This window comes from Pangasianodon hypophthalmus, chromosome 6 (assembly GCF_027358585.1).
Source record: "Pangasianodon hypophthalmus isolate fPanHyp1 chromosome 6, fPanHyp1.pri, whole genome shotgun sequence".
NCBI classification, from domain to species: domain Eukaryota; kingdom Metazoa; phylum Chordata; class Actinopteri; order Siluriformes; family Pangasiidae; genus Pangasianodon; species Pangasianodon hypophthalmus.
The window spans coordinates 19,406,432-19,478,520 of record NC_069715.1 but is presented as its reverse complement, the minus strand read 5'-3'; the positions used below and the strand labels follow the sequence as shown (position 1 = coordinate 19,478,520).

At 39.7% G+C, this 72,089-nt stretch overlaps 3 protein-coding genes, 1 long non-coding RNA gene, 1 other non-coding gene and 1 pseudogene across 7 annotated transcripts in view; 3 read left to right on the top strand and 3 right to left on the bottom strand.

The window, feature by feature from the left end:
• LOC113526414 (ATP-sensitive inward rectifier potassium channel 1) overlaps positions 1 to 4,738 on the bottom strand; it is a 6,344-nt gene extending 1,606 nt beyond the window's left edge. The window contains exons 1-2 of the mRNA XM_026913410.3: positions 4,116 to 4,738; positions 1 to 1,015 (exon numbers count right to left, since the gene is read on the bottom strand). The exon at positions 1 to 1,015 is cut by the window's left edge and continues 1,606 nt beyond it. Of these exons, the coding sequence (XP_026769211.1) occupies positions 1 to 992 (992 nt within the window). The 5' untranslated portion in view covers positions 993 to 1,015; positions 4,116 to 4,738. The remainder of the gene's footprint in view (positions 1,016 to 4,115) is intronic.
• A 3,138-nt stretch (positions 4,739 to 7,876) lies between these two features.
• Positions 7,877 to 8,058, top strand: LOC113527011 (U2 spliceosomal RNA). The gene has a single exon (XR_003402833.1). It is a non-coding gene; the product is annotated as a U2 spliceosomal RNA (small nuclear RNA).
• A 489-nt stretch (positions 8,059 to 8,547) lies between these two features.
• LOC113527012 (uncharacterized) lies at positions 8,548 to 8,722 on the top strand (annotated as a pseudogene).
• A 9,012-nt stretch (positions 8,723 to 17,734) lies between these two features.
• LOC117597536 (uncharacterized) lies at positions 17,735 to 25,325 on the bottom strand. Of its 3 annotated transcripts, none has more exons than XR_008301913.1 (6): positions 25,114 to 25,325; positions 21,576 to 23,602; positions 21,167 to 21,221; positions 21,031 to 21,068; positions 20,790 to 20,946; positions 17,735 to 20,608 (listed from the first exon to the last, which is right to left on the bottom strand). It is a non-coding gene; the product is annotated as an uncharacterized LOC117597536 (long non-coding RNA). The 3 variants fall into 3 exon arrangements; XR_008301914.1 differs by having other exon boundaries at positions 17,735 to 20,946; positions 21,576 to 21,620; positions 23,484 to 23,602; XR_008301912.1 differs by having other exon boundaries at positions 17,735 to 20,946.
• Positions 25,326 to 25,340: 15 nt separating this feature from the next.
• dhx34 (DEAH (Asp-Glu-Ala-His) box polypeptide 34) lies at positions 25,341 to 48,908 on the top strand. Its single transcript, XM_026913714.3, has 16 exons — positions 25,341 to 26,652; positions 30,625 to 30,936; positions 34,615 to 34,869; positions 35,295 to 35,397; positions 35,537 to 35,754; positions 37,403 to 37,577; positions 37,981 to 38,174; positions 38,283 to 38,384; positions 38,565 to 38,825; positions 42,419 to 42,592; positions 42,773 to 42,869; positions 42,990 to 43,096; positions 44,971 to 45,252; positions 45,502 to 45,675; positions 48,168 to 48,309; positions 48,536 to 48,908. Exons 1-16 carry the CDS (start codon positions 25,957 to 25,959, stop codon positions 48,661 to 48,663), a joined length of 3,420 nt encoding a protein of 1,139 aa, XP_026769515.2. The 5' UTR covers positions 25,341 to 25,956; the 3' UTR covers positions 48,664 to 48,908.
• Positions 48,909 to 50,000: 1,092 nt separating this feature from the next.
• On the bottom strand, positions 50,001 to 63,510 carry spred3 (sprouty related EVH1 domain containing 3). Its single transcript, XM_026913387.3, has 6 exons — positions 63,363 to 63,510; positions 61,332 to 61,497; positions 61,000 to 61,168; positions 60,703 to 60,764; positions 52,802 to 52,966; positions 50,001 to 52,507 (listed from the first exon to the last, which is right to left on the bottom strand). Exons 1-6 carry the CDS (start codon positions 63,371 to 63,373, stop codon positions 51,524 to 51,526), a joined length of 1,557 nt encoding a protein of 518 aa, XP_026769188.2. The 5' UTR covers positions 63,374 to 63,510; the 3' UTR covers positions 50,001 to 51,523.
• Positions 63,511 to 72,089: the final 8,579 nt, after the last annotated feature.

Genomic DNA, 72,089 nt, shown 5'->3' with positions numbered 1-72,089 from the left:
GTTGGCTCCACTCTGTCAAAATTGGAGAAGTCCACATGATATTTCCCTTCTTTACTGCGGGAGATGATGGGGAGGAACTTATAACCCCACTTAATCTCCTGAGGAATGTAGGAAGTCCTGACCTGGCAGGAGGAGCTTGTAGATTCATCTGTGCCGTCCAAAAATACCACCAGCTCAAACTCCTGTTGAAGAAGTGTGTCCAAAGCAAATTTAAAAAATGGACTTGTCTTATCAATCACATGATACAAGGTCAAAGGACAAATGAAGAACAGGTTGTCTTTTCCAGCATCAACCATAAAATCAATATTGACCTGGTCCAGAATTATGGTCTCGCCTTCTGGACTGACTGTTGTCCTGAGCAACTTGCCATATAGCTGGCTTCCAATCATTAAGGTCTTACGCAAGTTGGCCACTCTTATTTGCAAACAGAGGGCAGCATTTTTGGGACAAATAACTGCCATTTTGCTAAAGGTAATGGTCTTGGCTCTTTTCTTGGGTAAGGTGATCTTGGCCATAACCAGTCCACACCAGAAACAGTTAATAAATAAACCAATGATGGACTGGATAATTATTAGGGAGACAGCACCAGGGCAGTATGGACTGAGCACTCGCAGACCATAACCAATAGTCATCTGTGTTTCAAGTGAGTAAAGGAAGGCAGTTGTGAGGCCAAAAACATTATATATACATGGTTTGTGGTCTGAAGGTGGATTTTGCCACCAAAGATCACCATTATCATGAGCAATCCAGTACCAAATAAGTCCAAAAATGAACCAGCTAAGAGTGAAGGAGGCCACAAATAGTAAAATAATGAAACGCCAACGTATCTCCACAAAGGTGGTCCAGAAATCCTGCACATATGCAAAGCGACTGCTGTACCTCACGTTGCCATATTCAATGTTGCAGTGTCCATCTTTGGTTACCAGCCGGTTTTTGCGAATGCGCTGCTTTGCTAGGTAGTCTCGGAACAACTGTTGCAAGGAGCGTGTCATTTCCCAAGTACAGAAAGCCCAATCTGGGTAAAAGAATAAAGAACATTTTTTTAAATGCTTTTCGTGGTATCTCACTTTGCCTTTAGCAGAAAATCATTAATATCAATATTACATCAGGATAATTTTTTTATGTATATCAAGCAAGACTACAGCAAATAAGGTTTATTTATTTTTTACAGGTGGATAAAATTTGAGGATCTGCAGGTAGACTTATTGAATATGGCATTAAATATATTACACACCATAGGTAATTACCATATTCAGAGTAGAGTTAAGTCTGCATAAAGAGTTAATATCAAATTGGTATAAAATCGGTTATTTGTTATTCCAACTTTTTTCTGCTTCTCTATATTACAATATGTATATTACAATATTTTATTTTGATATTTAGTTTTGGGGAAAGTGAGCACACACAAAACCACTGACTGCTATTTGAGGGCAACAATGTGTGTGGCAGCCTGAGAAAACCCTTCAAATATGGACATTTTCTACTGTATGAAGATCTGAAGACTACAGGTTTTCCTGAACTGAAAGATGTTTCTCTTTTGAGCGTATCTCCACCACAAAAATTCCATTTAAAAATTCCATTTAGACTTCACTGAACCACACCAAAGCATTGTCCAAAAGCAACTACTATTTATTGATTTGATTTGTATGGATGTGTGTGCCACGAATGAAATTAAAAAAGTCTAATCAATCAAAATCTCTTTATAATGAGAAAAATATCATAAGATCAAGTTTTTATGAGAAAAACATTATGTTAGTACAAGAAAAAAAAAACATTGTGTTATTTCACCAAATATTGTGTTGCTAGGAGGAAACATCATGTAATGATGGGCTTGCAGTTAAGACCTGGGGTCCTGTACAGCCTGCGTCGAAAGCAATTCCTGCATCTCAGCACAATTCCACAAGGATCCAAAGTTTTTAACATAGAAGCCGGACAGCATTTTGTGTCACAACCTACTCAGCCTGTAGACATTTAATATGCTGTAATTTGTAACCATGAAGTTTTCTATGTCCTTCAAGTTGATCAGCTAGGAATAAAGCAACCTCTAAGAGGTCTGACCAATTTTTGTGTCTGTATAAATGCTGTGAATTCGTTGCAATAATTAATTCACTAATTCTGTCAGCTGCTCTATTTACCAGACCCTATGAACCGGTAACCAGTCTATACTGTAAAAACAAGATCAGTTAAGTTGCTTTTATATCATGTTTATCTCGTATGTGATATTTCCTGTAATAATGTGACATTTTGTAATGTGATTTGATGAAATAACACAATGTTTTTTCTCGTAATAACCTGATGTTTTTCTTGTAATAACGTGATATTTTCCACATAATAACACAATATTTTCATGTAATAATATGATATTTTTCTTGTAATAATGTGATGTTTTCACGTAATAATGTAATATTTTTCATATATTCAGTGAGATCTGTTTTGTTGGCTAAATTTCCTGTATTTTTATTAAGTCATTCAAACAATTCTTTCTGTTGTCATCTGTATAGAGTATATAAGCTCTATACAGAATTTGACAGCAGGTATCTGATTAGGCTTTTGTTTATTTTGCTTTATTTGACACAGCAATCCAACAGCTTGACCAAATCCTGACATTCACTGTGTGAGGAAAGCACACTTAGCTAGCAATTTTCAACATCACTTTTAGACAGACTACCTAGTTTTTAACCGCAGTGTTTGTTAACTCTAATTGCCTTAGCCAGTGCAATTTTTATCAGAAAACAAATGAAATGCTAAAGCAAATGAAAGCATTTCCATCTCATTTTGTCATATTTGCTCATATTTATGGTTTCCTAAAACAGAGTTGTCAATAGGAGGCAGAAAAACTGATTTATTGGTCTTCTTTAGTTGTTTTCCAGAATATAGCTACACTGATATCCAGTGGGTTTTCCCAGGTTTCCATACACACAAATGACATTATTAATTAAATAATAAGATGAATGGTTCATGCTTTCCCTGTAGCTCCCCAGCAGTAGCCTCAGCAAATTATTCACTCTTCCCTAAGATTTCTGTATAGCATTCATACAGATACGACAAGGAGCTGGATAATAAGCATATAGCACAGTATCCGCAAGGGTGCAAATAGTGCTTACTGGAGATATTGATGGTGACCACTTCCTAGTTCTTTTTGAGAAAAATTAAGCTTTTTTCATTTACAGCAGTATATTATTATGATCTGCTGTATAATACTGTGTTGTCATTTTTTAATCATCTGGCATTAATGTGGGTGGATTCCAGATGGCAGAGATGGAAAATTCTAGATGCATGCAGGTGACTACAGTAATCTTAATGGTCCACCGAGACAATCAATATAAGTTCTGAATACAGATGATTTATCCCATGTATATACGGACACATCTTAGGAATTGAGGCTCTATTTTTGAATAGCATTGTGAAAGAGATTGGTTTCACTTTATACATCTTGTTTCAAACCCCACATACATAGAATGGAAAGTCTGTGATCATAAGTTTTTCATTACAATAATGTTGGTGTCTACTATTACTCAATGGGACCATGCAACTAGAAAATTCACAGTGAGCAGTTCTGAAAAGATGTGGGGACTGGCTTAACAGGGATATGGTGAAAGTATTATTATTATTATTATTATTATTATTATTATTATTATTATTATGCTTTCACTAGGTCTCCCACATCTTTTTGGAACTGCTCATGGTGCTTTTATCTACATGTTTATCTACATGACATAACAGATACTCTCATCTTTGGTTAGACATACTTTGCTCTGTATTCATGGTTATCATGCTTAATACTGTAATGCTGTTTCTTTCTATAGTGAGAGTTTAATGGTGTTTACCTTATTACAAATCACATCTAAAGTAAGCCACCATTTATATCACAGAACAGAAAGAAACTTTTTTGTACTTGAAAAAGTCACTCAGTTGCTATCTAGTCCAGACAGTCATTAAATCACACTACTTCTTGTTACTAGCACAAAAACTGGAGCAGATTAACAATAGAGAAATAAGGTGAAGGTGTTTATTTAAAATAATTTAAGAAATAGTTTAGATGGAAGTGAGAAGACAGTAAAGCAGTGCAAAATTAAATTTCATTAAGTGCTGTAGGAGTTGATTATGGAACTTACCTGATATAGCAGTTCTTCTATGATACAAGAAATTTGCTCTTCTCCCTACTGTCTTTCTCTTTTTCCTCTCTCTGCCTTGTTTCAAGTCATAAAAGCAAAAAATACTTAAAACAAATGAATAAGTAAAATGTGTAAATTAATAATGGTGATATCATCTCTCTTGGTCTCCCTCTTTAAGTGTGACTTGGCTTTTGGCACCTACCAATTAGTAAGGCTATACTGAGTGTGTTTAATGTTTACCTGTACACAAAATCAAGTGCTTTTTCACTGCAGGGTTGTGTATATTTTGCACAATGATTCCACAACACACAATGAGAATATAGGTACATTGCCTCCAGAAAGTATCCACATTTTCTTCCATTCCTCTGTCAATTTAAAAGGAAACCACAAAATGTTTTTTGTGAACCAAAAGCTCTTAGATTGTCTAACATTGCCTTCCTTCTGGCCACTTTCTCATAGAGCTGGATCTGTGAAAAGCTGATGATATTTTTGAGGTCTGCACAGGTTATCATATTTCAGCCACTGAGCTCTGTAACCCCTTCAGTGTTGTAGCTGGACTCTTGGACACCTCTGACAATTGCCCTTCTTGCCTGAGTGCTCAGTTTGGCTCGATCTTCATAGTACCTGGGTTGTGCCATATTTTTTTTTTTTTTTTTTTTGCTTTGTTATAATGGATTTCACAGTGCCCTTAAGAAGGTTCAAAGCTTTGGTATTGTTTTAATAAATTTCTCCAGCTTTTTTTCCTCCTAACAACTTCATCTTGAAGCTTCATGAGCAGATCCTTGGTCTTAATGACAGCAGGATTGATGTGTTCTGGCATTTTAGCTGTGAGAACTCTAAAAGTCAGAGATATGTATCAGGCAAGCATACAACTGGACACAGTACATTTAAAATTAACACAGGTGTAATTACCCAGATTAAGTCCAAATAAATGGCAAATCTTTCTTTAGGATTTTCTTGACATCTTTTTGATTTCATCTGACTCCTGGAGCCATGGTCTACAAAGAGCTTACAAAGCATGTATGGGATCTCATTTTCAAACGATATTGATCAGGAGAGGGGTGCAAAACAATTTCCAAATCATTAGATGTAACTTGGAAAACTGTGACGGCTATTATCAACAAGTGGAGAAAATTGGGCACCACAGTGACATTATCAAGAACAGGATGTCCCTCCAAAATATACAAAACAGTACTATGAAAACTTGTCAAGGAGGCAGCCAAGAGCCCTACATGAATGTTAAAGGAGCTGCAGGAATATCTGGCAAGTACTGCTCACTCCCTGTATGTGAGAAGAATGGCTGGGCTATGGGGTAAGATGACTAGACAGGAGCCTTTTCTCACAAAAATAAATCATCCAAGCCCACCTAAATCACCCCAAACCATGAGCATAATTTTTTTAAATAATATTTGGGCAAAATTCTAAGATATGTTTGGTGCAAAAGCAAGACAGATTATCATCCAAACAAAACCATATCCATGGTGAAGCATCACGCTAAGGGGAGGTTCTGTTCATCTGTGACTGGGGCTCAAATCAAGATAGAAGGAATTATGGATAACTCCAAATACCAATCTATTTTGGGACAAAACCTGCAGGCATCTGTTGTGCAGCTAAAGATTTTCTGGAAAAAAAAAATAGTAATAATAATTCACCTTCCAGCACAATAATGACCCAAAGAACAAATTCAAGTGAACAAAGGAATGGCTCCAGAAGAAGAAGATCAAAGTTTTGGAACTTTGATCCAGTCAGAGCCCAGATCTAAATCCTATTGAAAACCTGTGGAATGACTTAAAGAGGGCTATGCACAAGTGATACCCTTGCAATTTGATCCGGGGCATTTTTTCGCAAGGAAGAGTGGAATAAAATTGCCAAACCGAGATGGGAAGTTGGTAGGCTCTTACCCAAAAAGACTGTTTAATTTCCAAAGGCACTGCAGTACGGGCAATTTACTGTTCAGCAGAGGGCTATAAAATAAAACTTTACAGAACACTACATTAGAGTGTGTCAAAAGTTTGCTACATAACATTTAATTAAAGTTTACGACACAAAGAATAATGCAGATTCTACTGTAAAACTTGCAAAGGGTGTGTGACCTGTAGGATTTAAATTCATTATTCATTAACTCATTAATTTACACTGAAATAAATAAACACATTTAGTAGCAATACACACCCTACATTTGTTAATGGTAATCAGTTTCTATACATAAATTTCACTTTGCATGTAAACGGCACTTGTTATGTGAAACAAAATATGCTATATATTTAACATTAATTATTCACTGTGCAGTTTGCTGGAGCATGTCTGGGATGAGGGCCTGATTCTGTCTAAAATGTTTTCACCTCCGTAAATATAGTATGCGCTGAAAGGACTGGAACAACAAGGCCAATTCTTTTGTTTTTTGCTATACACTGAAGACTTTTGGGTTTAAGACCAAAAGATGAACATGAGATGATTGATCAGAATTTCATTTTTCATTTCCTGATTGTCATGGCAGTGCTGGAATCAATGAGGAACTCCACCTCCCACAAAACACCGTGGCCTACAAACATGACCGTTACAGATTACAATCACACCGATCAGCCTCACACCGATCAGCCATAAAATTGTGTAGGTACCCCTCATGCTGCCAAAACAGCTCTGACCCATTGAGGCATGGACTCCACAAGACCTCTGAAGGTGTGCTGTGGTATCTGGCACCAGGATGTTAGCAGCAGATCCTTTAAGTCCTGTTAGTTATGAGGTGGGGCCTCCATGCATCGGACTTGTTTGTCCAGCAGATCCCACAGGTGCTTGGTCGGATTGACATCTGGGGAATTTGGAGGCCAAGTAAACACCTTGAACTCTTTGTCATGCACCTCAAACCATTTCCTGAACAATTTTTGCAGTGTGGCAGGGTGCATTATCCTGCTGAAAGAGGCCACTGCCATTAGGGAATACCATTGCCATGAAGGGGTGTACTTGGTTTGCAACAATGTTTAGGTAGGTGGTACGTGTCAAAGTAACATCCTCATGAAGGACCCAAGGTTTCCCAGCAGAACATTGCCCAGAGCATCACACTGCCTCCACTGGTTTGTCTTCTTTCTGTAGTGCATCCTGCAAATCATTAACTTTTTAAGCAATTTGTGCTACAGTAGCTCTTCTGAGGGATCTGACGAGATGGGCTAGCCTTCGCTCCCCAGGAGCATCAATGAGCCTTTGGCACCCATGACCCTGTTGCCGTTTACTTTACTTTGTGAAGTAACGCTCAGCGTGCAACTACCTAAACTTTCCAAGCCTTGTATTCTGTGCTTAGATATTCTGTTTTTTTTATCTTGCCTTGTTCTCTGGTTTTTGGATTTTTGGAATTGCCCTCATTGTGTTTTTTTGCCGATTGCCTGACTTCTTGCATGTTCCTGTTTATGGCTTTTGCTACATGCTTTGGATCTGTTTACCAGTGTCTTCAATAAAAATACTAAACTGCACTTGCATCCATCTCCAACGCCACCACATGACTGACTATTTCACCTACCTCATGGATGCAGGAGAGCATGACTGGTGAAACGCCATGGAAGCCCAAGAGCGGCTGGTGGAATAACATCAACAGCACCTGGCCAGGCTGGATGCAAAGTTGACAATGCTCACCAATGCACTCTCTGCCCCGCCTTCATTACACCCTGAGGCCCAGCTGTGCCTCCAAGGTCGCTCATCTCGCACCCAGACAAGTACTCGGGAGAGACCACCCAATACAAAGGTTTTCTGTTGCAATGCTCACTCTATGTCTCAAGTCAAGAGGGTGTTTCTGAAAAAAAAGAAAATCTTTTGTTGTCTATTCAATATCTGATACGTTCTCTATTTGAGGACTCTATATGAAATGGATTTTTAGAGCTGGAAGAGGGGCTTGCTCCATCCACGCCACACATCAACCTGGTATTACAGTACCTCCACGAATAGTGCACCTTCTCAAAATGTTGAAAGAAAGAAGTTTTTTTTTTTTGCTTCTTTCACAAAGACCACAACCATAAGATGGCTTAAACACTGGATGGCTTAAACACTGACTGACTGACTGACTGACTGAGTGAGTGAGTGGGTTGGTGATGGCTATCTCTATAAGTGATTGTGAACTAGTAATCTGGCTCAGTGTAAGGTGACTTGAGCAAACTATAGCCCATCGCTAAATCTAATCAAATCCTACACCTATAGCTACTGCTCTGCCTGTTTCCAATAGCTATCAAGGTGACAAAAGAGATTGCTCAGTATCTGTTGGGGGTGGAGTCTGGGCACCATTCTGGAGTCACCGCTTTACTGTGGGGTGTCCTTCAGGCCAGAGGGAAATATGGGTTATTGTTTCTCAGCCTTTTGGCTATGGTGAAGTGTAGGCAAGGCTTGCAGCTGGAAAGAAAGGAGTAAGCCTTAGCCTAGTAATGGTTATGGAAAACGATTGGTAGTTTAGTGACCTGTTTGCTTAAGATAAAAAAAAAATCTTTTCTTGTCTATTCAATATCTGATATGTTCTTTATTTGAGGACTCTATATGAAATAGATTTTTAGAGCTGGAAGAGGGGCTTGCTCCATCCACTCCACACATCAATCTGGTATTACAGTACCTCAACAAATAGTACACCTTCTCAAAATGTTGAAAGAAAGAAGTTTTTTTTCTCATCTTTCACAAAGACCACAACCATAAGAGTGGCTAGAAAGAAGTAAGGGAAGCAACTCCAACCCCACAGACAGCTTTAGGATGGCTTAAACACTGACTAACTGACTGAGTGAGTGGGTTGGTGATGGCTATCTCTATAAGTGATTGGGAACTAGTTATATGGCTTTGTGTAAGGTGACTTGAGCACCCCCACCCCCACGCTGATATCTTTTACAGCTCCCACAGAAGAAAAAGAACAGAAAAAAAAGGAACAGATATAATTTGTAAATGTTTCAGCTGTGCTTAGTGAGAAAGGAGAAAGAATAACAGAGTTTAATACCAACTATAGCCCATTGCTTAAACACTGAATGACTGACTGAGTGTGTAGATGGGTGGATGATGGCTATCTCTATAAGTGATTGGGAACTAGTAATCTGGCTCAGGGTAAGGTGACTTGAGCAGCCCCACCCCCAGCCCCACCCCCACTCCCACCCTTATAGGTTAGGTGGGTTAGGGCTAGGGCTAGGGTTAGGGTTAGGGCTAGGGCTAGGGTTAGGGGCAACCCCACCCCCACCCCCACCCTGATATCTTTTATAGGTCCCACAGAAGAAAAAAGAGCACAGTGCCATATGGTACTTAAAAAAAGCGCAACAGATATAATTTGTAAATGATTCAGCTGTGCTTAGTGAGAAAGGAGAGAGAATAACAGGTTTTAATACAAACTATAGCCCATCGCTAAATCTAATCAAATCCTACACCTATAGCTACTGCTCTGCCTGTTTCCAATAGCTATCAAGGTGACAAAAGAGATTGCGCAGTATCTGTTGGGGGTGGAGTCTGGCCACCATTCTGGAGTCACCGCTTTACTGTGGGGTGTCCTTCAGGCCAGAGGGAAATATGGGTTATTGTTTCTCAGCCTTTTGGCTATGGTGAAGTGTAGGCAAGGCTTGCAGCTGGAAAGAAAGGAGTAAGCCTTAGCCTAGTAATGGTTATGGAAAATGATTGGTAGTTTAGTGACTTGTTTGCTTAAGATAAAAAAAAAATCGTTTCTTGTCTATTCAATATCTGATATGTTCTTTATTTGAGGACTCTATATGAAATAGATTTTTAGAGCTGGAAGAGGGGCTTGCTCCATCCACTCCACACATCAATCTGGTATTACAGTACCTCAACAAATAGTACACCTTCTCAAAATGTTGAAAGAAAGAAGTTGGTTTTTTTTCGCTTCTTTCACAAAGACCACAACCATAAGAGTGGCTAGAAAGAAGTAAGGGAAGCAACTCCAACCCCACAGACAGCTTTAGGATGGCTTAAACACTGACTAACTGACTGACTGAGTCAGTGAGTGGGTGAGTGATGGCTATCTCTATAAGTGATTGGGAACTAGTAATATGGCTTTGTGTAAGGTGACTTGAGCACCCCACCCACGCTGATATCTTTTATAGCTCCCACAGAAGAAAAAGAGCAGAGTATAGTATAAAGGAACAGATATAATTTGTAAATGTTTCAGCTGTGCTTAGTGAGAAAGGAGGAAGAATAACAGGTTTTAATACCAACTATAGCCCATTGCTTAAACACTGACTGACTGACTGAGTGAGTGGATGGGTAGATGGGTGGATGATGGCTATCTCTATAAGTGATTGGGAACTAGTAATCTGGCTCAGGGTAAGGTGACTTGAGCTTTTGGCTATGATCAAATGGCGGGAGTTGATGCTCCGAGTGGTGCGGTTGAGAAATTCAGTGAGGGTTGAATTACAGCAAGATGCAAAGCAAGCAGTGAAATCTCGGTTTAATGTGGAGCATTTTGTCAAGGAGATACTGCAGCATGTTGCAAAACAGCAGACCACTTCTCTTCTGTTCCTGCTGGACTTTGCTCACTCTGGATTTATGGATGTTACCTTCGGGGATATGGCTTCTTGTTTGGATTTTGTGGCTACCTGGGGGAGGAACCAGCAGTTCTCTGCAAGGTTTAAAGGTAAGGTCTCTTTACCTTTGGGAGGATGTACCTTTGACTGTGTATATGTATATCCCCTTTGTGAAAGAGGATGACATCAGACATTTTCTCCAGAGATTTTGTTTGAAGGTGGAGGGGGGGACAAAAAATCTGCAACGCTTTTGGGATTTGTAGGGGGCTTTCGCCATCGGGCCCCATAGAGGTTTCCTCCATTACCCCGGGCAGCCAGTGACCTGCAGGAAATGTGGGGCAGTCGGGCACACAAAATCCTCTTGCACTAGTAGCAATTGCCATTTTTGTGGTTCACAGGAGCATGTGTCGGCAGGGTGCAATGCCCCCAAAAAGTGCAGCCTGTTTGAAGGGAAGACCACCTCTACAGAAACTGCTCTTTGAGGAAGAGAACCTTTGCTGACCTCTTCTTCTTTGACGACTTGCAGGGGAAAGGTGAGGAAGGCTCGGACACGAAGCTGGGGAAGATTGTCTCAGAAGCGGAGGGAAGTCAGAAGTCAGCCAGGATAGGAAAAGTGGGTGAAAAAAGACAGTCAATTTCCCAAGATGGCTCTCCAGCCCTGATTGAAGAAAGCAGTGCAGAAAAGGCAGGAAACCAGTTGGAACAGAACAAAGAAGGGAAAAAAGTGGAGGAAGGAGGAAGGCAAAAGCAGGGGGCACCAGAGAGCAACGAGAGGAATGGAGATGAAGGTAGGGAAACGGTGGGGGAAGGAGGGGAGGGGGCTCCTTCTGCTGTGGCAGAGGTGCCTGTGTGGGATCCTTCTGCCCATGTGGGCCTACACAAAGATGGTTCTCAGGCACAGTTTGAGGAGCTGGGTGAAGTAGGGGAGCAGATGGAGTGGGGCAACGGCCCTTTCGACGGCTCGCCAGAGCCACCAGAATGGGTAACGGTTCTGGGGAAGCAGCCTTTCCCTAGGGAGGAGTTGGAGGTGGAGCCAGCGAGGAGAACCCACCTTGTGACAGCGAATCGCTATGAGCTCCTAGAAGGGGAGTTTTTCGGGGCCTTGGAGCACGTCTGTTTCACCAACAGACTGGTACTCCTGGGTGGTGATTTCAATGTCTCCCCAGACAGAGGGGAGTCTGGAGCTACAGACCCTTTGAAGAGCGTTCCACTTGGTAGATGCCAGCAAAGTGGCGGGATCAAGTGTGCCAAGCTTCACATGGAGCAATTCCCATGGAGCTCAGTCCAGGCTAGACTACCTGTTTTTCCCCAGAGGGCAGGAGGCGAACAATTATGTAAATTGTTCTATATGGGCCTCGGACCACAACATGATTGGAGTTTCTGTGGCCCTGAGTGAGCAGAGCAGAGACCGGAATTTTTGGCGGCTCAATATAGGCCAGCTGCAGGATAATGCCTTTTGTGAGTCATACCGCACTGCCTTTAAGGGCTGGCAGGCCATGAGGGTGGGGTGGCCCACTAGGGGTGACTGGTGGGATAGTGTGAAGGAGTGCACAGGGTTTTTTTGTAGCGAATGGGCAAGGAGGAAAGCCCGGAGTGAGCGAGAAGAGATCCAAGCTGCCTCGGAGGAGTTGAAGGTCCTGGGATCAAAACTTGCGTCCAGGGAGTCTATGGATTGGGATGGGTTTGCAGAGCGGAAAGCCCAAATCTATCGTTTTTTTCGAGAAACACGCCTTTGTTATATTGGCTAGGGTGTGTGAGATGGTGGATGGGGAGCACCCGTCCAGGTATTTTTTTTCCAGGCAGTACGGGCAAGGCAGAAAAAGTCTCGAATTGAAAGCTTGAGGTATAGAGGGAGGATAGTGGGGTCCATCACAGAAATGTTGGAGGCAGCTGTGGACTTCTATGAGGCTCTCTTTTGCAAAAGGGGTCAGGAAGGGGAAGAGCGAGATAGCTTGATACGAGGCCTCACAGCCAAGCTACCTGAAGAAGAGTGTGGAAGCCTGGAAGCAGACCTGTCCCTCAGAGAGATTGAGGAAGCCATGCGGTCACTGAAGCGCAGTTCTGCGCCAGGACTAGATGGTCTGCCAGTGGAGTTTTACTCTACTTTCTGGGATTTGGTTGGGCCAGGTTTGCGGTCTGTATATCTAGAGCAGATAGAGCAGGGATTTCTCACCCCCTCTATGAGGATGGGCTGTATCACCCTGCTGTACAAGAAAGGCGAGCAGTCAGATCTAGCCAATTGGTGCCCGATAACGCTTCTAACGGTGAACTATAAAATCTTGGCTAAGGCCATCACTTTGAGGTTGGGGAAAGTGATGAGGTTTGTCATCCACCCTGACCAAACATGTAGTGTGCAGGGCCGGTCGTGTGCCCTGAACTTATGTTTAGTTCAAGACATGATAAGCAAGGCGAGAGAGCAAAGAGTCCCCTTAGCTTTGTTGAGTCTTGACCAGGAGAAGGCCTTTGATCGGGTGAGTCATTCTTTCCTTTTTGCAGTGCTCAAAAGGCTGAATTTTGGGCCAAGGTTTATAGGCATGGTAAAGCTCCTTTATGAAAATGTTGCCAGCAGGGTCTGCATTAATGGCTTCTTGTCAAGGCCAGTGCAGCAGGCAGGAGGTGTGTGACAGGGGTGCCCACTCTCCCCACTGTTGTATGTGCTGGCTATTGAGCCGCTAGCTGCCAGCCTACGAGTAGATAAAAGACTGGCGGGTTTTCATGTTCCAGGATGGGGTGGACGCAGAGCTTTGGTCTCACTTTATGCGGATGATCTGACACTCTTCATAACAGATGAGGAGGATTTTCACCGGGTGGACTCCCATTTGAGGTCCTACTGCCTACTGCCTGCTCTGGAGCGTCGGTAAATACCGAAAAGTCCATGGTCATGGCATGTGGATCCTGGCGGGGCAGGTCAAGTGCTTTGGGTGGCTACCCAGTATGCGTGGACGGAATAAAGATCTTAGGTGTCAATTTCTTCCATGTGGCTAGCGGTGCCAGGAATTGGGCTAGCTTGCTGAAAAAGGTGCAGCAACGCCTTGCCCAATGGGACCCAAGGAGGCTGTCGATTAACAGCCGGGTCCTTGTTGTGAAGACAGACATTCTGACTAGGCTGATCCACGTGGCCCGGGTCTTTCCAATCCCCCTCGCGGGAGGGTCCAGGATAGAAAGGCTGATTTTTAAGTTTGTCTGTGGAGGGAGAACAGAGCTGGTGCAGAGGGGAAAAAAAATCTGTTCTTGTCTAGGGTTAGAGTTAGGGTTAGGGTTAGGGTTTTCAGGGGCTCAAATATATTTGGACACTTGACTGACAAGAAGTTAATTGACCAGGTGTGGTCCATTCCCTCATTACTTCAAGACAAATGAAGGAGATAAAAGGTCTGGAGTTGATATCAGGTATTGAGTTGGCATTTGGCAGCTGTTCAACTGGAGCTACCAATATGAAGTCCAAGGAGATCTTAATGCAAGTGAAGCAGGCCATCATTAGGATGAAAAAAACAAAAGAGACCTATCAGAGAGATAGAAAAAACTTTAAGAGTGGCCAAATCAACAATTTGGTACATTCTTAAAAAGAAGAAATGCACTGGCAAGCTCAGCAACACCAAAAGGCTTGGAAGACCACGGAAGACAACTAAAGTGGATGGTCGCAGAATCCTTTCCTTGGTGAAGAAAAACCCCTTCACAACATCAACAGAAGTCAAGAATACTCTGGAGAAGGTAGGCGTGTCATTGTCAAAATCTACAATCAAGAGATGCCTTCATGAATGTAAATACAGAGGGTTTACAACAAGGTGCAAACCACTGGTAACATTCAAGAACAGGAAAGCCAGATTAGACTTTGCCAGAAAACATCTAAAAAAGCCTCCCATGTTCTGGAATACGATTCTTTGGACTGACGAAACCAAGATTAACTTGTACCAGAATGATGGGAAGAAAAAAGTATGGCGAAAGAAAGGAACAGCTCATGATCTAAAGTATACCACATCATGTGTCAAACATGGTGGAGGGAGTGTTATGGCAGGGGCATGTATGGCTGCCAACGGAACGGGCTCACTGGTGATTATTGATGATGTGACTGCTGACAGAAGTAGCAAGATGAATTCTGAGGTGTATAGGGCTATACTCTCTGCTCACCTTCAGCCAAATGCTACAAACCTGATAGGATGCCACTTCACAACTGAAGGTGGCTGCATTGAAGGCCTGGCAAAGCATCTCCAGGGAGGAAACTCAGTGGAAACTTGGTGATGTCCATGGGCTCCAGACTTCAGACAGTCATTGACTGCAAAGGATTTTCATCCAAGTATTAAAGTTATGGTTATATTTACAATTATGTCACTTTGTCCAAATACCTTTGAGCCCCTGAAAATGGAAGTACTTTGCTTAAAATGGCTGTAATTCCTAAATGGTAAATGCCATATTTTTGTGGAACCTCTTAAAATAAAGCTGAAAGTCTACACTTCGATCACATCTTGATTGTTTTATTTCAGATCCATTGTGGTGGTGTATAAAAGCAAAATCACTCCAAATACCTCCGGACCTAACTGTATATACACACACACAGTACTGTGCAAAAGTCTTAGGCATGTACAAAGAAATGCTGTAGAGCAAAGATGCCTTCAGAAATAATGAAATAAAATGTTTCTACATTTACAAAATACTATAAAGAACAGTAAACAGTAATAAATGAAACAAAGACAAAACCCAGCAGCCTTCATTATGGGGAAAAAATGTGATCTCAGTTATTTTGACCATGGCGTGATTGTTGCTGGTTTGAATATTTCTATAACTGCTGATCTCCTGGGATTTTCACACACAACATTTCGTTGTGCGTATAACTTGTTTGTTGTAACTGTGAGCAGACAAGCTTCATAATGTGGTTTTTGCGCATATGCTGTGATTTGACTTATATGGGTAACCATAAGTCATTAATGCATGAGCACGTCCCCCAGGTAACAAAAATATGTCACGTGGATATCCCCCTAACCAACACTGCAAACGTCCTGTGGAGGTTATTTGTAGGGTCGCCAAAAAGTGAAAGCAACATTCTCATAGGATGTTTGTGGTATGTCCAGTGGATCTCTGGGGGAGTATTTAGGGAAGTTTGCAGTATGTCAAGCGAACCTTCAGGGGACTATTTACAGACGTATGCATCGCTTGCATAAAGTTGATACAGGTCTGTAGTTTTCTGTAATTGAAGTATTTTTGCCTTGCTTGTTGCTGGTAATTGTTATAGCAGGTTTATAAGCTTTTGGCAAATGCCCTTCTAACAATATTCGATTAAGTTGACATTAAGTTGACTACTATTATTGATTACTAGTAGCAATGTTATAACAGTGTTTGTTTATATTCCATTTTGTTTTTACTGAAGCCACTATATTTAAGTTAAGATTATATTTATCCCTTCAAACAGCCTGCCTTGGACCCAAGCACAGTCGGGTACATCAACCAATCTGTATTGAGCGTGTCTGAGCATGTCATTTAGAGTAATATGTCATGTCTTTTCTAAAATGTGTATAAAGTATGAATACATTTAGAACTACTGTATGCTGTTCCCAGAGTTGTGCATTAAAAATATTTCTTTGTGCAAAATTTTGAACTGTATAAACATTTCATGTTCTAATTCAGCTTTCCTCACAAAATATAACACTTCAGGAAGCAGATGAATTTTGCTTAAGAGGCCCTGAAATTAACAGTTGGGAAATTTTACTAAAATGAGTGTCAGAAGGGAGGCAGTGTCTCCTCAAAAAATTGAATGAGAAAATAATCGATATTGCAAAAATAAAACGACGCAAATATTACTAAAAATGACATTAAAAGTATAAAAGTCACTCGTTTTTATAAAGTAACACTGTCCAACAGCGACACCCGCAGGTAAAGTTACAGCGGAGGCTTGCCTCCCCTCAGCCCATTGACTTATAACAGAGATCCCATAACGTGCCGTGGGTTTAGGGGGGTAATTGAGAATGAATGGGGGAAAGTCACGTGAGATGAGGCAACGCCTCCATCGCGCTATAATTGGATATGATCGGTTATGATTGTATGTGATCGGTTATGATTGTATGTGATAGGTTATGATTGGATATGATCGGTTATGATTGGATGTGATCGGTTATGATTGTATGTGATAGGTTATGATTGGATATGATCGGTTATGATTGGATGTGATAGTTTCGTTCGATAAATCCCGCCTCTTGTTTTCGTGCGAGCTCTCGGCCTGAATGGACAAAATGATGGCGTTACTGACTATTTTTATTTATTTATTTATTTATTTATTTATTTATTAAGCAATTAGCAATGTACAAACATCGTGGCAATATCAGTACATTTTTACATTAGAATATACAGAACAGGTGCATGAAGAAATACAATTATATATACATATATATTAATTAGGAAAAAAAAAAACATAAAAGGGGGGCTAGGGTTTATCCTGTAAATCATATTCTTCTATCAAGGACAAAAGATTTATTGCATTTTTCTTTTTCATGGCGTTACTGACTAATTATAAAGTAAGTAAACAACTCACCCGCTTAGATATCACTGCTTTGTGTCACATCTAAAATGAAAACTTGAAATGGCCTGAAAACGTGATGACTGTTAGCTTTTAGTGAGCATTCAGCTTGATGAAATGAAAGATATATCTTCGTGTCTGTGTTTGTGTTTACAGAGCTTTTATGACGATGACCCGAAAATAAGTTGACTATTAAAAAGAACAGCTGAACATCAGTTACTAACACTTTACACTAAGGTGTCATTTGTTAACATTAGTTAATGTGTTAACTAACATGAACAAACAATGAACATTTATTACAGTATTTATGAATCTTTGTTAACGTTAGTTAATAAAAATACAGTTTTTATGTTAGTTCATGTTAGTTCACAGTGCATTAACTAATGTTAACCAACACGTTTGATTTTAATAATGCATTAGTAAATGTTGAAAATAATATTAAATAAGATTAATAAATGCTGTAGAAGTGTTGTTCATTCTTAGTTCATGTTAACTAAAGTAGTTAACTAATGTTAACTAATGAAACTTTATTGTAAAGTGTTTCCAACATATTGTTCAAATTGTTACTGCAATAATTGTTACTTTAGTTATTATTTTGGAATAAATGTAAAAATGCATAAATGCCTATATTTGCTTTTAATTAGTGAGCAGCTATCTGAAAGGAATAAAGGTTGTAGCATTCTGAACAAAGTGAGGATTTGTCCAGTAGTTGTCTGTCCTAGTGTGACAGACAGATTTAACTGACAAGGAGCTGCATTTAATTCAGAGCAGTGTTAATAAAATGTTGAGGTCTTCATTCTGTTATTACAGTCATTGCTGCAATAAAGATTGATTGTTTTACTACATATTGATCTGTCTAGAAGTTACTACACCTTTATTTGGCTGAGACATTGATTTGTCTGTATGTAATCTAATTTATTGTAAAGTAATGTGATATCATTGATTATTATGTTTGTCATTGCAGGTGCCACAGATACTGTGAAATATACAAGAAGCTGAAAAATAAATATTGTAGAAAAGACTTAAATGTGGTTCTAGTGCTTTTGAACTTGATGCTATACATGTAATGGACTGTAGTGTTTCACACACTTTATATTTTTTGTGATCTTTTAGGCACGTATAGAAAATATTGGTCCTGTACAGGTTGTGAAGAGCCTGCCTATGATGAAGATAGCTGACAAAATTTTGAAAACTAATGCAGACTCAGGCTAGTCTGGTGTTGTGCTCAGGGGTGGAAAATACTTAAAGGTGCATTAGGTAAGATTTGTGAAAATTAGGTATCTACTAGTTAAATAGGTGTTTTTAATGATTTTTTTTTTTACTCCTTCAGCCCACCCCAATTCCCACCTATCAGCCTGCAGAATGGGGTGGGGCTGCACTTTTGCAGGGCTACATGTGTCGGTCCGCCCGTAACAGGTCTCAATGGTTAGTGGCAAAGTAATAATGTCAACGCCTCGGTACTATCACAGAAAATGCAGTTGGTAATGCTTACGACTCATATGTATATTAAGTTGTGTTTGATATTATTGTTTTTTAATATGCTACAACACAGACATTAATACATTGTCAATTCATTTATTATTTCTGAAAAAATGTTTCAAGAAGCAAGAATCCATTTACTGCTTTACTTGGCTGATTTTGACTTAGCTTTGTATTTCATATCATATGTCACATGGGCATTAAGAACTATAAATCAACAACAATGTCAACATATATTGTTGATGTACAAATTCTTATAGTATTTGCTTTAGAATAACACACAAACAGATTTTTTATATTTAAATTAGTTCTGGGAAACGATTAAAAAATTTAATCGCAATTAATCGCACAATTTTTCTGCGATTAATCACGATTAATCACACTGATAAGCGTAAAATTAAATAATGAATTCAAAAGTAGTGTATTGTGCACTTTTATTTTAAAAGTACTGCTATATGAACAAAAGTGCAATAACATTTGGTTTGCAAACACTTTAAACAGATAAGGTGCTTTTTACAGCAGTATTCCCTTTACATAGTAGCAGTTAAAAAATTGTATTTAAAATATTTCTTGTAAATCTCAACTTAAACATTAATGTAATCAAGTTAAATATAAAACCAAAGCTATCTGCCACTGCCAGGGCATTAACGTTTAGTCTAGTTTGTTATAGAAAAACAAATTATGCTCAGAGCCCAGAGCCATGATCATAACATTATAACACCTTCAGAGCAACAGCAAGTTAACATTTATAAGTGAACATGTTCTGAACATGTACCAGCAGAAACATTTTTCTTTTATCAGGGAGCAGCATAAACAGTCTATGCTCAGTAGCAAGTGTCCCTGAATGAGGTAAAGTTGCCAAGCACAAACAAAAGTTTTACTGTGCAGAAGACTTTTTAGTCTGTGAAGTCCATGTTTGTACTGGATTTCCTTTGGAGAATCTCAGTCAAAAAAAACAAAACAAAACAAAAAAAAAACAATTGCAGTGATGCAGGTTGAGTAGTTCTAGTTACACATTGACAAAATTTATCCATTCCTCGGACTTTACATTTACTTACTCCTCTGCACCAAGCCAGTTGCTAAGACAACACAAGGTCAATTTCAGATGATAAAGAAACTCTCTTCTTCTGTACAATATTAGAAAACTGAAAATGTCCATGTAAAAGTTCGGTACCTTTCTCCATTTTTCTGTTCTGGTTTTCCTGGTTCATGTGCACGCTTCAGCAGTCTTAGGCCCACCCCAAATGCGCTCATTGGTTGAGAAGCCAATACTGATCAACATCCCACCCCTCTTGTGACCCATTGTTTGTGTATTCAGAGCCAGTGAGCAATGGACTTAGGACTTAAAGGACTTAAATTAGGCCCAGCCCTAATTTAAATAAAAGTTGATTATTTTTAGCAAGAGTGTCAAGTCTTAAGAGACGTTATGAATTAACTTGATAATGAAAGGGGAAATGGTAACAGTGTATCTGTATCATTTGGTAACAATATCAGTAGAATTTTTATACCAACAACATTCCAAGACATTCCAACATAATTATTGCATTGTTACTATTTACATAACAGCACCTTCTACTACTGTAAATTATATTTAAAAAAATGTAAATTACTCCATTTCACTTTAAAACCAGCAGCCAATATCAAATCAAACTTTATCATCCAAATATCTCCCATGTCATACAAGTAAATGAGATAGCATACTGATATATTGTATTCGAAATTCAAACCACTAAACATTTGAACTAAGGTGGAAAGTGGTGACATTTGTAGAAGGAAAAAAAAAGTATCAAAACTACCCCTGACACCCCCCTTGTCCTACCTTCCACTGACACTCTAGCATTGGCACATAAAACAACACTCCGGGTCCCCTGTACTATCATAAAATCCTCTCAGGCAACCGCACCTCCCATTACTATAATACCCAAAACAGGACTTGAATAATATTTTTCATGTGTTGCACTCTTTGATATCACAAGGAACCTGCAAAGGAGCCTTGGATATTTCATTCCACTTTTCCCAGTTCACAACACCTGTAGCCAAACATACACACACACAAAACAACAACAGAATTGTTAACTCAAAAGGTAATATGTTAGCCATGATATTACTTTGCAAGCTGCAAGAAGGAAGATTACACAAAACAGCTAACCTTTCTACCCAGGAGACCATGTACATACTTCATTTCACACATTCAAACATTAAGACACTTACTATCTTATCCTGTGCCTTCTGTCTGAACTGGGTTGTGTGCACGAGTGCCCTAAACCATCTAAATGTGAGAGACAGAGTCATGTAGGCTGCGTCTCCATCCTGTAGGACTACTTCAAGGAGTATCATCTGCAAGACCTCCAAGGGTAACTGGAAAGTACTTAGAAAATGATTAATCCTTCAGCAGCTTGAATGGAAACCGCCAGAATATTTTCCAGTACTTAAAAAAATGTAGACACCTTACATCCAAAGGTGCAAGTGAGTCATGTGTGGCTTTTGTGCCTAAAAGAACAGCAAAGAATATTAGTCAGTCAATACACATGGTAAGAGAAGTAAAAAAAAAGTCTTTCATATAAATGTTTTTCGTAAATGTTTCATACATTCACTTCAGTACACTTCATCTGTCTCGTTCTCACCCGTGTTTCTTCATCAGACCTGTAATGGAAAGTATTACAGGTATTTTGAAGATAATTCTTGTAATTAATGTAATTAAAAGGTTCTCTCAAACTCAAGTAAAGAAATGCTAAGTCTGTGGTCATTAAACCTTTAATGCTATATATAATGGAATCTTGGTAGTTCAGAAAAAAGTGTCTGAATGTAGACCTTTTTTGAACTGACAAGGATTTAAAAAAAGAAAAAACAAAAAACAAAAACACAAGGGGAAATTCTACAACAGGAGGAGACACCGCCACTTCCTTATGCAGGGCATGTCAGTCTGAGACAAAAAGAAATACTCAATGAGTTGGTTACTTTTTAAAATATGTTTTTGCCATTGCAGATTTCACTTACCTCTGTAAAATCAAAGGCCCCTGATGTCACAAGGCACAGTGAATACTGAAATAGTAAACAAACACATTTGCACAGATACATTTATTAGTTAAAAATCAAGTAGTATGCAACACACCAGCTCTATAAACTTAGCATAAGGACAAAGACACCACAGCTGTTGCTGAGATGTTGTCGAGGAAGGCCCTGTTGAAGTTTCCATTCACAAACTACCTTGTAAATGTCAAACAATTACCAATGCTTTTACAGTTATTTATTCAAATGAACAATGGTACCATAATATTGTTGACACAGTATTCATGCAAAGGCCCAGGAGACAGGATTTGTACAATGTTTCTGTGAAGACAAAGCCAAAGCAGAGACCATTACTTAAAAACTGTTACTGTACTGCACCAAAGAAGACACATGAGAAGTGAAATGGGGGGCTGAAACAGAACCCATGAGTATTACACAATTGTTTTCATTGACAATTGACAAAAAACTTTTGTCATCCAAAAAACCTTAAAATTAGTTTGACTCCAAAACCCTTTAAATAAGACACTAAAAATCAACGTCAGATGGACAGTCACATATGGTTAAACCTACATGTGGTTAAGAACAACCACAGTCTTGTCAAAACGTGGTTAGGAACGACCACAATCTCTGAACTTCCAACAGTGCACTATAAAACCTGTAGATGTGCACGTATTCTTCTTGACTAAATGTAATTCCATACAGAGGATCAAGGAAAAAATTCATGTTCCCTTGGCTTCATAATCTGTTGAGTATGTTATAATACATACAACGAAAGATGACAACTACAGTTTATAGCTCAGAGAACAATGTGCTTAAAAATTATGCAGACAAAAGTTATCCCAGGTAAACACAAAAGTTTCAGAATGACTTACACAAACCATCCAGTGTCATGGTATGGTATTTACTGGTTTGAGAAGATAAACCAGTAAATGTTTGTGTCCAGCTTGAAACCAAATAATACTGGTCCTCACCAAAGTTTGGAAACTGTGTGACTGGGTCTCGTATGTTAAAAGAAACTGACTATAATACATACAGGCGAGTGTGACAGAGTCTCTTGAAGTGTCCTCTGTGGCCGTGTTGCGATATGGTATGAACTGGCCAAAAAAACATTCACATTCTGTATGGAAAATTGAGCATACTTATCTCACCTTGGGCAAAATTGAGAGTTTTAAATAGTAAATACAACAACAGCTTACTCTGAGAGAATTAACACTGAACACTGTGAACACTTAAGTAAGAAATTTTCAGCTAAGAAGCAGCTTAAGTAATTTGAGCACAAAATGCAGAATATTTCACCTGTGAAATGGTCTCCACAACTTTAAGGCAACAGCTGAGAACCTGTGTTTAAACAAAACATTGACTGTCACTATAAACAATATGCTACATTAATTTCTATATTCAGAATTTTGGCAGTTACAATTCTTTGTCTTCCCATCCCAGACAGCACAGGTCTGACTGTGTCAGTGTAGTGTTATACACAGCTGCCAATGTCTCGTCTGGGCACTTTCTAACATCCAGAGCATTGTTCGGCTAACACTCAGGCAAAGACACATAAAGTGAAGTGAAGTGAAGTGACGTGTGGCCAAGTTTGGCGACCCATACTCGAAATTTGTGCTCTGCATTTAACCCATCCAAGTGCACACACACAGTAGTGAACGTACACACACCGTGAACACACACTCGGAGCAGTGGGCAGCCTTTTTTGCTGCGGCGGCCGGGGAGCAGTTGGGGGTTTGGTACCTTGCTCAAGGGTCTCACCTCAGTTGTGGTATTGAGGTTGGAAGAGAGCGCTGGTCATTCACTCCCCCCACCTACAATCCCTGCTGGACTTGAGACTCGAACCCAGGCTGATGAACATAGTATTTTGCAAACTGAAATCCCTTTAAATTCACTTACCAACTGCTGTTGACCCTCATTTGGTATGCCTCCCCAGAAAGTTCTGGTTGCTTTTATGCAGTTTAGTCTCATTATCACAGCAGGTGGACAATATTCAGGGTCACGCTGTGACTGCATAGCTGCACATAAGTAAAAGTTGCAGAGAAATCACTTAATTTTAAGCATGTAGCATACCCTTTAATAAGCATAAGAACAATGCCAACGTGACACAGTATGGATTTATTTCACATTCAGAGCTGTATTTGTTGTTGGACTTCTTTTGGTATTTGAATAAAATGACCAACTTAACACAGTTGCTGAACAATAGCAGCAGTGAAAGTGGGACTTAGCATTTTACGATGGTGAAATCTGAAAGGACCAACAAATCTTCAATAATTTGGATTATATCTAAGACTAACATTTTTTTTTACAAAGTCATAAACAATTAAATCAGCAGCACAGTGCATTACGTGCTGGTTCTTAACTAGAACATTATATTTAAAAAACTAACTAAAGTGACAAGAACAATAGACTGTTAAAAGTCACCATGATGTGTCACTGCAGCTGCAGGTGATTTTTGATGTGGTAATACACCAGCTGTGACATGCTGGTGTACTGGCAGAATGGGCACTAACTAGAACAGTCTTTTAACTACTGCTCATACTCCCCCTTGCTTAACAACGTATAGTACATTTTTAAATAAGAGGGGAAAGGGAACACGTGGAAATGGCTCCTAAGAGCCTTTTTCTGTTATGAAGTGAACAGAACAAAAAGAGAAGGACAGAGATGGAGAGATAATTAAAAAGACTAATAAACACTACAAGACAAACGAATAATAAACGGAAATCAAAGAGAAACAGTGAGTATAATCAGAGACAATGCCAAGTATCTCTAAACAGAAACAAGTACAGGAAATCAGTTTTACCATCTAATATTTTATTATTCTGGCGAGTAAAGTTACACGAGGGTGATCTTATTTTTAAACTACTTCACATCTCCTTTGATAGTCGTTCACTGATTACATAAAGAACGTAACATTGTGATTAGGACATCATACACGAGGGAAACAAATTAGACAACACTGCAGTTATAACCACTACGATCTGCACCAATACTTTGTTAAAACTTGAAAAAGATCTAAGTCGGAAATGAGAACATGCTAAGGCGTCGACGTCATTACATTGCCACTAACCAATGAGACCAGTTATGGGCGGAGCGACACATATAGCCCCGCCCCGTTCTGCAGGACCTTCTCGTCCATAAAATGACTGCCTCAGATGCCCATCCAAATACATACATATACTCCAGACCTAAAGGCAGGTTTCCACACTAGGTTTTTTCAGGCATACTTGTGCTGAGACCATGGCTTAAACTAGTACTTTTTTTACTCATTTATACATATTTCCCCCCCCATATTATTTTACTCGAAAGAATTGAAAAATATTTATTGTTGCATCTTAGTGTCATTTTGGAAGTATTAAGTTTCAATAGTACTGTACTTATCTGGAGTATTACTGAAACTAATACTTAGTACTTTTACTCAATTACATTTCCAGTAGTGACAAAAACATACTTTTTACTCCTTATATACTTATTTATATCTTTCGATTGCCTGGCAGCCATTTTCAAACTCACAACAAAATAAAAGTACCTAGTGTAATGTTTAGTTCCGGTTAGCTTTTGTCAACAATCGTCTCCTCACGACCCGATCTTCTACCAGCACTTTTTCCCCTCCATCATTTCTCCGTTAGGTATGTCGAGCATAATTGTTATCGTTTTGTTTTGTAGTGTTTTTTAATCAAACAATCAGCACGACCGCAGTCAGTTTACTTTTAGTGTAGCACTCAGAGTTGTTTTTCTGAGTTGGCTACTTTTATTTTGACGTAGGTTAGAAATGGCTGCTTGTGTGAATGTTTTCGTTATGACGCGGACATCACGTGACAGTGCAGCTCCAAGTGGAAACGAACGCTGCAGGGGCAGGAGCAGCGCTGATGCCACTGTGTAGCTGTGGCTCAGTCCAGTGCAACCCGTCGAGCACGCGTGGTTTACTCGCTTTTTTGTAGACGGGGGGAAGTGAGTTACAGGCAGATTTTAAAACTCATCGGGCCCCCAGCGGATTATTTACACCGCCGAAATGCACACTATGCTCTTTGTAATCAAGTTCCAAATCGTGTGGCCGTGTGAGGAAACGAAGCGTCTGACGTCACTGGTCACGTGTTTGTGGCGGAACGAATCAAATACGATATAGAGGTTAGCAGTAAAGTGCCTGTTTGACAGTCATGTGTTGTGGAATTTGTTAGGTGACAGATGTTTGCATAGATACAACCTAAGTTACAGTAATCTGCAACTTCTAAAAAGATTCAAAGTTATACCAACGTGGATGTCCGTCAGTCTGGTTGTTTCTTTATTACGGAAATATAAGCATACGCCGGTTTGACAGTTATTCATTATTTACGGTGCTGTGAGATTCACGTTAGCATTCCAGCGGATAGAGATGTCTGAGAGCGGAGGCAGCTGTCGGGGCTGGGACTGGAGTAGTCCAGAGTGTCGTGCCCGGATGGATGAGATCTTTTTTCGCCAGCACGACTACATTCAGGCGAAAAGTATTGAACACAAGGAGTTTTGGGCTTTCTTTGAGCGCTTTCAGCGGTTTAAAGCCAAAAAGGAGATGGCGGGCTCAAAACCCAGCAAAAGTATGGCAGAGTTACGGAAGAAACGTGCAAGTGGCACAGTGGATCTTGGGCTCCCAAAGGAATATGATGCACGATACAGGATCAACATCTTTGTAAACACCAGAGACGTGGAGGATCGTCTCGGAGGCTTCCATGGCAGGCGACCCAGGGACAAGCCGAACGACCCAAGCAGCCAGGAGGTCACAGACTGTCGCCTTGCCCTGCTTCATTTTCTAGACTTCACTCAGAAGCAGAGCTTCTGTAAACTCCTCAAGCTGCAGCGTGAGCAGAAGAGCCTGCCCATCTATCATTACCGTGACCGGATTGTGGAGCTGGTCCAAACCCATCCGGTGGTGGTGGTGGCTGGAGACACTGGCTGTGGGAAGTCCACACAGGTGCCCCAGTACCTGTTGGCGTCTGGCTTTAACCATATAGCCTGTACTCAGCCTCGCCGCATTGCCTGCATTTCCCTAGCTAAGAGAGTGAGCGTTGAGAGCCTCAACCAGTATGGTTCCAAGGTGAGAAAGAGCTGTGATGATCTCGATATCAGAGCTCAATAGTAACATTCTTTTAGCAACTGATCTGACTTTCATATGGCCATTTTATGTGAAATATGGCCATATGAGAGTCAGATCAGTTGCTAAAAGCACATAACAGGTGTGTAACAGGTGTGTGCTGCATTAAAATAATTTGTCACAATTTGGAAATACAACAAAACAATAATCACAAAGCAAGTTTGCTGCTAATTGGCATATTTAGTCTGGTACCGCATATCAGTGACCCTCTCTCAGATATTAAACACTTCCTGAGTCGCGAAAGGAAAAATGAATGATTCTCATATACTTTGTGATTATTGTTTTATTGTATTTTCAGATTGTTGCTGGAACTTTTGGTTCACCACAAAGTGAAGTAGGAACCAGCCTCTCTTCTCTACTCCAGGGCTTCTTCGACCGCTTCGACGCCGTGTTGTAAAGCGGGATCGTATGACAATGTGACTCAAACATACGGGTTCGTGGAAAACACAACCTTCTAGAAACTCACTGTTCCTGTGGCAATTTTATTACTTTCCAGATCCGAGATTTTTATCACAGAGCAGACATGTATAAAAATTATTACCAATGTCCCCCGATAAATGAATCCAGTTCGAATAGGGCTTATGACATATTTTCATTTTGATGTAGCGCTAATCTTGCATCTCCGATAGCTCTGTTTACTTTCAGCAGTACAGCAACGTCTAATGTTTTTTTTTCCCCCAGTCTTCCAGTAAAGTCATAGTCTTGGGCTAATGTTAGATGGGGGGGCACGTAGATAATACATTTTTTACGCTTCTCCTCTTTGCTAAAAATCTCACATCCAGACAGCACTAAAATTACCACAGGGGGAGTGATTTTTAGAGGGCTGTATTTTCTGTGAACCTGAATGTTCATCATATGATCATGGTCCATTCATGGTCCAATATTTTCTACAGTCACATGATCATGGTCCATTCACAGCATGGTGTCCAAGCAGTTGAAGAGGCATTGGAGTAGAGAAAACACGTTGGCTCTTATTTCAGTTAGGGGTGAACCAGAGTTCCAGCAACAATTTGAAAATACAGTAAAACAATAATCACAAAGTATCTGAGAAGCATCCATTTTTCGTTTTGTGACTTGTGAAGTGTTTAAGGGTCCGGAGGAGGGTCACTGATACATGCACTATGAGACTGAATGCGGCAAGTAGCCAGACGACCACTGAGTTTGGTGAAAAACATTAGGTAATTTGGCCTACTAATTTTCTCAGAGGAGGCCTGAAAAAAAAACATCCAGATGGAAATAAAGTCACAGAGTAGCACCTGCATAATAGGAAATTATGCCCTGTCCGGATAGGGATGTAGTTTTTTATATATGGCAAAGCATACAGTCTGACACCATTCCCCAGATTACTAAAATAAGTTTTGCAAGTGTTCTTACATATATGATGAATGTTGTTGATGTTCATTTCCAGGAATTCCTGCAATGTTGTGAATGGACCGTAAGAAAATACCTATTAATAAAAACGAACACTCAATCTAACATTGGCCCAACACTATGACTTTAATGTAATCCTGGAGAAAAAAAAAAGTTAAACGTTGCTATATTGCCGATTGTAAACAGTGCTACCGGAGATGGGAGATTTGCGCCATATCAAGACGGAAATACATCATAAGCCCTATTCGAACTGGATTTATTTATTAGGGGGACGTTAGTAATAATTTTTATACACGTCTCCTCAGTGATAAAAATCAGTGATAAAAAATGTCACATCTGGAAAGTAATAAAATTGCAACGGGGCAGTGGTGGCTCAGTGATTAAGGCTCTGGGTTACTGATCAGAAGGTTGGGAGTTCAAGCCCCAGTATCACCAAGTTGCCACAGTTGGGCCCTTGGGCAAGGGCCTTAACCCTCTCTGCTCTAGGCTGACCCTACGCTCTGACCCCAACTTCCTAACAAGCTGGGATGTGTGAAAAAGAATTTCACTGTGCTATAAAGTAAATGTGACAAATAATAAAGTAAAGGCCTCTCAACTACCAGTTCCTTCCCCGTGCAGGAGTGATGTCAAATCTGCATGGCTGTGCACTCTGTGAACAGTGTAAAGTGCCCCATCTCTACTTTTAAATTAGTTTATAGCAGTATTGGCTTCAGGTCAGTTAACATACAGACATAGTACTTGGTTAAATATATAAAACTGACTATACTAATTGCTGTTTTGAGAAGGTAATCATCAACATTAGAGGTGTCACTAACATTAGCCGGCTAGCTTGCTGCTAAGTTACTCACTATTGTCCGCTGTTGCTGCTGTGTCGTAATTTCGGTCCAGAATGTTACATTTGCATGACTGTAATAGAATTGTTCCAGTAACCACTCAGGCCTGTAACTGTAAACGTGTGGTTAAAGTAGCTTTTTATGAGCTTTGCCTGCTCAGACAGAGCAGACAAAAGACACACTTTTGTGAAGGCTTCTCTTTTTTCCATACCGCACGTCGAACGTGCCAAGGTGGGAAATGACGTTATTACAACTTGCAAATTAATTTGCTGGTAGGAATGATGCCATTTTCCACCCTGCACATTCGACTTGTGAACTTGGGTGCCTGTGTGTATTTTGTTAGCAACAAGCTAGCCAGCTAGCTGTGACGAGTGATATATATTTACCTCCCCAAACAGCGATCTGTATAGGCAGTGTTATAGATTTAAAGCAAATACTTGTATATAGAGTATAACTCATTTAATGGTAAGAAGTGCTACTTTGTATATTTCTAATGCTGTGAACAGCCATGTTGATTTGATGTTACTCCATAAACGAGGAGGAACTCGTAGTTGAGAAGACTTAAGAGTATGAATTTAAAGTTGAGACGAAACACAGTCAACTTTTATTCAAGAACGAAATATTCGTGGAGCCATGGACTTCCAGTCACTTATTGGGATGTTGAGGGTGAAATGGCTGAGAGACAGCCTTAGCAAATCATAATCTTTATGGTACTATTTACCCGATCATAATTTTAAAATGATTGGTTCAAACAAGTTTTTTTGTTCAGGAAAAATGAAATTTGCTCATAATTTTACCCAAAATTATTATAGAATAACAGGTTATTGCAATTAAAAGAAGATCTTTGTTCAAAACTGAGTGGTTTGATAATGGCATCTTTTTCATCAAAGACTTATTCGATTCTGATTTTTTTTAAATCATTCTGTGATCTTATTGCTAAAAATGTATTGCTAAAATTACTAAATAAGGTGAAAGTTACTTGTAAAGATTATGAAAAAATATGTAAGGCCAACCCATAGCCTTGTTAGGCCTTATTCAAAACTGTATTCTTTTTTCATCATCTTTGCCAGTACCATCTCTGCCTTCTTTGGAATTATGCAGTGTTGCTCTCCTTGATACAGTGTGGTAACAGTTTTATTTGCAGTGAGTTTAAATGCAGTATTGGAGATTTCCAGTCCTATTCTTTTCAATTAGGTTGAGACCCCAGTTAGAGCTAGGCCTTGTACTAGTTACCTGTCTTACCCTGTTGTTCCTAAGGTAAAAGAAACACACTATAAGCTCCTATCAAACATTTATCCAGGAGGGGCTTTAATGCAAAAGAAGTTTAAGTTTGAGGTTGGTCTATGTGTCTTTTGTTCTGAGGCAGAGACTTATTTTTTCCAGTGTGATGTGACTCAAATTTGGACAAAGTGAAGGTGTCTGAAAACTTTCTGAAGCAACTGTATGTCTTGTGTCAGTCACCAGACATTTATAGCATAAAATTCATCAGTGGATCCGACCAAAAGTATGTCAAATGCAGTCTAGTCCAATTATTTATCCAGTGTTTCAAGTCACTGTCTGTTAGATAGTGCGGTGTTGGATCAGTATGAAACAATTGGAATGTCATTCCTACCAGAATGCACTCTTAAATACTGAAATACCAGGGACTTAAACAAGTCCAGCAACCTAAGTAGTTTCTATGCCTGCTATGTCATGCTTGTTCTTCCTTCAGGTTGGCTACCAGATCCGCTTTGAGAGCAGGCGCACATCAGGCACTAAACTCCTGTTCCTGACTGAGGGTCTGCTCCTCAAGCAGATACAACATGACGCTATGTTGTCCCAGTACCATGTGGTGATTGTAGATGAGGTTCATGAAAGACACCTGCACTGTGACTTCCTGTTGGGTGTGCTGCACTCCTTGCTTCGCAAGCGGCCAGACCTGCGCTTAGTTCTTATGTCTGCCACCATCAACATCAAACTCTTCTCCAGCTACTTCAGCAATGCACCTGTGCTGCAAGTGCCAGGTAGACTCTTCCCCATTCAGGTAAGGAATGATAACTGCTGCATTATTTTTGTATAGTAGCTCAGCTCAGACAGTAGTTCCAGCTGTAACATGAATGATAGTTTAATATTAATGTGCTCGTTCTAATATGTTATTGTTTCTGTAATAACAGCTCACACACCGGGACTTGTATGGAAGATGCTCCACATAATCTAAGACAAACAATAAATGGATTTAAACTCATGTTGTTGCTTAACAAAGTAAAACGTATAATCGTTGATATGGTGATGTTTTTTGTTAAAAGACATTCATTTAACATATATGGAGGGAGTCCCGGTTGTAAGAAAGGTTCCCAGCACAGGAAAATCTTCAAGAAAGAGGAGTGGTGCCAGGGCTTGAAATCAACTGGAATGAAAACGAGGTGGCCTAGGCTAATGACACATCACCTGAACAGAACGTGAAAAAGTAACAAACAGTCTATTTATAAGCACTTATATCTACGTTCATATACTTTAGTTCTCAGATAACAATATAGATAGGCACAAGTTATACAATGCTACTAGAAGTGTGTATGTCCCCTTGTGCCACCAAAACAGTTCTGACCCATCGAGACAAAACTTGTCAAGTGTTCTGTGGTATCTGGCACCAAGACATTAGCAGCAGGTCCTGTAACTTGCGAGGTGGGGAATTTGGGGGCCAAGTCAACACCTTGAACTCTTTGCCATGTTCCTCAAACTATTCCTGAACCATTTTTGCAGTGTGGCAGGATGCATTATCCCACTGAAAAAGGCCACTGTTAATGCTCACCCCTGCCCACCGCCGAAAGCGCCTACAATGGGTACGTGAGCATCAGAACTGGACCATGGAGCAACGGAAGAAGGTGGCCTGGTCTGATGAATTACATTTTCTTTTACATCACGTGGACAGTCATGTGCGTGCTTGTCACTTATCTGGGGAAGAGAAGGTACCAGGATGCACTATGGGAAGAAGGCAAGCTGGCAGAGGAAGTGTGACGCTCTGCTGGGAAACCTTGGGTCCTGACATTCATGTGGATGTTACTTTGACACATACCACCTACCTACAGTGGGGATCGAAAGTTTGGGCACCCCAGGTAAAAATTTGTATTAATGTGCATAAAGAAGCCAAGGAAAGATGGAAAAATCTCCAAAAGGCATCAAATTACAGATTAGACATTCTTATAATATGTCAAAAAAAGTTAGATTTTATTTCCATCATTTACACTTTCAAAATAATTCATAATAAAAAAATGGCGTCTGCAAAAGTTTGGGCACCCTGCAGAGTTAATATCTTGTACTGCCCCCTTTGGCAAGTATCACAGCTTGTAAACACTTTTTGTAGCCAGTCAAGAGTCCTTACAAAAGTCTTCCAGTTCTTTGAGATTTCTGGGCTGTCTGTCACGCACTGCTCTTTTAAGGTCTATCCATAGATTTTCAATTATGTTGAGGTCAGAAGATTGTGAAGGCCATGGCAAAACCTTCCGTTTACGCCTCTTGATGTAATCCACCGTGGATTTTGAGGTGTGTTTAGGATCATTATCCATTTGTAGAAGCCATCCTCTCTTTAACTTTAGCTTTTTCACAGATGGCATCAAGTTACCGTCCAAAATTTGCTGAAATTTTATTGAATCCATTTTTCCTTCTACTCGTGAAATGTTCCCTGTGCCACTGGCTGCAATACAACCCCAAAGCATGATTGATCCACCCCCATGCTTAACAGTTGGACAGAGGTTCTTTTCATTAAATTCTGTGCCCTGTCTTCTCCAAACGTACCTTTGCTCATTCCGGCCAAAAAGTTCTATTTTAACCTCATCGGTCCACAGAACTTGTTTCCAAAATGCGTCAGGCTTGTCTATATGTTCATTTGCAAACTTCAAACGCTGATTTTTGTGGTGAGGACATAGAAGAGGTTTTCTTCTGATGATTCTTCCATGAAGACCATATTTGTACAAGTATCTCTTTATAGTGGAATAGTGTACCACAACTCCAGTGTCTGCCAGATCTTTCTGGAGGGATCGTGCAGTCAAACGTGGGTTTTGACTTGCTTTTCTCACAATCCTGCGAGCTGTTCTGTCTGATATTTTTCTTGGTCTTCCAGATCTTGCTTTAACTTCCACTGTTCCTGATGACTGCCATTTCTTAATTACATTCCGAACAGAGGATATTGGCATCTGAAAACGCTTTGCTATCTTCTTATAGCCTTCTCCTGCTTTGTGAGTGTCAACTATTTTCAGTTTCAGTTTTCTAGACAACTGCTTAGAAGAACCCATGGTGCTGATTGTTGGGGCAAGGTCAGATGAGTCTGGGCATTTAAAACCTTTGAGATTGACATCACCTGGTCTTTCCAGACGATGATTGAGAACAATCCATGACACTGTCAGGTCTCAGCTTTCCAAAGGGGGCAGTGCATGCTATAAACTCTGCAGGGTGCCCAAACTTTTGCAGACGCCTTTTTTTGTTTTCTGTTATTTTGAAAGTGTAAATGATGGAAATAAAATCTAACTTTTTTTGACATATTATAAGAATGTCTAATCTGTAATTTGATGCCTTTTGGAGATTTTTCCATCTTTCCTTGGCTTCTTTATGCACATTAATACAAATTTTTACCTGGGGTGCCAAACTTTCGATCCCTACTGTAAACACTGTTGCAGACCAAGAACACCCCTTAATGGCAGCGGTATTCTCTAATAGCAGTGGCCTCTTTCAGCGGGATAATGTGCCCTGCCACACTGCAAAAATTTTCAAGGTGTTGACTTGGCCTCCAGATTCCCCAGATCTCAGTCTGATTGAGCATCTATGGAATGTGCTGGACAAACAAGTTCGATCCATGGAGGCCCCACCTCGCAACTTACAGGACTTAAGGGAACTGCTCCTAATGTCTTGGTGCCAGATACCACTGCACACCTTCAGAGGTCTTGTGGACTCCATGCCTGAACGGGTCAAAACTGTTTTGGCAGCACAAGGGGGACCTACACAATATTAGGCAGGTGGTTTTAATGTTATGGCTCTTGAGTGCAACCCCTTAATAGCTGCAAAAACACAAGAAGTTCAGGCATTTGTTGTGGCTTTATCTCAAATGACAATTCTGCTGTACGTGAAGAGTGTACTGTGTATAAATATATAAAAATGAATCACAAACAGTAAATTGTAGGATAAAAATGTGTTGTTACCACTTAAACCCAACAGAAAAATCACTTTTGAAATGACTATGAAACATTGGCAGACATTTGTGGTGACATTACTGGAGATAGAAAAGTGATCCTGCCAAGGACATTGAGATGATACTGTGACTGTTACATTTGACCAATTAATGATCTGCTCCATTTTTAGCTCCACTCATGTCCCAGCATGGCAAGATTCAGAACAGGTATTTAGAGGTGTCATGGTGGAAAAAGTGGCAAAATGCAGGATCACAGCTAATCGTAACCAAGCCTCCAGTGTGCATGTTTCTCTTGGCAAATAATGTGAAACTTCAGAGAGTTGGCAGCATTGTGCTTTAAGACAGTTTGTGTTCTGTGCCCATGTACAAGTTTGTTGTTTCAGTCAATATAACACACGCTTTTGCTGTAAAATAGGTTAAATGTATGGGATTGGAAAACAGGATGTATCCAATCAAATACACTCTAGCTTACCTTCCTGACACAGACACCCAGTGCTTACTATCTGGTGTCCACGAGAACGATATTCCTGTGTCTTTGTTTAGGTGATATACCAGCCCATCTCTCAAAAGGAACAAGTGTCCCAAATGGAGAAGCTGGATCCAAGACCATACCTGCGTGTGCTGCAGGGCATTGACCAGCGCTATCCCCCTGAGGAGCGGGGCGATCTGCTGATTTTCCTTAGTGGTTTAGCTGAAATCTCCACTATCATGGAGGCATGCCAAACCTACGCTGCACACACGAGTCGCTGGATCGTACTGCCGCTGCACAGTACCTTGTCACTGGCACAGCAGAATAAGGTAAACACAGGGAAAAAGGTTGAAAGAGGTACAGTCATTAAAGCCAGTGATGTAAACAGTGTCTTTTTATAATGCAGGGTTTTTCCTCCTTTTTAAATAAAGAACACAATATATCTAAATAAAGGATTTAGTCAATTTAGCCAATTGTAAAGTATTTTGATTGTTAATTCAATTGTATCTTCAACCTTTGTTGGATTGGCTACTCTAAACAGCCCCTAGGTATGAGTGAGTGTGGAAGCGTGTATGTGTGTGTGTTTGTGTGTATGTGTGCACGCATAGGTTGCTGTAATGGACTGCCATACAATTCCAGGGTGTGTTCTCGACTTGTGCCCAGTGTTTCCAGGATAAGCTGTGGATTTGCTCTGACCCTGACAGGATAAAACTGTTAATGAAGATTAATGAATTAATTAACCTTTGTTCCCAAGGTCTTTGACGTTGCTCCCCCAGGGTTGAGAAAATGCATCATTTCCACCAACATAGCTGAAACCTCAGTGACCATTGATGGGGTGCGCTTTGTAGTCGACTCAGGTACAGTAACTCTGCTAAAGAAAATTACACACTCTTCAGTTTTACCATAGTTGGACTGTTATCCTGTATTGTATACCCTCAGGTCCTAAATACATCTTCTAGTCTGAGTTTGACCTTCTTGACCATCTGTAATCTGTAGGTAAAGTAAAGGAAATGACCTTCGACCCAAAGGCCAAGATGCAGAGACTTCAGGAGTTCTGGATTAGTCGTGCCAGTTCTGAGCAGAGGAAAGGTCGTGCAGGTCGAACAGGGCCAGGAGTTTGCTACCGGCTCTATGCTGAGTCAGACTATGAGGCCTTTGCCCCTTACCCTGTTCCCGAGATCCATCGAGTGGCTCTAGACTTGTTAGTGCTACAGGTACAAGTTTTCTCATGCCTCTTCTCTCAACTCAACCCACCTAGCGTTTAAATTTTACAAATTGTAATAGATTTATCATAACAAAAAGAATGACAGTATACTGCAACAATGGTATAGCAAGACCAGGTTGGACTTAGAGTTGCCCTATACTCACACCATGATGCAAATGTACAACTGCTCCAACCAGAAAAAAAAGCAAGGCTGCTATAGCAAGAAACTCCAAGAGGTCATAGAGAAAGAGAGAGACAACATCAACCCCATGTACAGTAATTAAAGCACACTAAGCAAATCAAAGCACCAATGCATGGAACTTGGTCGAGCCAGCGGCAATATTTCTTTGAAAATATTTCTGCTTACTCACTGGACTGAAAACATAAATATTTATTTATAGATTTTGATTAATTTGGAGGCCAATTTTCACCTGGGGCCCTGGGCTGCTGCCAGGTTAGCTTGTGTTTAGGCGAAGTTGTAACTTGTAATTCCCCGCCTGCAATTGCTAAAAGCCACTGAAAACGGGTCCTCGATTTCTTCTCAACTACCAGTTCAATCCCTGTTTACCAAGTGACATCAAATCAACATGGCCGTGCAGACTATAAACAGTGAAAAGTACCCCATCTCTACTTTTAAATTAGTTTATAGCAGTATTGGCTTCAGATCATTTAATATACAGACACAGTACATTGGTTAAATCTGTAAAACTGACCATACTAATCACTGTTATGGGAAGATAATCATCAACATTAGAGTTATCAATAATGTTAGCCTGCTAGCTTGTTGCTAATGCTACTTGCTATTGCCCGCTGGCTAGCTTGTTGCTAATGTGACAGGCTATTGTCTGCTGTTGTTGCTGTGCTGCAATTTCAGTCCAGAATGTTGCATGAATGTTTGATGCTCACTATGATAGAACAGTACCAATAGCCACTCAGGCCTGTAACTGTAAAAGTGCAGTTAAAGTAGCGTTTTATGAGCCATATGTGCTCTGGCAGATACACTTTTTTTTCACTTTGCATGTTAAACATCCTGAGATGGGAAATGATGTTATTACAACTTGTATATTACCAATTGCAAGGCACCACGAATGCACTCTGGTCCTGAGCATAAAATCTGTAATGGTAGTATGCTATTACTCCAGTGCTCTACTGTTATTTGTTAATTGTTTGTTGTTCTATCAAGATGTGCGTTTCTGTAAATCTATGCTAGAGTTTTAAATCAGGTATGACTTCATTTCTCTAAGAGAAAATTGATTTTCTGCATTGGTTTTTATAAATTATTGAAGACTTAAAAGAGTGAAGAAGTTTCTAGAGATGTTAAAAATGAGAACATTCTGTTAACTTTGTCTTAAAGAATGTTCTCATGTTTAACATTTCTAGAAACATCTCTAATTTGATTCAAACCTTGCACTATTGCTGCATTATGTGATATTTAATGTGATCAACTATAAAAAAGTAAATTTGTAAGGAAGCTGCTCTTTAATGTATATAATTTTACTGTTGGGGGGCAGGGTGGTGCAATGAGTAATGTTGCTGCCTCACATATCGAGGGTTCTGGGTTTGATCCTGAGCTTGGGATACTGTTTGTGTGGAGTGAAAACAAAAGGGTGGACAGTACTACAGATACACTTTTTTGTTGTTGTTTTTTGTTTGTGCAGATGAAGAGTATGGGTCTGGGAGATCCTTGTTCTTTTAACTTCATAGACCCTCCTGCAGCCTTTAGCATTCAGACATCTGTGAGGTATCTAAAAGAACAAGGGGCACTAGACGCTCAGGGAGAGCTCACCCCCATGGGCAATCTGCTGGCCAAGCTCCCTGTGGATGTGGTTATTGGTATGAGACACTAAAATGTCATTTAATATTGATACTGGTTTTGTGATTTTTGTTTTGTAAATTAGCATTAACCCATATTAATCCAGTGACAGTCAATTTTGGTATGAACTATAGATGTAATCCCATTCCCGTCTGCTACCAAAGCAATTCTGACAAATTCCACCCTCTCCCACCAAAGCTTTTACCAATTCTTCCTGCTCTCACAGTAATTTTTGATTTTACCTTCCAATGATTTTTTAAATAAACATAGTTGGTTATTTCCCAAAATACAAACAAATTAGTAATTTAAGATTACTATTAACATTTTAGGTGAAGGCATTTTATTGAAGGCTGTAACTGTTATGATCAAACAGTCAGAATTAAAATCGAGTTAAATTAAGTATGCTTTTATGTGTATTTTTAGGTAAAATGCTAGTTTTAGGTTCATTATTCAACCTGGTGGAGCCAGTGTTGACTGTAGCTGCAGCACTGAGTGTTCAGTCACCATTTCTGCGCAGTACTCAGCACAACCCAGATTGTGCCACTGCACGCCAACCCTTGGAAAGTGACCTGGGAGACCCCTTCACCCTGCTCAATACCTTTAATGCATGGGTACAGGTCAGCCAACTATATGTGTTTAGGTCAAATGTCATTTTTGTGGTACTTTAAAAATGGTGACCGGCATTGCACCAAAGTCAAAAAAGTTTTTTTTTTTGCCCTCTGTAGGTGAAAGGGGATAGGGGAGGAGGCTCCAGGAAGTGGTGCAAAAGAAGAGGACTAGAGGAGCAGAGACTGTATGAGATGGCCAACCTGAGACGACAGTTCAAGGTACGCATACATTAAGTCTTCAAGTTAAGGAGAATCTTGATAGTGGACTTAATGTTGGTGCACTTAGATTTATGTGTAAATTGAATCTTGACTTATTTGCACTGTCATAAGCACCTGTTAATATAATATAATATCTGTGATTGCTGAATATGCCTTAATCATTATGTACTATGGCTGCAGGAGCTGTTGAGGAGTCATGGCCTGGTGGAGCCTGAGGCGGGCTACATAGCTGAGGACCAGGCCCAGCGGAGGAAGAGGCTGACTGAACGTCAGAGACTGCACCAGCTGAAGAGGGAGCATGAGTTAATGGAGAACAGCCACAGGAAAGTGTTGCGTCTGGAGGAAGGCCTGGAGCAAGGGTTGTCGTCTGACTCAGATGAGGAGGCAGCAGGGTCAAGCAAGATGGACAAAGACTCTGTAGCACAGGATGTGGACATACAGGTGCTTAACTTGTGAGAAAGCAGTACAAATCTAAAGAGACTAGGCATCATTACATTTTTTCCCTTTGAACTGTAATATTTTTGTTGTTCAACAAATGGGTAGCAAGGAGGACTATAGTCAGCAAATAATAGGATTTTTAAAATGCTGGGTAGAGATTTAGGAATTTTGCCCTTTCTGGTACAAAAAGTGCTTTTGTAAGCTACTTGTATTAGAAGTAGTGTGGCTGTGCTTGCACCCTTCTCCACAGCGCAGAGTAATCTCGCAACTGCAAGTGACAAGTGAGCACACGTTCAGAGAATTCAGTACTGCATAACAAACTACATAACATGCACTAGTAAGATGGCTAAATAATAATTACACCACTTGGCATACTGGCAAACTATTTAGTATGGCTGTGTGCAATTCGGGTCCTCTTGGTTGCTCTTTGGTAATCTCTGTGCTTCTCCAAGTCCGATAGACACAAACTAGCCCACTAACTCTTAACTAGTTAGCTAAATGAACAAAACTGTCATCTCTGGTTACTACAGATGTTTATATATATATATATATATATATATATATATATATATATATATATATATATAATTTTTTTTTTTTTTTTTACATAATCTGTATTCTCTGTATTTTTTTAATCTCATCTATTTTGTTCTTCAGCCTGTCAGACATCTTAGGCACAATCTTGATAGTGTTAGCATGCTAAACAAACAAAGCTATGAATATAGGTTGCACACTGAGGACCAACAGATGCCCCAGATGGCTTGCTCTTGTGGAATACAAAAAATGCAGAGAAGCAAACGCCTAGTGCTAGTCGCTAGCCAGTTACACTGTATGGTTTGTGGACACCAGACCATCACACCCATATATGCTTTTTGAACATCTCATTCCAGATTTGGTGCCCCCTTTGGTGTTATAATAACCTCCATGTTTCTGGGAAGGCTTTCCACTAGATTTTGGAACATGGCTATGGGGATTTGCCCATTCAGCCACAAGACCAATAGTGAGGTCAGGCACTGATGTTGGGTGAGGGGGCCTGGGGCACAGTCTGCATTCCAGTTCAGGGTTGAGGTCAGGGCACTCTGCAGGCCATTCGAGTTCTTCCACACCAGCCTTGGCAAACCATGTCTTCATGGACCTCGCTTTGGGCACAGGGGCATTGTCATGCTGGAACATGTATGGGCTAGGCCTCTTGATTCCAGTGAGGCTCTTGTTTTTGCACCAAAGGTATCTTTTAGAATTATGGACAAAAAGTTCTACCTTGGCCTCATCAGACCATAACACGTTTTGACACATGGTTTGGGATAATTTTAGGGGGCTTGGATGATTTGGGCTTCCATCTAGCTGCCCTTCCCCATGGCAGCAGAAGCAGCCTTTATTGGTCACATATACTGTTACAGAGCACTTTATTAGGAACACTATTTTAATACTGAGTAGGACCTCCCTTTCAAAACAGCCTCAATTCTTTGTGGCATGGATTCCATAAGATGTTGGAAACATTCATTTGAGATTCCGGTCGATGTTGACATGATTGCATCACGCAATTCCTGCAGATTTTTCAGGTGCACTTTCGTGCTATGAATCTCTCATTCTACCACATTCCAAAGGTGTTCTATTAGATTCAGATCCGCTGACTTCAAAGACCACTGAAGAACATTAAACGCAATATCATTTTCATGAAACCCGTATGAGACGACTTTTGCTTTGTGACATGGTGCATTATGCTGGAAGTAGCCATTAGAAGAGGGGTAAATTGTGGACAAGAAGAGAAGCACATGGTTAGCAACAATACTCAAATAGGCTGTGTCATTCAAGCAATGATTGATTGGTATTAACGGGCCCACAGTGTGCCAAGAAACATGCCATTACACCACCTCCACTAGTCTGGACTGTTGATACAAGGCAGGTTTTGTCCATGGATTCATGCTGTTGGCACCAAATTCTGATCCTACCATCTGTGTGCCTCAGCAGAAATTGAGATTCATCAGACCAGGCTATGTTTCTCCAGTCTTCAACTGTCCTTCGTGGAGCCTGCGCCCACTGCAGCCTCAGCATTTGTTTGTTTGTTTGTTTGTTTGTTTGTTTGTTTGCGTAACAGCAGTGGAACCTGACTTGGTCTTCTGCTGTTGTAGCCCATTTGCCTCAAGGATCAACGTGTTGTGCATTCTGAGATGCTTTTCTGCTCACCACAATTGTACAGAGTGGTTATCTGAGTCACTGTAACCTTTCTGTCAGTTCGAACAAGTCTGGCCATTCTCCGTTGACTTCTGTCATCAACAAAGTGTTTCCATTACCATAACTGCCGCTCAGTAGATGTTTTTTCTTTATTGCACCATTCTGAGTAAATGCTAGAGGCTGTTGCGCTAGAGAATCCCAGGACAGCAGCAGTTATAGAAATACTCAAACTGGCCTGTCTGGCACCAGCAATCATGCCACGATCAAAATCACTGATTTTTTCTGTATGATTTTATGCATTGCACTGCTGCCACATGATTGGCTGATTAGATAATTGCATGAATGAGTAGAGATGTTGTACAGATGTTCCTATTATAGTGCTCTGTGAGTGTACATTACAGGATAGTAAATTTCTTTTCTTTGCAGCTTGTCAGGAAGTTGGGGTCAGAGCGCAGGGTCAGCCATGATAGGGCACCCCATGGGGAAGATAGGGTTAAGGACCTTGCTCAAGGGCCCAACAGTGGCAGCTTGGCAGTGCTGGGGCTTGAACCCCAACCTCCTGATCAGTAACCCAGAGCTGCAATATTTCTACAGCTCCTTTATTGTTGCTATAGGTTTCTTGGTAGCCTCCCTTATAAGTTTTCACCTTGTCCTTTGGTCTATTTTGGAGGAGCCTGTTCGTCTGTAATTTCACTGTGGTGCCCCATTTTCTCCATTTGTTGATGATGGCCTTCACAGTGTTCCACGGTACAGCTAATGTTTTGGAAATTCTTTTGCACCCCTCTCCTGATCAAAACCTTTTGACAGTGAGATCCTTTATGTGCTTTGTAAGATCTTTGTGGTCCATGGCTTTAACAGTTGGATGAAATAAAGATGATGTCAAGAAAATCCAACAAAAACAGCTGATCTTTTTTTGGGGTTAATCAGAATCACTTCATTCATGACAGGTGTATGATAATTACTTTTCAACAAGAGTTTGAATGTGATTGGTTAATTCTGAGCACAGTCACGTGCCCTTTTATAAAACAACCAGGTTATTGTAAGCTTTTCCTTCCTAAAATATTTCTATTTGTTTTCCAACTGAATTGTTGGTTGCTATACTACACATTAAAGGTGGAAAATGATCTGACATGATTTATCTCAAAAACTGCAATTTTTAAGGAGTGTGTAGACTTTTTATATCCCCTGTATGTGATGTGGTGGATGAAGTATGGCATGCAAATTTCCTGTCAATTCTGATCAGATGCCCCTGACACAGTGCTGACTGTGAATTGCTTTTTCTGGATTGTCAAAGCAGCTCATAATGGCTCAGAATCATAATATTGTAGAGTATTTTTTATCCCGATTCAATTTTGTGTTTTTTCTTAACAAAAGACTTGTATATACTATAGCTTTACAATGTTGTTCTGTAATTCTTGTCACAGGAAGTGAAGTTCAAACTGCGGCATGATGTTAGCAAGCTTCAGGGAGATGCATACGCCAGTGCAGCGCTGTCGTCTCGGCAACAGGCTCTTTTCAGACTGGTGCTGTGCCGTGGCCTATACCCACAGCTGGCCCTGCCTGATGAACATAACTCTGCCCGCAAAGATTCCGAGCAGGCACACACACACTCTCACACACACAAAAAATACACTGGATATGATCAGCCTTGACCTCAACATATTTTTGTCTTCACATGCATACATTTCTGCTTTGAAATGATGTAACTTTATTATTTCACATAACTTTATCATTTCATATCACTTTAAGTATATAACATAAGAATGTTTTTTGTTTAGGTGTTTCACACTCGTAACAAGCAAGGTGTTGTGATTCACCCCACCAGTGTTTTTGCCAGTAATTCGGATTTGCTGCACATCACTCAGTATGAGTCCAGTAAGTTTGGTACACCTCTCTTAAGCAATCGAAATTCAGATGAACTGTCTCAACATATATATTCTCATGCTCACATTCTCTTTCCCCCTTTCTCTATGTCTGTTTTCCCTCTGTCTATAGGTGCTGAAAAGGGGCAGAGTAATGGGCATCAGTTGCTGGCTTTTGTAACTCTGCTTGAAACTAACAAGCCTTATGTGTCAAACTGTGTACGGGTCCCTGCCCTACAGGTTAGAGAAATGACAAGTGGACACTAGCAGGTTGTATGACTTACAAACTAAAAAGTGTAAAAGGATGAGTTCTGGGAAGAAGTAGAAGAAGTAGCAATTCATTCACTGTTTAACTCCAGTCCTGGAAGCCCATGGGCCTGTAGAAATTTTACCTACTTCCCACACTGACCTAGCTTATTTTTAAAATCCTCAATATGCTGGATTAAAAAACTTTTTTGAAAGTATGCAGGGGCATCTATAACTGAGAACACCTGCTCTAAACATTTAAGTGTGTACATGTCATCTTCAGTCATGGGAAAAAGAAAGTACACCCTTCTTCAATTCTATGTTTTTATTTATCAGGGCCTAAACAGTAATGGTGCGGTCCTCACCAACTTCTAGAAACAAACAAAACCACAACAAAAAACACAGCAGATTTCAATATGTAGTCATTTTTTCCCTAATAGTAAACCAACATTCAGAAACCATATAAGGAAAAAATAAGGACACACTTCCTACTTCCTCAATCATTAAGAGAGTAACTAGCAGCCAGGTCTTACTAATGAAATGAACAAGATTATTTAATCATCAAGAAGTGTGACTACCTCTGTAAAAGCAAAACTTTTGGCAGTTTGGTGTTCTGGAGCACTAACTTGTGTCTATATCATGCCAAGAAGAAAAGACATCAGCCATGACCACAGAGAAGCAATTGTCGCTGCTCATCATTCTGGAAAGGGTTATAAGGCCATCTCCAAACAATTTGAAATTCACCATTCTAGAGTGAGAAGGATTATTTACAAATGGAGAGCCTTCATTACAGTTGCCAATCTTCCTAGGAGTGGGTGTCCCAACAAATTCACCAAGATCAGACCATTTATATTCTGAGATATAACGAAAAACCCAATAGCTACATCATGTGACCTACAGGCCTCTGTGATCACATTAAATATTTATGTTCATGACAGCACAATCAGAGAAAGTCTGAACAAGTAGGGTTGTGGAAGGGTGGCTAGGGAAAAAGTCCCTTTTCTTCAACAAGAATATGGCAGTATGACTTAGGTTTGCAAAATTACATCTGAACAAACTCTAAACGTTCCTGTCAAAAGGAACAGTATCCTTTGGACTGATGAGACCAAGGTGGAGATATTTGGTCATCATGCCCAGCACCATGTTTACTGAAAACCAAACACAGCGTACCAGCACAAACACCTCATACCAACTGTCAAGCATGGAGATGTGATGATTTGGGCTTGTTTTGCAGCCACAGGATCTGGGAAACTTGAGACAATGATGAACTGAATGATGGGCTGAAATTGGGTCATGCAACAGTGATCCAAGCACACCAGCAAATCGACATCTCAGTGGCTAGAGCAGAAAAAAAATCAAGGTGTTGGAAGTCAAAGTCCAGACCTAAACCCCACTGAGATGCTGTGGTGGGATCATACGAGACCTGTACATAATTGAATGCCCTCAAACATCAATGAACTGAAGCTGTGTTGTAAAGAAGAGTGTGCTAAAATTTCTCCAAAATGATCTGAGAGACTGATAAACTCCTACAGAACATGTTTACCTGAAGTTATTGTTGCTTTTGGTTCTACTTGTTACTGAATTACATGCTGTACTTATTTTTTTCCCACCTGGTTTCTGAATGTTGGTTTACTTTTTTGGCGGAAAATGACTACATATTGAAATCCTTTTTTTTTTTTTTGTCACCTGAGGTTATTTGTTTGTTTATAGAAGCTGGTGAGAACCATACTTGTTTAGACCCAGATAAATAGAAAAACATACAATTGAAGGATGGTGTACTTTTTTCCCCATGACTGTATATTCTATTGCCATAAGCATTTACTGTTATTCCTTTTATTACTTTTATTTAAGTCCTCATCTCTTTCCAGGTTTTGCTGCTGGTGGCAAACTCTATAGACAGCAATGCAGACTGCACACGGCTGGTGGTGGATGGCTGGCTGGAGCTGGTTATAAGTGATAGTGTGGCAGCTCTCAAAGTGCTGTCCTCTGCCCTCATGATGAGAGACAGTTGGGACAGTCTGCTACAGGCCAAGTTGAGCCAGTCGGGTTTGAGATCTAATGCGGTTCTGGGTTTTGCTGGCCCAATACCAACCCATCATGGGTTAGAGAAAGTCACAGCTGAACTCGTACGCTTTCTACTGTATACTGAGGTAATGGGTCTTTTGGTGCTGGATACATGTGGTTTACATTTATTTTAGATTGCAGGACATTTTTCTTAGTTGTGCACTGGTTTGGATGTGTTTTGGGGAACTTGGGATAGGAATGTCAGTGAAGTTAATTATTTTTTGAGAGCCTTTTTCTACATTAAATCTAGTAAATCTTGACCAACAAGCTTGTGCACACTGCCACTTATTCCAGTGAGATTAAGAAAAATCTTTAACACAGAATTTTCTGGGCAGGTGAGTTACAGTCTGAGAAGGCTTACCCCACTGCAGTCTCAGAACCTGTACATTGGACCTCAGCTGAACATGGAGGTTTCCCTCCCCCCTCTCTTCCCTGAAATGAAAACTGAACCTGATTCAATTAAAGGAGGTCTACATGTCACCAGCTACTTCACCTATAATTGCCTCTGTGTAAGTGATCTCTTCACTAGCTTTCTAAGGTACTAAGTATGTCTGTGCAGAGATGTCAATGAATAACTAGTACCTTTAGGTTATTACAAAAAACTCTAGTATGCTTTGTGGTAGGACTGGATATCTCTGCCCCAGTACTGACTGAATTTGAAATTTAAATTAAATTTAATTAAATTAAAAGTTAAATTAAATAAAAAGCATAAAGGAGAAACTCATACTTTGTTTCAGTGACATAACTGTGAAAATCATTCACTGGCATAAAAATGAAAATGAGTTATTAATTTAATTAAGAATAATTGCCAAAAATCTCCCCCTAGCTTATGCTCTGACAGTTTTTATCTCTGTTTGATCTCCGGTTATTTTTTGACTGAAGCAACACTTGGGGGATACATCACTTTATAGAATGCCTACCTTGTGAATTTTGAACATTTCACTTCACATTCAAGACACAAAGTATTCAGTGTTCAGTCTTTTAAAAATTTTAATTATCATGTCCAAAGAGCAAACAAATTGGGATTTGAAAATGCTCTTTCAAGAGGATTTTTTTTTAGAAAATAAATTTGAATTCCCCACAATCTAGCCCTAATGTGAGACCAGCAATGTGTCTAAAATCTCGCTCACCTCACTCACTCATTCACTTTTTACAGTCGGGTCCATAAGTATTTGGACCGTGACACAATTTTCGTAATTTTGTCTCTGTACACCACCACAATGAATTTGAAATGAAACAATCAAGATGTGATTGAAGTTATAGTTTCAGCTTTAATTCAAGGGGTTTAACAAAAATATTGAATTAATTGTTTAGGAATTATAGCCATTTTTTATTTATTTATTTATTTATTTTACATAGGCCCTCCATTTTCACAGACTCAAAAGTAATTGGACAAATTAACCTAATTCTAAATATAAGGATTATTTTTAATACTTGGATGCAAATCCTTTGTTCAGGTGACTGGCTCTTGGTTTGCTTTCGTGGTATGCTTTGGGTCATTATCCACCTGTATTGTGAAGCGCTGTCCTATCTATTGTGCAGCATTTGCCTGAATCTAAGTGAAAGTATAGCTCTATACACTTCAGAATTCACCCTGCTACTTCTGTCAGCAGTCACATCATCAATAAACACCAGTGACCCAGTTACACTGGCAGCCATACATGCCCATACCATAACACTTCCTCCACCATGTTTGATAGATGATGTGGTATGCTTTGGATCATGAACCCTTCCTTCCCTTCTCCATACTCTTCTCTTCCCATTATTCTGGTACAAGTTAAAATATTGGTTTCATGAGTCCAAAGAATCTTGTTCCAGAATTGGGCAGGTTTTTTTTTGTTTTTTTTTTTTGTTTTTTTTTTTAAGATGTTTACTAGTAAAGTCTAATCTGGCTTTTCTGTTCTTGAGTGTTACCAATGGTTTGCATCTTGAGGTAAACCCTCTGTATTTACATTCATGAAGGGGTCTCTTGATTGTAGACTTTGACAATGATATGCCTACCTCCTTGAGAGTGTTCTTGACTTGGCTAGATGTTGTAAATGGGTTTCTCTTCACCAAGGAAAGAATTCTGCCATCATCCACTTTAGTTGTCTTCCATGGTCTTCCAGGCCTTTTGGTTTTGCTGAGCTCACCATTGCATTCCTTCTTCTTAAGAATGTACCAAATTTTTGATTTGGCCACACATAAAGTTTCTATTCTATGTTTCAATTGTCCAATTACTTTTGAGCTTGTAAAAATGGAGTGACTATGTAAAAATGGCTGTAATTCCTAAACAGTTAATGCAATATTTTTGTTAAGCCCCTTGAATTAAATCTGAAAGTCTATACTTCACTCACATCTTGATTGCTTCATCAGATCCACTGTGGTGATGTACAGAGGCAAAATTATGAAAATTGTGTCACTATCCAAATACTTATGGACCTGACTTTGTTACACAGACTGTTCTATATAGAGTATTATAAAGGGCTTCAATTTTCGGAGACATTTGACTGAATTCAGACAACACTTGCTAATGAGTGCTCCAGAAAGATATCATTGTGATCTGCCATTACATAAACAATTCAGATCTTACAAAATACCTAGTGATTGAAAGTAACAAAAAAGTATTAAATATATCAAATGTGATTATCAAGTATATATCAAATGTGTATCAAGTATATATCAAATGTGATTTTTCTGTATTAAATACACCACTAATGTGTGGGTTTATTGGTTGTAAACCAACAGTGTTTATTTAATTTTATAGTATATATGTATAGTGTATAGTATATATGAGTTTTAGCCATTCCTATCACTTTGGTACATACTTTGGAAGTAGTGTACACTGGATTGGCTGTGCACTGGATTTACAATACACTATGAGTAGTTATCTAGTGACCTAGGGAATTAATTCAGACACACCACTGGTGACTGACCTGTAAATTAACTTTGGTGACCAACGCATTCTTTAGCCTAGTTTGAGTCTAGGTCTCTTTTGTTTGCATGTGTGCATACTATAAAGGACTCCAAAGACTTGTACAGTGAGTGTTTACGGACATTTTGGACATGCCCTCACTGTGACCTGCACATGCCCTTCACACCACTGGAGCAAATGCAGCATGAGGCCACCTGTAGACCACTAGAGGAACAGCAGACTAAGGAGGGTAAGACAGGCTGATGCATGATTGAGACTAAACAGAAGAAGTACACTAAATCTGCATTGTGTTAATTGTTATATTTCATGGTAAATATATAGTAAATATAGTAATAAAGTTTCTTGTGTAAGATTTGGATTGCCAGAGGTAGTTATGAAGACTGGGTTGGTACTACACAGGAACCTGCAGTTTTATGCCAGACTTTAATCTGAGTGCTTTTAATCTGCTTCCACAGAGCCTGACACAGTAAAATCTGGATTCTCGTCTAATCTGACTAGACTCTACCACTGTAATATCTGTAAGAAAGACTTAACCCTAACCTCCACCGAGATACTTAAACACAAGCGTCAACACCAGTCCTGAGTTCTTCCTGCCACTGTGCACAGAACTAACTCAGTACCAGATGGAGTTATACTGTATATTTTTTTCTTTTTGAAGAAGAAATTTGTGAAAGATTCTTGTAAAAATAGGTATGTGTGTTTCTGAAACATATAGATATGTGTAGGTAAAAATAGGTATGTGTATTAGGTATGTGTATTTGTGAAGCATAATCCTCTCCATTTCATTTTTATACTATAAATAAAATGGTCTGGTAATTTCTTGATCAACACTGAATGTCTTTTCTGTATCCATTTCCACTGTATGTGCCACTTGAAAGTACTGAATGTTTTTCCAGCAGGTGATGCTAGTGAGTAACTTAAGTGAGTAACCTTTCAAAACTTTCAGAAAAACTTTGATGGACAGGGCACATGCAAATCTCTTGTCATTGAAAAGGTGCTAACATTTCTGAGGACTCTTCTGAGGGCTGAGTAGACTTCTCCCTGAAAGACCCAAATCCAGTTGGACTTAATACTGTAATTTGATATTGTTCAATAAGTTTCTGTCCAGTTACTGAACTGTAAGCCTTTTTTGTCTATAGAGATTATGACCATCTGCCTGAGGATACAAGACATGGACTGTATGATTCAAATATCCTATGGTTCATTAAAATATAGAATGAGGGTTTAATTAAGGATACAAACCCACAATATGTAACACATCAAAGCAGCACATTGGCACAGAGTCAGAGAAGTCAGACAGCACAGGAATAAAAACCTGTCTCCAAAAATAATTAGAATAAATATCTCATTAAATAAATAAACAATTATTTTTTTCTCATTAATGATTTTTCAAACTAGTCAATACATATTAAAATATGCACATTGGCTGAAATAAATGACCCAAAAAGTAAGTACTTGTGTACATTACTTTAAAACTATGTTATTGATTAATTAAATCAAAAGGCACATTTATCAAGATGAATGGGTAGGGCTTTGAAGGGCAAAATCAAGGAAAGCTCAAGGACTAGTTACCAGTGGGACTGGTGATGGTCTACTACTTGGATAGGGGAAAATGTTAGTAGGTGGGCGTGTGCTTTATGTCATTGTTTTCCTCTAATCTGTTACACTTTAAGATCTTTACTTAACTATAAAGTGCAATCAGGATTTAATGTGTAGTTTTACTGATTCAGTAAGTGGGTACTATTTTAGCATTGTTTCCAGTGTCATATCAAAATACCTACACAGCATACATTGCATCACACTGATTTTTCTGTCTCTGAAACAGTTCCGCAAAATGTGTAATGGGTTTTTGTGTGATGTTCCTCAGCAGAAGAGGTTTTAAAAAAAAAAAAAAAAAAAAAAAAGTTGGGGGGGGGGGGGGGTGTGTGTGTTAAAATAGCAGCTTGTAGACAAATATTTTAAAGCCATGTCCCATCAGATATATAGTATAAGCTGTGAGGTTCAGTCTGTGATCACAGGCAGTGTTTGATCTGATTTGTCTAAATTCTTTACTGTGACTAGCAGTTTTGTACATTGTATTCAGTTGCAAAAAGACCGAGGTTCATACTAATACATTTATATTTTCAATGGTAAAATTTTGTATAAAATAACAGACATTTATATTTGAATATAATGTAAGATCATGCTGAAACAATCACTGCAAAAGTGTTTTGGTTTAACAGGACTGATATTCAGCTTAAATTATATATTACTAGTTCTCTAAAAAGGTCACTTTGCAATTGATTACAGTGACAAATTAGCAAGATTGTACAGAATGACACTAAAAGTGGTCAAACTCCTATGGGATTCTGTATACACCAATAAATTAAACAAATGAGTGATTGTTTCTTCATATGCAGATACAGACTTATTACTCAGCAGACTGAACAGATTGGAGTGTTTGATTCTACACCATAACCCGTTTTCACTTTCACTTTTTTCAATTACATTTCCTGTTCTCTTTGACAGGCCTGTATTTTCCCTGACCCCAGTTATCCTTATCAATAGAGTCCTAATAAAAATATAATTTTTCATTATATTATTAATTACATTGAATTTGTAATCTGCACATCAAGGCCAATGATGATATCTATAATATTGTTATGTTATTCTTTTTTTGCAGTTTCAAAATAGGTTTGGTTTCTGACAGTGAAATACTATACCAGTTTCTTTTCTGAAAAGAGTACATGTATGTAAATTGCAATTTTAGTGATCTTACCCATAAGCAACCTTCCATGCTTGGTAACATCAAATCCAAATTTTTCCTGAACAGTGTTCTCTTGTCCTTTTCAGAAACTGCTCCAAAGACACACTGACCACTCAATATGCCTCTGTATGCCAATGCATGTAATTTTGTCTGCTTTTTCTCTCTATAGATTTTTTTTCTATCTCTCTAACCTGTCTGGAACATTGAGGCAAAACTCGGTAAAAAGGGAGCATGTTAATAAATTATATATAAAACAAAAACCTCTCAATGTCAAGGAAAGTAAGGTATATTATACATTTTGTAATTTTGTATTGTCTTCCTAAAAAAAACAACCAAAAAAACCTAACCTAGCTTTACACATTGGTGTTTTCAGCATCCACCTTCTGGGAGCCTTAACAACAGTCAGTCGGAGCTGAGAGAAGCTGGCGGTGGGAGCCATCTTCCTGCATCTTCGTGTCTCTCTGAAGAGCACAATGCAAAGCTGTCAGGGCATTGTGTGTTGGCACCACCATTAAGGGTCCTGGTAGAGTACAAACGGAATGCAGCAGAGGATCGTGGGGGGAAAGGGACTTTTTAATGATAGTTTGAGATCTTGCTCTACAGCTATTCTTTAAATGAAAAAATTTGGTGTTCTCCCTTCCCTCTCCTGCCATCACAACAACCTCTCCCTGGCCTCAGATCCCCTGAAAGCCAGGTCTCACCGCACAGCCTTGTGCTTTCCACCGCAGCAGCCGCATCTCTCCCCACATCGCAGGCATGCTCGCAGGGGCAGGTAGCAGCACATGCAGGGCACAAAGAGTGACAGTGCCAGCAGTGCCATCCAGCCGGCACAGCAGAGTGGGTGTGGCCTACGGCCCAGCGAGTCTTCACACGAGCATGGCTCCCAGAACTCGCCTTCAGAGTCTGACATGCAGTGGTAGAGCAGGCTCTCAGCACACCATACACAAGTCCACTGGCGTAGGCAGTGTAGAGCTGGATCCGGAGCATCCCGGCAGCGGCCACGTCCATTCTCTGAGGCACTAAACACCGAGCGACAGTACACACAGCGTGATGAGCAGGAGGACGAGCCTTGTGGACATGGGCTGTCATCATCGGGTGAGATGGCATCTCCACCCCCACTGGTCCCACTGCCCCCTCTCTTGCGAGTCCGAGACCGGGGTGTGGCAAGTGAAGTATGGATGCAGCATGGCGAGGGTGAGCTTTTGCCCGTCTCCTGTGGGGAGCCACTTGCAGGAGATGCTCCAGACATAGCATTAGGCATACAGGTGGGTGAGGAGGAGTGGCGCCGAGAGCCTTTGGTGTCCAGCATAACAGTGACCTCACAGCCTGTAGTGCCAACACCTGCCAGTTCTTTCTCAAAGTGCACCACACACAGCTCTGACTTGTCTGGCCCACTTCCTACCATGACGCCTCCCGTCAGACCCCCAACTTTGGTCCGTGTGGCCCCTGCACGTCGGTAGTCCTCGTAACCCCGTGAGCCCCATAAATCCTTGCATGGATCAATACTGCGTAGGTCACCTTCCTCCAGCAAGGACATGGTAGGGGAGAGTGGGGACAAGGGCGAGGAGGCTGGGGGTGCCAGAGGGGAGGTTGGGGGGGCAGGAGGAGGGGGAGGAGGGGCTGGAGGGTTCAACACAGCTGATACTTGAGAAACCTGGTGCTGGCAGGACCGCCTATGGACCTGGAGAAAAGCAAGTGATGGTAGAAGTAAGTTGAGAACCGTAAATGAGGACACAAACATCCCTGCAGGTGAAGTTGCTTGGGAATTTACCACAGTTTTGCTACTAATAAAACAATAGGGAATATTTTTAACACAGAAAGCCAGTTCTTACTTCATATTTATGAATGACTTAATATTATATAATGCTTTGGCCCATAACAGTAACTGGTATATCAGCAATATAATCTGTATCTGTCACTTATCACACACATTTACTCTACATACTGTAATAGGCAGGCAAATTAAATAAAATACCTGGGCAGGGGTCTGAGTAGTGACAGCATGCCCTTCCCCATACCCAAACTCCTCTGCTGTAGAGCGGACAAAGCAAGTGGAGGAGGACTCGCTAGTCACTATGGTGATGGGCTTGGGCAACATCTCCTTTCTGCTGTTGGAGGACGACTCACTGCCTGTGTGAGACTGATACAGACTGCAAGTTATCAAACATGCAGGACCTGCTAGTGCAGGGGTGTCCAAAGTCCAGCCCACAGACAAATATTGATTGGCCTGCAGCTTCTCTCTAAGAATGTATGATAGGTGGCCCACTGGCCAACACGTTGCAATTTTCCTTTCACCTGACAGTGGCAGCAGACTGTGTTAAGCAGTTAGCTATTTTGCATGAGAATTTTTTTCTTCTCTGACTACACCTGCAAATTAATTTACTTGAATTATATTTTAATCATAGCTACAGACAAAATGCACAAAGTTAACACTGAGAAGGGGCAATTACAAAAGAGCTGGAAATGAATATTTTTTATCGGGAGCCATAGCAAATATGTGTACCTCATATGTCAAGAGACTGTTGCAGTAATTAAGGAATTTAATATCATGAGACATTATGAAACAAATCATGGTTAATGCAAAAAACATTCAGAGGATGAGAGGGCAGAGAAAATGAAGCAGCTGGAAGCTTTCCTGGCAGAAGCAACTTTTTCATGAACCATTTGTGAATTCTTGAAAGAGTTCTTAACTAAAGTGGTCAATGTCATTTGTCCCAAAATGAAACACAAATTTATGAAAATCATTTTGTGTGTCACAACTACAGCTGTCAGGTTATACCCTGCTGCAGTTATTCCATTAAAATTAAATTCACAATGTTGGAGCTTTCAAATAATATTTTAGTGATCAGCTCTCAGGTATTCTGATGTGGTCTAATCTGGCCCCCTTTGAAAAAAGTTTGGACACCCCTGTGCTAGTACTAATGGTAACAAGATGTCTTGCATCACACAGCCTAAGCACAGAAATCATGGAGGGCTAAAGACATGCAGTCCATTTGGACATACAAGGGAGGAGAAGGCATCATCCCAAAGGCTTCATTGTTTGTACCTAGACATATGGTATTTCTGCAGCTTAATATTTTTACACTTCACAACAGCTGTAAAAATACCAGCTAAAAATTACTTTCTATGAACATTGAGCACCTCATTAGCACCTTAATGGTGAATTTGGATAGTCAATAAAATTTATATTAAATTTATAAGACAAAATTACATGTGCAATTTGCATGAGTTCATTTTATCCAGTTCTTCTTACATACACTGTATGACCAAAAGTATATAGACACCTGACTATTGAACATCCCATTCCAAAACCATGGGCATTAATATTGAGTTGTTCCCCTGTTGCTGCTATAACAGCCTCCACTGTTTTGAGAAGCCTTTCCACTAGATTTTGAACCGGGGGGGTTGTGCCCATTCAACCACAAGAGCACAAGAGGTTGGGCACTAATGTGCAGCAAGAAGGCCTAGCATGAAGTTGGTGTTCCAATCCCAAAGGTGTTTAGTGGTGTTGAGGTTAGGGCTCTGTACAGGCCATTCAGGATCTTCCTCACCAACCTTGGTAAACCATGCCTTTATGGGCCTCACTTTGGACCCTTAGATACAGTAAAAGTAAATCTTAATATTAATGCATACAACAACATTCTATACAATCTTTTGTTTCCACCTTTGTGGCAACAGTATGGGAAAAACCTCATATCGGTGTTAGTGTCAGATGGCCATATAGGGTATTTTCCAAATGCTAACTAAGTAATGAGCTAAGGATTGTTGCAAGATATGGTAAAGTAAATTCTACAAGCTATCATCTTTTTATACAATAGCAAAGTAAACATGCACTTTAACACAGGAGGTTTAAGGTAGTGTATAGTCATTACACAACTGTGTAGGTGACGGTTCATGACAGTTATGATCTGCTAGAAAAAATATTACATATAAAAGGTCCACTTGTCTTGTTGGTATTTATTACTGATCTAGCAATGACATTCATAATTTAAAATATATATTTTTACAAATAATAACATCCTAGATTGTGGGCCAGTTCAGAATCTTATTCCACACAATCCATGTTGTGTACACAGTATATATACATTCACCGCCCACTTTATTAGTAATACCTTTATTAGGACTACCTTTATTATGAATACTGTCCACTTTATTAGGAAAGCAGCCCCTCTGCTCACAGGATGTTTTTTGTTTTTCACATCATTCTGTGTAAACGCTAGAGAGTGTTGTGTGTGAAAAGGAGATTCCAGGAGATCCATGCCACGGTTATAGTCACAGAGATCACACCTTTTCTTCAATCCAATGTTTGATGTGAACATTACCAGATGATCCTTACATGTATCTGCATGATTCTTTTTGCATTGTGCTTTTGAAAACTGCATGAATGTGCAGGTGTACAGGTGTTCCTAATAAAGTGGACGGTGAGTGTATATTTATACACAATATGGCCAAAAAGTATGTGGACACCTGACCATCACACCCATATGAGAGTCTTCCGCAAACTGGTGCCACAAAGTTGGAAGCAAACAATTGCCTAGAATGTCTTTGTATTATGATTTTATGTCTTTGCGTTATGATTTCCCTTCACTGGAACTAACGGGCCTACCCTATACATGTTCCAGCATGACATTGCCCCTTTGCACAAAGTGAGGTCAACGAAGACATGGTTTGCCAATGTTGGTATGAAAGAACTTGAGTGACCTACACCGAGCCCTCAACCCTTCTGAACATCTTTGGGATGACTTGGAATGCTGACTGCACACCAGGCCTTCTTGTCCAACATCAATGCCCAACCTCACTAATGATCTTGTGGCTAAATGGGCACAGATCCTCAGCGTGACATTCTGAAACCTAGTGGAAAGCCTTCCCAGAAGAGTGGAGGCAGTTATAGCAGCAAAAGGAGGACCAGCTGCATACAGTCCTAAGAAATTATTAGAATGGCAAGGACAATTCTTTTGCTTTTGCTATACGCTGAAGACATTTGTGTTTGAGATCCAAAGATGAATATGAGATGATAGATCAGAATTTCAACTTTCATTTCCTGATATTTACATCTATATGTATTAAACAACTTAGAACATGCCATCCAATTTTTAGATGAGAAAAAGTATTGGAACTGATAGTCTTAAAGTAAATAACACTTAATATTTGATTGTATATCCCTTGATCCCTGGAGGACTAGTGGTTAGACCTCGGTGCTCTTGCCTGGGTTCAATTCCTTGCCAGGGAAAAAACCTCAGCCACTCCCAGTGCCAGTTCCAAGCCCGGATAAAATTGGGGAAGGTTGCGTCAGGAAGGGCATCCGGTGTAAAAACTGTGCCAAATCAAATATGCAGATCAATCGACCCCTAATGGGAGCAGCCAAAAAAAAATTGGTGGCATATCCCTTGCTTGCAATAACTGCATCAAGCCGGTGACCCACTGATATCAACAAACTGTTGCATTCTTCTTTTTTGGTGCTTTTACAGGCTTGCACTGCAGCTGCTTTCAGTTGTTTGGAAGGGGTTCTACCTTCAGAGCTGAAATAAATGCTCAAGTTGATTAAAGTGTGGTGATCGACTTGGCCAGTCTAAAACCACTTCTCCAGTCTAAAATAGTTTTTTCCCCTGACGAAGTGCTTTGTTGAGTTGGCAGTGTGTTTTGAGTCATTGTCTTGCTACATGATGATGTTCCTCCCAATTAGATTAGATACTTCTAATTAGATACCTCCACCATGCTTGACCGATGAGCTTGTATGTTTTTGATCATGAACAAATTCTTTGTCCACACTTTGGCCTTTCCATCACTTTGATAGAGGTTATCCTGCTTGCAGCACTTTTGTGGCTCATCTCTGTATTTCTTTGTGAATTCCAATTTGGCCTTCTGATTCTTACTGCTGATGAGTGGTTTACATCTTGTGGTATAGCCTCTATAGTTCTGCTCTCAAAGTCTTCTTCGAGTGGTGGATTGTGATACCTTCACCCCTGCCCTGTGGAGGTTGTTGGTGAGGTCAATGACTGTTGTTTTTGGGGGTTTTTCACAGCTCTGACATTGTTTTTGTCATCAACTGCTGTTGTTTTCCTTGGCTGACCTGTTCGATGTCTGGTTGTTAGTACACCAGTGGTTTCTTGGTTTCACTGATATTTCAAATTGTTGTATTGGCTATGCCCAATGTATTTGCAGTGGCTCTGATCGATTTTCCCTCTTGATCGGAATAAATCAGAATTTCAGCTTTCATTTCCTGATATTTACATCTAGATGTGTTAAACAACTTACAACATGGTACCTTTTATTTGAACTCACCCTTTTTCAAGTAATCAAAAATATTGGAACATGTGACTGACAGGTGTTTCTTATTGCCCAGGTGTGCCCTGTTAGTTTGAGTGATTAAACAATTAATAGCTCTGAATATCTGCTCTTGGTTTGAGTGCTGGCGTTCACCTGTGAAGACTGCATTTGTTGTTAAAAATCAACAGCATGTGATGACAGAAGCATTGTGAGAGCTGTGAAGAAAAACCCAAAAAACATCAGTCAGTGACCTGAACAACAACCTCCACAGGGTAGGGTTGAAGGTATTACAATCCACTGTTCAAAGAAGACTTGAAGAGCAGACTGCCAACACAACAAAGGACTTCATCAGGGGACAAAAGTGGGCCAAGCCAATCACCAGACCTTAACCCAATTGAGCATGCATTTCACCCCCGGAGAGGAGACTGAAGGGAGAAACCCACAAAACAAACAACACCTGAAAGAAGCTGTGGTACAAGTCTGAAGAAGCATCACAAAAGAAGAATGCAACAGTTCGGTGCAGTCACTGGGTCACCATCTTGATGCAGTTATTGCAAGCAAGTTTTACTCAACCAAATATTAAGTGTTATTTAGTTAATTTACTTTAAGACTATCAGTTCCAATATTTTTTGCTCACCTAAAATTTGGGTGGTCTGCTCCCCAAGATGCCATGTACTAAGTAGGGGACTGTGTGTGTGTGTGTATGTGTGTGTATATATATATATATATATATATATATATATATATATATATATATATATATATATATATATATATATATACACATACATATATATATATATATATATATATATATATGTGTATACATACTGTGTATACTGTGTACACAGTATAAACAGTCAGGTCCATAAGTATTTGGACAGTGACACAATATTTATAATTTTGCCTCTATACACCACCAAGCAGTTAAGATGTGATTGAAGCAGTTAATATGTGACAAAACAAAAAATATTGCATTAACCGTTTGGGAATTACAGCCATTTTTTACATAGTCCCTCTATTTTCGCAGGCTCAAAAGTAATTGGACAAAGTAACATAATAATAAATATTAGAATTATTTTTAATACTTGGATGCAAGTCCTTTGCAGCCAATGAGTGCCTGAAGTCTAGAGCCCATGGACATCACCAAATGTTGAATTTCCTCTCTTGAAATGCTTTGCCAGGCCTTTACTCCAGCTGCCTTCAGTTGGTGCTTGTTTGTTGGGTCTTCTGCCTTCAGTTTTGTCTCCAGTAAGTGAAAAGCATGCTCAATTGGGTTGAGGTCAGGTGACTGACTTGGCCATTTAAGAACATTCCATTTCCAAGCTCTTGGGTTGCTTTCGTGGTACATTTTAGGTCATCAGCCATCTGTACTGTGAAGCGCCGTCCTATAAGTTTTGCAGCATTTGACCAATTTCCATTGGCAGCCATACATACCCATGCCATAACACTGCCTCCACATGTTTGACAGATGATGTGGTATACTTTGGATCATGAGCCCTTCCTTTCCTTACCAATACTCTTCTCTTCCCATCATTCTGGTACAAGTTAATCTTGCCTCAGAACTGGGCAGGCTTTTTTTTCTAAGAGTTTTTTTTTTTTTTTTTTTTGCAAAGTCTAATCTGGCCTTTCTGTTCTTGAGTGTTACCAGTGGTTTGCATCTTGAGGTAAACCCTCTGTATTTACATTCATGAAGGCGTCTCTTGATTGTAGACTTTGACAATGATACGCCTACCTCCTCCAGAGTATTCTTGACTTGGCTAAATGTTGTGAAGGGGTTTTTCTTCAACAAGGAAAGAATTCTGCTATCATCCACTTTAGTTGTCTTCTGTGGTCTTCCAGGCCTAGTGTTAGGTGTTGCTGAGCTTGGCAGTGCATTCCTTCTTTTTAAGAATGTACCAAATTGTTGATTTGGCCACTCCTAAAGTTTCTGCTCTCTCTCTGATAGGTCCGTTTTATTTTTTCAGCCTAACAATGGCGTCCTTCACTTGGATCGACACCTCTTTGGACTGCATAGTGAGAGTTCCCATGAACAGCTACCAAATGCAAATTCAACACTTGGAATCAAGTCCAGACCTTTTATCTCCTTAATTTGTCATGAAATAAGGAAGAAACAGGCCACATCTAGCCATTAAACTGCTTGTCAGTCAATTGTCCAGTTACTTTTGAGCCTGTGAATATGGATAAAAATATGGAGCCTGTGAATATTTTGTTAAACCCCTTAAATTAAAGCTGAAAGTCTACACTTCAATCACATCTTGATTGCGTCATTTCAAATGAGGTACTATACAGAGGCAAAATTACAAATATTGTGTCACTGTCTAATAATATAGTGTGTGGACAATTATTTGTATATTTATAGTTTGATGTACAGTGGATATAAAAAGTCTACACTTCCTTGTTAGATTAATCATGTTGTCAGCATCATAGGAAACATTTTACACCCCCACTTAAATTTAAATTTCATTTGGCAATTTTATTCCACTCTTTCTTTCAAAAAATTTCCAGATCAATGAAATACAGGGATCTCCTTTGCACAGCACTCGAGTCATTCCACAGGTTTTCGATAGGATTTAGATCTGGGCTCTGACTGGCCATTCCAAAATATTGATCTTCTTCTTCTAAAGCCCTTCTTCCTTTGTTGACTTGGATTTGTGCTTTGGGTGACTTTGGCAGGCTTGGATGGGTTTTTCCCCCATGAGAAATAGCTTCCATTTAGCTACCCTACCCCATAGCCCAGATATGTGAAGATTACAAGAGATTGTTGTCACATGCAGGGAGTGGCCAGTACATGCCAGATATTCTTGCAGCTCCTTTAATGTTGCCATAGTTCTTGGCAGCCTCCCTGATAAGTTTTCGTCTTGTCCTTTCGTTAATTTTGGAGGGAATGTCTGTTCTTGGTATTGTCACTATGGTGCCCCATTTTCTCCACTTGATGATGGCCTTCACACTGTTCCATGGTATGAATCACTGATATCTCTTTTTTAAATTCTTTTGTATTGTCCTGACCAATACCTTTCAACAAAGAGGTCCTGTACATGCTTTGTCAAGAAAATCTTACAGTAACAGCATGTCTTTATTTGGGGTTTAATTAGAATCACTTTAGGTTTATGATAATTGCTTTATAACATGAGTTTGTGAGAATGTGATTGGTTAATTCTGAGCAGAGTCACATGCCTCATTATAAAAGGGTGTGCACACTTGGGCAACCAGATTGCTGTAAGTTTTTTCCCCAAAACGTTTCTGTTTGTTCTTCACTTGGATTTTTTTGGTTGCTATATCACATTAAAGGTAGAGAAAGATCTGACATGATTTATCTTGGTTTCATTTTTTTTAACATCACATAAACCTGCAATTTTAATATGGGTGTATAGACTTTATTTTATATCCACTGCATATCTATTGTAATAAAAATAATGTTTAGTCTTCAGTGTAACTCCTAAAAGAAACCATTAGTAAGTCTATTAATCACGAATTCAATCACTGAGGTTTATCTGGCTTAATATTAGTGGAGTAGGTGAAATACATGGGCTTGTTTTGTCCTTGGACTGTATTTTAACCATGTATTACTTAACAGCGTAAAAGTCATGAGGTGATAAATAGACTCACTGCTTGACCATCATCTTCAGTGTCTCCTTCTTCTGGCGTGGAGGAAGAAGGAGAGTCAAAGCCTTAAAGGCAAGTTATTGAAAAACAAGGAGATTTAGATTTTCTCTTGAAAAAAAAAAAGATTGTGGACATTATCATTAAAATGCAGTGCTCACAAAGATTGTAATTTCTTTCACATGATAAACTAAAGAAGTTTAATCATAACATTCCACAAAACAAAAGTCTGTCACATAACCGAAATGTATTTTTATAATCCCATCAATATCATTGTTTTATGCCTTCAGGTTCTTGGCATACCTTTGTCCAGCTTGTCAAGGACAATTTGAAGGCCCTTCTCAAAAGAAATGGCATCAGCTGGACTCTGGAAGGTCAGGCCAAACTTTCTCTCCTCCACACGCCAGTGATGGAAGATGGGGTTCACCTTGTTGTAGATCAGACCCTTTTGAATGGCACATTCGAGCACGGGCTACATAAAAAGAGAAGGGTCAGTGTGGGTCTGAGAATAAGTTGGCACATTGACGTCACATATATTCTCTAAACTGCTGACCCAAAGAGGGCATAAGTCAGAGTCCTGTGAAAAAATGGTGAGTCAGTTGGAGACAGGCATGAACACACACGCACACACTCACTGCTCGATCGCGCAGCCGCTCTCCACGTATGACATACTCCTTCTGCCCTTGGCTTTCGGAACTCCTCCCTTTACAGATGACAACGTGGCTGAGGCCTCCACCTCCAAGGGGCACCCAGCCGCCACTAGAATCGTCACGTGTCATCACCACTGCTCGGACACGCACGCTGTAAGGGAGGTGTGAGGTGTGAGGACACAGGCTAGTAGAGCATCAGACATCAGAAGCACTCGCATACAAAAACACTTAAACACCTACATAAATGCATATGGCACACAAACATCCAACATTATCCACCCACCTTAATACATGCACACATACACGCACAGGTGCATACCCAAACATCAAAATAACAAACAAACACAGTTCTACTGAGAGACGAACAAAACAGCAGATAATTCCACACAGTTTGGGTGGAAAAAGAGCAGAAATGGCAGAAGTAGTCTTGACATTTTGGGTCAAGGTGTGTATGACAAGTAGTCTTGTGGAAATTATGAATATTTTGTTCACTACAGATTACTTTTTATTGATCTACTAAAAAGGATACTATTATATAAACAGACATATAAGATAAATTATGATTTGTCTAATCTTGGTCGTAAAACATGAGTGGTTTCCATTTATATCCATTCTACCATCAGCTTTAGGCTGAAAACTCCGCCAGTGAGGCACAATTATATCAATGGCAGGAAGGCAGTGCGAGTTTTAGTGAATGATCACGTGAGGGAGGGAAACGTATTCTCGCTTTCAATACAGGAAACTCAACATATTCACAGAGATAGTTATTTTAATATTGTTTGCTGCTTGGTGTAAACCGAGATGGGACAGAAAGGTTGAATACGTTCATATGAAACAGCATTGTACAAAGAGGTAGGTAATAAATTAATGGCAACAATGAAATTGCACTTAATAAAATTTTTTTTAAAAAAAAATGTCGAGACAGAGATGGCTCAGCCCGAGTGACCTGGAGGGAGAAAGAGAAATCCACTGAGCATTTCTCTCAGAGATACATCAATGAACGCGCCCATTAGCCATACGAGGCCCGTGCTGTGTGAGCACAGCCACAATGTTACCGCGATATTTTTCGACATCAGTATTCCCAATTTAAGACATGCTATAATAAACGCGAAGGATCACACACATATTTGATTCAGAGATTCGTCGAAATTCTGTGCTGCTAATTATTTTAAGACATTACGTTCTCCTCTCTCTCCCACCTATCGCCAGCTCACATCCGCACTCACTCGCGCATCGCCACAAGCAGTTTTATGAATGAAATACAATAAAAGTGGCGGATTAAAAAAAAGTGATATGCTATAAGAGTGTATAAAACGCAATTGTTGAGAAAAGGAAAGATGAGTGGGTGCAAGAAGGAATGGAGGAAGCAAGCGCTGGGTTGGGGGGAGGGGGCGACATGAGGAAAGGAAGAAGAGGAGGGGGTTGAGGAAGAGGGGGAGAGAGAAAATCGCATTTCATTCATAAAGTTTGGCTTTAAAAACCATAATGAAACTCGAGGCGCGTTGATAAAAATTCATAAGGAAGTCCCCCTCTCGTTTCTATCAAGCTACATAAGTCAATGCGATCCGCAACGCGATAAAGGTCGAAAAAACGCCATATTTTTGGATTTATTTTCCGGGTACATCTACACATTCCGTGACATATTTCATTGCTACGTGAACTGTGCAAAAATATCTGGACAAAAACGTGCCATTGCGTATTTTGAAGGAAGAAGATGTACTGGCAATCTATTTGTCTTTGGTACGGCGTTTCCAGTCAAATATTTCTACACTATGGTTCAGACCAAATGGATATAAATGATCTGGGTATATTACTTTCACAGATTTATGTAGAAAATAATGTACACTGTTGATAGCTAAAGAGACATATTTTTAAATATATATATATACATCAGCATTCCGTGGTCGTATGACCGTCTTAGAGGTGGTAAAAAAAAAAAGGAAAAAAAAAATCTGTTCCACAGCCCATCGGTTTAGTCTTCTGCAATGTTTGGTCAAATAAAATGTAAGGACTTACTCGCCCTCCATGGCTCGGTGTTGCTTGCCGCTTCGAGCTGGCTGCCCCCGGTCTCCTGTCTTTTTTATTTCCCTTCTCACCAGAACACACACGCACGCTTACTCTCGCTCTCTCTTGCTCTTTCGCTCTCTGTCACACACGCACGCACGCACGCACCCCCCCACCCCCCCAAAAAAATATACGTAAACGCACAGTCTATCTTAAACGCGCTCGCTGTTTTCATTTTCTTATCTTTTTTGTGTCCACCTTTACATTTTGTGGTGTATTAGGATAGGACTGGAGGTTGCAGCAGCCATTTTCCGTTGGTTATAGCGGCAGCATTCTCTCTCTCTCCTCTCTCTCTCTCTCTCCTCTCTCTCCTCTCTCTCTCTCTCTGTCACTCCCTCCCTGTTTCTTTTCTTTTCCTTGTACGCTACCTGCCGTGTTTCCTTCTGACCATCGCAGCACCAGAACAACAGATCACTCACCAGTTTCAGCGGATGACATCTAGTGCAAATGGCAATTTTACAAGTCAGTTCTTCGCGATACATCGCCTATCGGATACGTCTTTACTCGGTTGCGATCACCAAATGTCTTTCTCCAAAGAACGTTAGGTCCCTTGTCACAATAATGTAGTGCTTTTTGACGTGAGTCAACAGCTGGACTTAAAAATAGATAGCGTATATAACATTGCCTAGATTAACCTACTAATTTGTGAGCATGGAGATATCAGTAATTCAATAATCGAACATTTAATGCTACTGGCATCAAAGGCCTCATAACAGCAGCCTAGACGTTAGCCGTGATACTGTTCAGTACCTTGGAAAGCTCCTTTGAGGCTCCCATTGTAGACGACGCAGAGCCAGTGGAGCCACGACAGAATTCTTCCTTGTTTCCATTGAGTTGTCTCTCCATTCATGTACAACTCCCATTCATTTTTTACTGAGAGTCAAAGCACACAGCCTGCCATTGATAAACAACCACTGCATATTACAGAGGTTTTCACCTAAATAGATTTTATTCCTCTAATAAAATGAATGTAGAGCATAACATTTCTGTTTTGCATTTTTGAAATGGAATAAATATTATGCAGTATTAATGGCGCATTCATTAAAACAGGTCTGCACGTGTCCGAGTGTTTTTAACGTGTTTTTTAAGCAGTACACGAGCGATCTACGAGGCACAAGGAGTGCTTATTTTCATATGAATTTCCATGGTTACTAGACAAGGTCCATGGCTATCTAGCTTTGGAAAGCAAACAGAAAGATGAGTAACAGAAACTTCCATGAACCTCTGAGTAAAATAGGTCAGAATGGGATGAACATATCTGTGGATTAGGTTCTCTCTAAGGTGTGTTCACTTGATTTCACTAAATGTTCACTCAAGGCTAAATTTTCCTGACAAATAGGTTAACTATGTTAGCCAAGGTTACCTAACTATGGTAGAATAAGGATTAAGACTAGTTAATTTAATTAGTCTGTGACATTGTGATATTTATTTGTTTTAATCTTAACATGATTTTCACAAAAACATAAAAAATAATTCTATAATATAACTATTCTATTCGGTAGTTGAACAGTTTCTGGCCCTGAACTCCAGCACAATGGACTTAAAATATATCATCAACGACGATGAAGTACACAATATAATTTATAATTTATGGACTGAATAATGTAAGAATCACAGTCTTTTTTAGTGTACAGTCTCACTTGTCAACAAACCAAAAGTAAGTAGGCTTTAAATAAATCAAGACTTTAAGTAAAATAACATAATCATACATAAAATTAAGACATGTAAGTCTTGTCTTAAGTGAATGAAATACACTCACTGGCTACTTTATTAGGAACACCTGCACACTTGATCATTCATGCAATCATCCAATCATAAAATAATGCAGATATAAGTCAAGCGCTTAAGATAATGTTCTGTTGTTGCAGAAATCTAGGTGAGAGAAAAACAATCTCACAGTCTTTGAGAGAGAAAATCAACCTTCTTTATTCAGGATCCTGGAGAATGGTTTCATACAACACCAACATGTAGAAAGGCTCTGAAGGTAGGGCCTTTGGAGCAAGATTATGTACTATCTCTATCTAAACAGCTGCAAAGGCCCCCTGGGGAAGATGTCCCCACAAAATCTTCCCTAATGGCCCTGTGTACAACAGGTATCACATGAGATCAAACATCTCATATAATGTTCATCAACATCATTAGAATTATCAAAGTTCCACTTATCTTCAGATTTTTACGAAATCACCACAAATCCCATATTTGTATGGTGTCCTGAAGACATACTGCTTCAGCTGTTTTACTATCAGTTGGTTTGTATGTCAGTTTTACACACACACAGACTAGCGTATATAGGAAATATTTTCAGTCCGTAGTCACATTATATAATACAGAACCAAAAACTGATTATTTATTGATTACACACAAAATTGGTTAATAAAACAAAATCATTTCAATCATTGGTTAAAAAAACATTTCACATCAGAATGAAGAAAATGTGATGTCAGTGAGTTTGTGTGGCATGGCTGTTGGTGCCAGACGGGCTGGGTTGAATATTTCAGAAACTGCTGATCTCCTAGGATTTTCATGCACAACAGTCTCTAGAATTTACACAGAATGGTACAGAAAATAAAAAACACCTAGTGAGAACTTTTCTGCATATGAATCTGTGCCCAGAATCTGATGTCTGATGTGAACATTAACTGAAGCTCTTGACCTGTATCTGCATGATTTTATGCACTGCACTGTTGATACATGAATGGCTGATTGGGTAACTGCATGAATGATCAGGTGTTCAGGTGTTTCTAATGAAGTGGGCGGTGAGTTTATATTTAGTGGGTTTCCAGACAGTAGCTGCATAAGAGTTTTATTGATTTATTGATTAACTACTATGATCTTACACAGAGCTTTAAACAACTTCACCAAATTACCTGGTCAATCATGCTGAAAGCCTTGAATATACCTGGTAGTTCATTTGGCAACAGATAATGTTCTGGCCATGTGTCTGTTTATTATGATTGTCATCCCATGAATGGCCTGCTTTACTGACACTTCCTTGAACCTTGTGTCAAAACAACTCTCGAAGTGAATTTTAATCTCTTGAACTCAAGATGTGGAACAAAAAACAACAAATATTGTGTTGCCTACCCAAAATATGCCATTCAACTATATTTGGTACAGTACTTACAAGAGATTAAAATAAACAGTCATATTATGGTGTGTATATATCTTCGGCAGCCTATAAAAAAGTCTTTAAATGCCTAAAGGACTACCTGCTAACTGAGACATTTTGTATTTAGCTGTTACTCACTGAGAAAGCATGGGCAATACTCAGTCTGAGCAGGAGCTGCAAAAGAAAAATTTACCAGGCAGAAAGACATGGACCAGGAAAAAAGGGGGCGGAGAGCCCACACCAAGCTGGACCATCACTTTCTAATATCCTAAATACTTACCATGAGCGGCAGTTCAGTTGGCCCTTGGAAGTCATTTGTGAGCATTCTGGAAGCACTAACAAACCTACATCAAACACTCTACCAGCCTCAATGTCTGTGTTGACTTTTTTTTTTCAGCTTCACTCCTAGAAACCCTTCATAGCACAGCTTTACATTTGGTTTGTCAATAATCATTCTGCTTTCCTTTGCCCCCAAAAGCCTCAGCTGTATTAAAAGAGGCTTATCAAGAAACTCTGCTCCCAGAAATAGTTCAACCCTTGGAAAAGACAGACCATAATGCGAAAGAGAACAAGAAACCTCTGACAACTAAAGCTACCATCCACGCACCACATACAATTACACTGATGTCACAGTCTGAAACCACAACATTGTATCTCAAAAACCTGAGATCACAGCTAAGCACTCAGATGATGAAAACAAAAGTCATACAGAAATTATTTATGGGTTTGGAAAACATGTAACTGTTGTAGGTACTTACTACTTAATAATGATTATGGCCGTACTTTTCTTTAGGTAATCAGTCTCATAAAATTAATTGGATTAATATTCAGGGCTTTCGTTATTAGAAAAATGATTAACTATAATTAAATTGTTATTAATTAATTTTACCAATATCGCTTGCCATAAATCAACTATTATTACTTAATTATTAAGTAAGAATAATAATAGTGACAAACAGTTATCTGAAGGTTTGGAGATATTCAGTAGTTTTCAGTTTGGATCTGAGAAACAGCAAACAATATCGGTTCAACAGAATAACATTTACTGAGCACATAAATCAGCAAACACAAATTTGTAGTAATGGATAATAGAACCTTTAATGAAGTTTGAATGAGGAGATGTGCGTGTGTGTTTCTGTGTGTGTGTGTGTTGCATTGGTATGTGAATGCACGTGAACAGAGGGGTGTGCTCACACTTGGTTTGAGAACAAAGGGAGAGTTCTGATGCCTCCTCTTCTATGCACAAAGGAGGAGTAAACTAAATGCTGGGAAATTTAGAAAGAAGGTTTCCACACCATGTGGGTACCAGGAACAGACTTTTAAATAACTGGGATGGATTTATAGGGAGCTCTAGCTCCAGTCCCCTTGTTCGAATGAGTGGATTAAAAATGAGCGACATGATACGCTTACCCAGTTATAAGTAAATAACCAAATAACACCAGAATCATGATAACACTGTTCATGGATGAATGTTATTGGCTCTGGATGTAATAAACTAGGTTTAATTCAGAGACCAAACAGGAAAATGACAGCCTTAGTATGAGATCACATCCAAAAGGGGCTTGCGGTGATGTGAGGAGAGAGAAAGAGAAGAGAATATCAAAGCAGTCCATCACGTGGTCTGAGGTGAGCTGGGGCAAAAGAGGTTGTTTCTGTAGAGCTGGTCTCTTTGGTTCCACTCATGACTGAGCCCTTGGGGATTTATATCCCAGGGGGGTCTCAGGTGAAGTCACCTTCTTCCCAAAGGATGCAAGAAGTGGTGGCATCAGCTAATGGCTAGTGGAAGTTTAGGTACCTGCATCCCCCTTGTTCTGCTGGATTATGGCATTGTCTTAGTCCTGAGGAGCACAAAGGTTACCTATGCAGCCCAAAAATGTGTGGGGTTTATACCCATTATGAGTGTCCACAGTCTGTTAGGGTCCATTTCCAAGATGAATCGTTAAATCCACGGTTGGTAGACGACCCATAGGGATCCTGGAAGACCGTAAGCATCTAGTCAGTTCATTACAGACTGTGAGCATCTTGACAGTTATTCTAACATTGAACACTAAGCAAAACTTACATGAAACACTACTAACAATCGGGATTATAAATAAAACCACACATCACTAAATACTCGTTTACTAAAAAAGTTAAATGAAGAAAGCATAGAAAAGAACGAGGACTTGTTTAATTATGAGTGAGTGCATCTCTGACCCTTGGTGAGGAGAGAAGGAGAATATCAAATGGTATAAGGTGTAGGTTTTAAGGAATGTGGGTGATTACGTCAATCCTGGAATACAGTGTTTGTATATATCTGAAGAGCAAGAAGCACAGACTTGCAGTCATGAGCCGGCCAGTGAGGGTAAGTATCAGAGCACAAGAGCAAAGTGCTTACTACGCTCCAGGGCTCAGATGACTTCCTGACTGTAGGATTCATAAGTGTTGCTTGAAGTCCAAATTGATCTAAACTAACTTTTTGGTTTTGAACAGTTTCGGTCCCCAGCAGAAGTTGCTGTTGGACGGTGTCATACAGGTTCAGACCGTGGCCTCTAAAGGCATCCATTAGCCCAAGCTCTGTCTTGTACTGTTTTGGCCTAAAGTGGTACAAGACAATGTCATCCAGGTGAGCTGTGACACCTGGTGAAACCCTAAGGAAGACAGTCTGATTTGGGAGCTTCATCCTAGTGGCTGTGTCATGATGGTCATATGTGAATGTGATCTCCTGCCTAGGTGTGTTATTGAACCATTTATCACCTGCTCTTTCCACCCTAGTCTCTGTAATGTCATACCTAACAGACACATTAGCCTTATACTTCACATAAGTGGCCCCCGCTCTCATGTCACACAGGTTCTTGGCCATATCCTAAATGAATGCTTTGCTTGGGCAGACCTACTGGATATTCTTAGTGGTACTGCACGTCTTAGAAATGAGATACAGAGAAGACATTTCTTCATGATAAGCTAACATAGGTGGAGTCTTAATGTGTACATTACTGTCCCAAAATCCTACTTTGAGTATGGATTTGAGCTTGTAAATATTTTGTGCACCAGTAACGGGGAGGTTAAGGAGAAACCCCACTCCCATTCTTTGTGGATAGACAGAAATTGAGATTGCACTCCCAAGGCTGGATGCTATGTGCACTTGCAAGGTCTAAACTGTAGTGTCAGTCATGGATCTTATAATATGCTCAACCATATCAAGTGAGATCATGTAGGACGTAACGTACTTTCACTTAGGCTTGTCACCAAAGAACTAACTTGGCTTGTCAGGTCCTGCATAAATTGCTTAACCATGTTAAGATCTATTAGATCAAACTTGACTGCTTTGAATTCTCATACCTACATAGGAATAACATTCATGAAATCTATCAGTTGGGATTAAGGCCTCATCACAGCACTGAGACAGTGCTGATTAAATTGGTGAATTATTGTAATGCCTTGCTGTCTGGATGTTCCAGTAAGTGCATAAACAAGCTCCAGTTAGTCCAGAATTCAGCAGCCAGAGTCCTTACTAGGGCAGTGTGGATAAGACCACATCTTATCCACACTGCACTGGCTCCCAGAAAAATTTCACATTGATTATAAAATACTATTATTGATTGACAAACACTGAATGGTCTCACACTCCAGTACTTTCACTCATCTGGTGCTTTATGATCCACCATGCCTACTTCGATCAAAAGGTGCAGGCTCTTTGTTGGTACATTGAATAATGAAGGCTACAGCTGGGGGCAGAGCTTTCTCGTACAAAGCTCCACAGTTATGGAACAGCCTTCCATTTAGTGTTCAGGACTCAGACACTGTCTCAGTCTTAAAGTATAGGCTGAAAACATATTTGTTTAGTCAAGCATTTTTTTCAGTAAGCTTTTCTCTTAGGTAAAGGTGCAGAATGTTTTGGTAAACTGGGATGTTGCCCCTACTCTAATGCATTCACTCAGGTTGGTTGAACAGTGCAGTGGCTGGCCGCTTCATATCTGTGTTACCTTCTGGCTCTCCCTTTTAGTTAGTCTTGTGGAGTCCCTGCATACACTGTACACAATTTACATCTTCTTAATCATTACAGGACAAGAGCACACCTAATAATCTGTATTCTTTTTCTCTTTCCCCTCCCCCATTTCTTTCTCTCCTTGAGCTACATTTTATTCCCGAGATACCAGTGATCATGACTCTTTCTGCCATCCAGACCTGTCTGCTCCCTCCTGATGGCCCACTTCTGCTTGGAGCTTTCATCACTTGAAAATCACTCACTGCTGCTGAAGATGACCTTGCATGGATAGCCTAAAGATCACCATGAGATTACTGTGGATGGTACCACACAGACACCCTAAAGATGGTTGTGGATGTTCTTCTTTGGATAATCTAAAGACTGCAATTGCTAAGAACAGTTTACATTCAAGTCTCCATCATCGAACAGTTTAACTTTTGTTTAATACAATAGCCTTAAAGTTAAAACTCTAATGATGCTCATACTCAAGTTCCTGTTAACACAATTGACATTATAGAAGAGAAATTATTTATAATCACATTATCCGGTGTCACCCAGAAGAGGATGGGTTCCCTTTTGAGTCTGGTTACTCTCAAGGTTTCTTCTTCTTCTTGAATCAGGGAGTCCTCGCCTCAGACTTGCTCATTAGGGATATATTGAAAATTTTCATTTAAATTTTATATCTGGATTTCTGTAAAGCTGCTTTGTGACAATGCCCATTGTTAAAAGTGCTATATAAACAAAATTGAATTGAATTGAATGTATAGAGCTATTAGCAATGCTTAATGAGTGTTTACCATACAAATGGTGCCTTGCATGTTTTTGCCAATGCCATGTATCCGTTGCTGTTGAAACAGTATCTGCTGATGAAATTTGCTATTGTGCTATGAAGATATGAATAAGGAGTGAATTTGGATACCAGGAGTCACATCTTTTGAAAGGTATATGGAATGTGGAAAAGTTACTGTAGCAACATGCTTGTAGGCTGTTACATTAGGTATGGCTAAAAATGTGCAAAACTATCGTTAATATCTTTAATGGCAATATATTTAATTTGCTATTGTGCTATGAAGATAAGGGAGTGAATTTGGATACCAGGAGTTGTGTCTTTTGAAAGGTATTGGGAATGTGGAAAAGGTACTGTAGCTACATGCTTGTGGGCTGTTACATTAGGTGTGGCTAAAAATGTGCAAAATCAAAATTCAAAACTGTACTCAGTCAGGTCAAATTCAGGTTACAAAATAAATCACTCTACTAGAAATGGAAACAAACTATATGTTCTATCGCTAATTAAGCCCCAACTGTAAACATGGTAATGCGTAACATTTTTAGAGTGTGACTGTTCATATTGTCCATCATTGAGGAAAATACTGCATATATATATATATATATATATATATATATATATACACCGGATCATTGGGCCGCATGTTTGATTATATATATATACACACACACACACACATATATATATATATATATATATATATATATATATATATATATATATATATATATATATAATTTGTATATATTATATATATATCAGATGGGTCCCTGATGGGGTCCCTGGTGGGCTTTTAAGGATCCCATGCTGTCACCA

Excerpts from the sequence above, each read along its gene's own strand:
- dhx34 (XM_026913714.3), top strand. The coding sequence starts at position 25,957 with ATGTCTGAGAGCGGAGGCAGCTGTCGGGGCTGGGACTGGAGTAGTCCA. Across the intron at positions 26,653-30,624 it reads TCAACCAGTATGGTTCCAAG|GTTGGCTACCAGATCCGCTT; the intron begins GTGAGAAAGAGC and ends TTCTTCCTTCAG. Across the intron at positions 45,676-48,167 it reads TCACCTATAATTGCCTCTGT|GACTCCAAAGACTTGTACAG; the intron begins GTAAGTGATCTC and ends CATACTATAAAG.
- spred3 (XM_026913387.3), bottom strand. Across the intron at positions 60,765-60,999 it reads CCTTGACAAGCTGGACAAAG|GCTTTGACTCTCCTTCTTCC; the intron begins GTATGCCAAGAA and ends CTTGCCTTTAAG. Across the intron at positions 52,967-60,702 it reads CTGAAGATGATGGTCAAGCA|TCTCACACAGGCAGTGAGTC; the intron begins GTGAGTCTATTT and ends AGTCTGTATCAG.